The following is a 72089-nucleotide window of genomic DNA, read 5'->3' as shown; positions in this document are numbered from 1 at the left end:
ATTTGTACAGCACTTATCTAAACAAGGTTACAAAGTGCTTCACAAAAACACACGGCTAAGAAGATGAATGAACTAAATGAAAGGTAATCAATTCAGGTCAAGGACTCACCATTTATAGAAAAACACAACAGTCCCCACAATAATTTACTACACCTCTATTTCCTGATGGCCGCTCATCCACATTACCTTTGAATGCCACTGGGGGTGTCCAGTCTTTACTTTTATTAGCCCCTTGATCCAAAAGCCGAGGGTCTGGCTTAATAAATTCAAACGTTGATGAATGGAAGTTCAGCTCACAGTCTCATTCTGTTGTATTTAGTGGAACTCAAGAGTGGCGGGTCGTCTCTCTCAAACTATCTTTGACAAGTACCGACAGCGGCGCGCGGAGAGCACACAAACCGACAGCAGCTAATTTGAATTAGTCGAGGTTGATGTGACGAACCCCCGGCGACGTTGGCAATTTCAGTGTCGGATAAGAAATGAGTGGCCGCAGCTGAATGATTCTCTACAGTGATTTGCCGAGGCGCGACCCTGCGCGTCTTTGCGAGCTCCGCGTCTGAACTTGGTCACTCACCGCTGTGCCCAAATAATAAACTCACTTTTTACATTTGCTAGTTTTCACAGGCGCAGTGATGCCCCACTGGAGTATGAACAACTTTTTCTTTCCATTCTAAACACCAAGGGAAAATCTACTTAGTCAATTTAGACACCGTGAGCGTCGCTGACTCAGCAGCTTTTGTAAACAGACTCGCACTGAGCTCAGCAGGTGGTGGATATGATTTTTAGGACACAATTGGAAGAATATTTGCAAACCTTTTTGTAGAAATATACACCGTGCATGAGCTGGATTTTGCCATGCATGCTAAATACAATTTATTTCTTTGTTTATTTACTTGCAATGCATATTTATTCGAATTTAAGTCCAACATGTAAATGTGCCAGATTTAACTATGCAGGGAAGTTTTCGTCTTCAGCCCCTGGTAGGTTAAGGGAAGAAAACACATACATATCTGCACAGGCACATAATTAACAAATCAATACTCATTCTACAGCTTGCATGTATATTGTAGTTATAAATGTGAGTGAAACGTTGATGCAAAGTAAACATACCTATTTCAATTGCTAAGATCACGGGACTTACTGTTACAATCTAATCTGTGGTTGTTGCTCAACACAGAAAACCCCACAGACTAGATTAGGTCGTAACATTAATGGCTCCAGTGTTGCTGTGTAAAACAAATGCTATGTCCGGCAGCTATTTCTATACATTTAAACAAATAGATCCCACCCCCAAAAGTGAGTTAAATGCCATTAACTTCAATATACAGACCCCTGCAGATTCACTGCCTCATAAACAGTGTTCATGGTTTGATGTTCTCAAGCATAATGAACAGCAACTCCCTTTAAAATGGCTCCTTTTGGGTGGGACCACATTTTTCAAGTCGGCCCGAATGACTTCGAGGTTATCGTTTATCAACAAGCACCAGCAATAATTACATTTGACTATAATTCCAATTAACTCCACGGGGTGATTCCATTTAAATACTCCGAAGCCTTTTCACAAAACAGTCGTTCATGAGATCTCTCTCTTTTATGTTTGTCATCACGCTACCTGCAACATATGGTATACTCATTAACCAGGAGGTGAATTACCTATTAAATCTGCAGGTATCTGTCTGGATATCGCACTTAAAGGTAATTTAGAGGGGACTGAGCTGGATGTTTTAAATCAGTCTGAGAGGGAAAGAAGAGAATAGAAAGATAGATCAGCTAGTTAACATCAGAAACTGTCCATCAGGCACACTGGTGGCCGGCGACATCCCTCCCCACTGCAGCTGGGAATGAAAAACCCAAACTGAGACACTAATACCTGCAGCAGTTTATTCACATTGTTGAGCAACTCCTTCCTTTGGTCCACATGGTTAGACAAAGCCATTCAAATCTGGGTGCACACCAAAAGGCCCCACTGAGACTGGCTTAGCTTTCTCAAGCAAACTGGGATGCAGTTATATTTCTTTTTTTTCTTTTTTAATTCATCCTTTATTTAACCAGGAAGGTCCTGCTGAGGTATAATATCTCTTCTCCCAGAAAGTCCTGGCGAATTCACTGAATGAATGAAATGAAAGGATTCACATATAAATACAAGCAGGGACACATAACTCTGAAAAATATAATAAAGCACAGCAAAGGGATAGGAATCCATGGGGAAAATTAATTACAGCTAAGAAAAAAGAACATGTTAAGCTCATTGAGAGACTGGAATTTGAAAAAATGACGACTAACTATTAGTGAATAAAGACGGTTACGTTTTAGAAGTTTCCTTCTGTTAAAATGGGTTTCCTCGATGAATATGTTCAAAGAGGGTGAGACTAACAAAGAGCTCAGACAATTTTTATTTCAAAATTCAACGTCATTGCCATAATGGCCTTGTCGTACATTGAATTCAGTCCTACGCACCACAGACCAAAGTTATGTGTTGGGACAGAATAAGCCGCCGCTGACACAAGAGTCTGGCAGTTGAGCTTAAACTTAAAATTGTCAAGACACTGAAAGTCTGGCTTCTGGAGTAAAAAATGTGGAGATGTATATCATGTGATGAGGGAAAAAACATCACTCGCTTCATATTTCTTTCACTAACAAGCAGCAAGATGTTCTTTCTGTCGTTTGGACACTGCATTGTGCTCTTATAACAGCGCCCATCATCATGAACATAGCACAGAACAACTGGCTGAACACTCGGAGGCTCTAAAAATACTGCATCCTGAACTCGGCCACCTTTTACCTCAGCCGGGGCCAGTGTTTTGTAATCGCCACAAACAAGACCGAGTGCAGAATCGTTCCCAGCCGGTGGGTTAAATCAGGAGAAAGGAACCAAGCAGGCTACCTGTGTGCATGAACCCTGCCTGTATTGATCCGTTATGCAGAATCAGGTCACACAGTCTGCAAAGTTTTTACTCCAGAGAAAATCGAAGTGATGGAGTATCCAGACAGAAATGCATTTGTTAGCGATGAGCAAAAAGAACAGACGACTTGGGGCTTTAAGCAAAAACCTAAATTACGAGGTGTTTCCAGTTGGTCTGGATTGCATGAAGCTTAGAACACATTTTCTCTCAGATTGCACACGCACGGCTGCAGTGGTACATTTTGTGTCTGACCTTGTGCTCTTGTTTGACACCGAAGAGAACAGCAGGAGGGTAAAAACAGACACGCATTACCATATTGCGAGCGTTAGAGGAAGAACATGCAATCAGTACATCTGCCGAAGCAGAAAACACACAAACCCCATTAGTGCAGCTCCCCATGTCTCATGATGAAGATAATGGAAACATTCTTCTATTCAGTCCATGACACAACCTTGTGTGCAATGTTGTGGTTGTCCATCTATATATGTCCGTGTATAATATAGTATTTACCATTATAATAAATACCATTCTGCCTGTAAGACAGTCTTCTTATTAAATTTTGCCGCTCATCTTGGCAGGTTTGTTGCAAATTTGAATAGTTATTATTTGAGCTGTTTAATGTGAGTAGAGCTGCTTAAACTGGAGGCCATAAATGTTGTATTATATGTCATTTTTATTTGCTGTATCATCTTCAAAATCTTGAAAGTGTTTGCACCAAGTTTGCTGTCACAGTGAAGGAGATACAAAGAAATCCGATCTCTTTAAGGCTACACTGATATTATAGGTTTGAGGTTATGTTTATTATCCAACAGCTTTAAGCTTAAAGCCTCACAGTTGGGACCCCAGCATTCAAAAGTATTTCTCTCAGTCCAACGTGTGGGAATCTCACACCAAACCAACATGTTACTGCCCCTCTAATGATGACTCACATTTTCTAAAACAGACTTGATCACTTTAACTTTGTTTATTTTAGACTCCCAGCCTGCGGTTCCATTTCTTTTGAGGAAATCAATGTAGCTTGTGCCGAAACCCAATGTCTCACTGCCCCTTTTCACTTTTTCTAAAATATTCAAGTGGCAGTGAAGATCAAGGACAGCTCTGGATTTCAAAGCTATCTTCTTTTTTTTTTTTCAGATGAAGCCCTTGTAGGAAAAACGAAAAAAGGAATAGAACTTCAATATTTTCCTGCCGAAATTGTGCCTTTTGCATATTGTTTGCTCTCGTTTCGTTTTATATTCAACAATCAAACACGTGGTTGTAATTTCATTAAGCACACTCACTGCACAAACCCGAGACTGAGCCGTTTGCAATGCAACACAGTGTAAAGAGTGAAATTATTTCTGTGTCATTGTTGGAGTTCTAACGAGTGCTATTTACATATAGAAGTGTGGGAACTTCAAAGCTCCCCCGAAGCTGCAGTAAAACACACGACTGTAACACTGCATCGCTTTGTTCTCGGGAAGCTGCTGTAAGTCACGCTTCGAATTGTTATGCAACACCTGCTTTGCGCGGAGACTTAAGTGCAATGACAAAGCTGTGGAAATCACACATATGGTGCACGACGCGGAACGTGTCACATTATATGATCCTGTAAGCTTAATGGCACAACTGATGCGTCTAAAATATAACGGGGGGGGGGCTAATGTTTGCTCTGCTGTCAAAGTGACAAGTAATGTGGCGTGGACCCCAGTCACCTAGAGAGAGCAGGGACATGTGGAGAAGACCCATCTGGCGGCGGCCGTCACAGCAGATGGAGCGCACGGGCAGCCAAGTAGCCTCTGTTGTCGGCGCCGTGCGCAAACAGCGCGCCGCACTGCAACTTCACGGGCTGATTAGGAAACAAGACACAGGCGAGGATTATTCGGCCCCTCCACCCGCTGCGCTGAAAGGACACGTCTGCTTTTCCACCCGTTCAATTGACCGAGGGCTGGTGCCGACCCCCCCCCCCTCTGGTGCATTTTCTCACTCGCGGCCACACACGTGAAATGGCCACGGCGATCAAAGCGCAGGGTGTCGGTAAACCCACAGGGATGGTTCGCATGCATGGGATTGAGACCCCGGGCCTGCTTACACACTGCCGACTGTTGCTACAGAGGGGGGTCGTCTCATCCGAGCGGAGGGAAGCAGCGACTGTTATCCCAGACATTGATCCCAGTGGGGGATCTATATAGAGCGATCAATACTTTTTTTGAAGTCATAAATAGCTTCTAAAGCCCGATTTTGCACCTGATCTAGCTCCATGACCTTGAACTACAAAACACCACTGATGCACATGTTGTGCATTGCAACAGAAATGTGACCCTTAACAAGTTGTTTACCATGAAAAGCTTTGAGCATCCTCTCTCCCCTCTGGCCACAAGCACGCGGGCGGCCGTGAACCGATATATTCATGATAGCAGCTTCATATCAAAGCCTGAAATTGTTTTCCCGAGTTTGGCATGATGGAACTCGATCGGCCCCTTCAGACAGAGCCCCGGCTTCAGCCTCCATCCAATACCTTTGGGGTGATCTGGAACACAAGCTGTGAGCCAGGTCTTCTAACCCAACATCCTGCCCGACCTCATGCTCTGAATTGGATCATATCCCCGCCGCCAGTTTCCAAATGCTTGTGAAGAGCCTTCCCAGAAGTGTGGAGGCTGTTGTGCAGCCAGCAGCATATTAATTCCTATGGTTTTCTCATGAGATGTTCAACAATCACACCCAGCAAAAAGAGGACAGAGCATTTAAGGTGGTTTTGATCCATTTCAAAGTTTGAAACCATCCCTGGATTGACAGCTGGGCACTGGGAAGTCGAGCACAGCAGCAGCCGCGGTAGAAAATGAAATATGTGTGCAGCATCCACCAAGTCTTTTAACCATATGACCTTTATCAAAAGTAATTTTCAACACGGGGGTTTATCACACTCCACACAGTCCGTATGCATAATACACACACACACCGGTTAACAAGGCTCGGCCACTGATTTCCCTGCACTTGTTTTCCTTTCTCTTTTTTCGGAGAATAACTTTATCTCTGTGCCGGAATCTGATTAAGCTGCATTATAAAAAGCACCGAGCGCTCTCTGTGGGCTGATGGTTTTGTTGATGAGCGCCGGGCAGCATCGAACCCATCAGCACAGCCATGCGCGCATATCACTCCCCCACCCCCCCACACACACATTTTACATCTCTGGTGATCAACGATCTGTGCCGATCCAGTGAGGTAATTGGCCGTACATCTTGACCAGTGAAAAGGTTAATTAGTATGCTATTATGTGGGTGATTGAAAGCTATGATTAATAATGTAATGGCATTTACTGAAGATCCGCCTGCTGCAGTATGCCGCAACCAGTGACGTTTGGTTATTGAGTTCATGCGTTTTGATGTGCATCCTTTACATAACAGTGTTCACTGCTGCTTCAGAGGATGTGCAACATTATCTACAGGATCAGTTCTACTTTTATACATCCTACATACTGTATATTATACATTGCACCTGATGTAACGGTTGAATTGAAACGGTGTAGCTCTTCACCACGCCAGAGTCTAAAAATAGACATGGAGCACTAAGGGCCACACAGCTCTCTTTAATAATTCCTTCACTCTAGACACATGCACAATGTAGTTACACTGATTTAGTATCCAGGCAGAAACGCGTTTTCCAGTGATAAACAGAAGAACAGACGTCTTCAGCTTTTCAGTAAATAGCTAAATAATGAGGTGTTTCATGTTTAGGCGAAAACATGAAGCGGCGATTTTACAAAGGCATTTTTCAATTCTCAAGTTTGACACAAAACATACAGATCTAGTGTAAAAGCAGACATGTGTTATTATATTGTGGATGTTAGAGGATGAGCCTACATCACTGTGCCACTGTCACTTCATCTGCCGGAGCACAGAACACACATAGTCCCTTTAGTGTGCAGCCTGTGTGCAGCTCCTCATGACGAAGATAAGGGAAACATGTCTCCATTCAGCCCATGACACATTTACATGTTCAGCACTGGGGTGATAAAGGCTGTGCATACAAGGTTGTTAGTAGTGCACAGTATAAAGAATAGTATCCTCTCTGTTGTGTAAACTGTCCAACCTTAGGTAAACACTCAAACATCCAGCAAAACTGTCTATTTTACAAGTTGTGTCGTACGTTTTCCATTTGGACAAACAAATTAAAGACCCTGTCTGCAAACGCTTCTATGGGTGTTTAATTAAAAAGACTAATTGCTGGAATAATGAAGACAAGGGTACAAATACATCACAGAGATAATTCCCTCTACCATACACAGAGCGAAACCATAAAACAAATCTCAACAGTGTAACTATCTTTCCGTTTAACTTTACTCCAATTTAAAGCTGAAACACTCATGAGAATAAACATATTTCCGCCTGTAGACACAGTTAAATATAATGTTGCTCCTATTAATAGTTAGTAATTGAGTCGTTTTAAATAAGTAGCGCTGTTTTAACTCCTGCGTATAAAAGTAAAGGGCAATAATTCAGCATTATATGTAACATTCAAGTGAAATCATTTTGAGATGATTTTAAATCCCAATCCAAATTAATATTCTTCAACTTATTGCAGTCGTGTGTGATTAAATGCATACAAGTGGAACAGAGTCAATGCATCACACACTGCATCTATTAGTGTTAACTAAAATAAGTGAGAAATTCATTTTAAGAATAGTTGAATCGGAAATTGTACATATTTGAATCAGTGTTGAGAAGATGTACGTTCATCATATCATATCTGTCCTGGGTTAACATTTATTTAAGATAGACAAAAATACTGCATCATATCTATTAGAGACAAAAAATATCACCCAATAGACAATCGTGAAGTTCGTATTTTCATAAAACCCACATTGGAACTATTACAGAAACAAAGCTATTCAGAGATTTCCTGATAACCTTCTGATTTCCTGTTAATATTTCAATGCTGGCTATGATTGGAAATGCATATCTAAAAGGAGGCCTTGTCTCTTAACTATCTTATTACCCTGTTCAAATCACTTACACTGTACCATGAATAGAGATGAGAAAGTAAATTGACTCCGCGGTCTGCTCGGCGTTGGGTGTTCCACGGGCATTTTTTTTCCCATCAGTCCAGTGAAACATGGTCTCACTGTGTTGGATCTTTTTGGCTCTTTGGTGTCCCATGGTCTGGGGAGGGGGATCAAAAGGCCCGCTGGGTTTGTAAACACGATCATGCTGCGAGCGATCTGATGTCACGTTACATCATCTCCGACAGTGATGCCATTTGGAAGCAGCAGCAAGCAAAGTTTCTGGGTCCAGATTGAAAGAATTGAATTTCACTGGATGCTATACCAGCTAACGCACACAATCAATTGTTTGGTTTAGAGCCGGTTTGATTAATCGTCGTGACAGACCCTAGGCGATGGACCCATTCCTTCAGTATTGATATCCCCAAAAAAACGTGGGCATCCTGCAGAAGTGGCCCTCCGTCACATTGTTGTCTCCCAACCCACGTTAAAAATAAACAACTCAAAACAGGCCGTAAACTGTACATTATTGTTTGAATCTCAATTATGTCGGCATTTGTTAATCTCTGCCAGAAGGGGACTGCTTAATCAAAGCAGTGGGGGGAGATATCACTGTCAACAGACATTTGTCCAACACATTGGTAATCTATAGCCTCCTTCTCACACGATCAAAATTAGAACCCACACATACAACAAGCACAGGCAAGATATTTTTCATGCTACTCGTACTTTTCCCAGATACAAATTTCCATAACATCCCGAGGGGGGGGGAATCATTGCCATGTGTTATTCATATCAAACAACCCTTAAGCATTTATTAGCATCATGAGTGAACATACACAGGTGCAGGTTTAGATAAGTGTGCATGTATATAAAAGGTAATTTTCTTATGAATCAATGTTGTTGAAAAGTCTCACAAGGCCAGACATCTTGCTGCGTCAGCTCTGGAGAAGCAGTTATTATTCTGCCATTGGGGGAAGCACATTCTCTAACCAATTTTCTTGGGTGACATTAAACCCTACGCAGCACGCAGCGACAGTGCCCTTGGTGTTTTGGTGGAACATGTCCACAGTGGTAGGTGCCACTGTCGGCAAAATAGTACGCCACAAGGCTTTGCAGACCGTGTTCTATGACTTTTACTGGTTACAAGTTTGAGGATTGGTGCCCTGGAGGTGAAGCCCCCCGATGTGTCAGCTGAATGTGGCTGTCGAAGAACTTTGTCAAACCGATATTTGCTGACGGCAGCTGGCAGGAAGGATTCCTGGCTTCAGGTTTCAGTTGGTTAAGTTTCAGGAAAAGAAATCCAAGATTTCTCCTATGCGAAAGGATGTCGCAGAAGCTTGTGTGAAGTGGAAACGGATTTGTACATTGGTCAAGTCAATGTCACACGCTGTTGTTTCCAGTAGCGGGTGCGTAGCCAATAATAGGCCAGGGCAGCTCCGGGCCAACCCAGACAACTTGAATTAAAAAACATTTTTCACTAAAATAATACGTAAAAATAGTAAATAAATAAAATCTAATGATAAAATTGCAACTATCGACTGGACTGTGATTTGTTGCTATGGACAGCACAGCACATTTGCTGTAACACGGGAGCTGACCGTGGTACTGAAGTCACAATGGCTGTGGTGAATGCACAAGGGATACGGGGTATGCAATTTCTGTCAGGGATTACTTTTAGTTGCCACTTTGCAATTTGAAACGCATTGATTTAAACCCTCCACCTGTCGCACTCTCTCACATGCACAAACCATTAAAATGTCCCAACTGTATAGCTAATGTGCAGCTGGTTCTGCTGGCTTGAACAGGGCGTAATGTCTGTACTGCTGTTTACTGCCTTTATAGGCCGAGTTGTTGTATCGGCCGTGTTTTGCTGTTACTCCCTTTGTAGTGCATATTGCTGCAAGGTAGAAATTATCACAGTTTTTTTTTTAGGTTTGTGGATGTTTGCCCTACTTTTACTTTTAATTCTAATAGAGTTTTGTGGGAAAAGACAGCCCACCCACTTTCTTTGAAAGGGCCCATCTAAAATGTTATTTAATATTTTGCCCACTGTCAAATAGGGGATGATTTTTGGAAACCATAACATGCAGATGATGGGTGGGGGAGGAGAGTGCAGCGTGAATCACCCAGCGGACACAGCCACAGCCTACATCTGGTGAGTTAGACTCCTTACGGCGACCTGGACATAGATTTAGAGCAGCCTATCAAAACAGGTGTACCGATCCTCCACAGCCAAAGGCAGCGCTGTCATGATCACTTAAAGCTGCACTAAGGCGAGGTTCAGAAAAGCATGGAAAACAGTGTCTGTTTTTACTGTGCTATGCAGAGCTGACCCTGCCTGTAAGGGCGCCCTGAGGGGGATGAGTTAATGGGGCCCCTCACTGCTAAAGGCAGCGGCTCTTTGTATGAGGAAGGAGGGAAATAACAAATCTGTAGCCTCATAGTCAGCCAATTATACATCAGTCAACAAAACAGTTGCTATTTTTAGACCATATACTGCATATAAGGAACTGTCCTATACTGTCCTGGTATGAAGTAATAATGGTACACTAAAGTATCCCTATGCTGTCACGTCACACACAAGTAAACTTACTGGAAACTTGCAGCACGTCTTACCACATGATTGATTCAATATTTTTTAATGATACTTGTCACATCTCCAGAGCTTGTTGTTGAACTCTTGATGTTTGACACTGTCCATGGGAGAGAGTGGTGACCTCACAGTTTTGTGTGATCAAATCTCAATTGCGTCAACGTGTAATTCGATGAAAGGGAGATCCTGCTATTCCAGGCCATTCACTTCTAAATGGTATAAATGTGTGTTATTTTGTCCACTTCTTTTTGAAGAAGTGTTTTCTGTTTATTAATATATCCCTGTATGTTTGTCTGGCTGTTTTAGTTGTTCCTGCGTTTCATGTTTTCACACTCCGGGTTCTGTTTCCTGTTTTATTTTGTAGTGTCTGGGTTCTTGTGTCTCGTCTCTAGCTTTACTTCCTGTCCGTGATTGTCTGCACCAGTCCTCATGTGTCTCACCTGTGTCTAATTGCCCCGGCCTTCCCTGTGTGTATTTAAGCCTCTGTGCTTCTCCTTGTCCTTGTTGGATCGTTGTCGTATGTAGTTGTGTTCTCGTGTCTACCCGTCCTAATCTCCTGTCCTGTCCTCCTGTCCGGATCTCCTGCCCTGCTCTCCCTGTATCCCGTGTCTCCTGAGCCTCTGCACCTCTGCATCCCCCGTGTAAGCTTCCTGTGTTTTCTCCCTTTGTGCTCCCAGTTGTTTTGTCCGTTAAAGACTCGTTTGTATTACAATTACACTTTTTAAGTTTAAACTCTGCGTCTGGGTCCAACTGCCTCTCACACACCGTGACAATAAATGGTGTTTGGATTGGATATAATGATAATTATTGGCATCGACTGATATAGAAATTCTTATCGTGATGAATGATTTGCTCTAATTACTGCAAAACGGCTCTTAGCGGCATTGTTTTAATAGGGGATGCCAGACGAGGGCACGTTGGCAGCTCTGAGCTTCTTAGGAATCTACTGTTGAGTGTACAGGGCCTCCATACTGTCCCCATGGCAACAGGCCATTTTCAAGGGATACACGGCTCATGTTCAAGTGGAGTCAGAAAAAGAAAAAAAACTGTAAAGGAGAAAACCATCAAGCAGGATAGACATTTGTGAGAGTACAAAATCTGAAAAATTCATGTTGTCAAAATGTTTCATGTTGAGGCCACATATAATTACCGCAAACTTATCTCGTCATCGCTTCACCACGCATGCCTTCAAAGAGCAGTCAGAATGCATATATGCTTTTGATCTAATATCTCTGCCACTTTATCATGTTTCAGCGGGATTATTGGGATCACTGTCTGTCGGAAGCAATCTAAGGCCCCCGATAGAAGCATGACCAGCCAAACTCTGTTTTTCTGCTTGGTTAATCCGACAGCACCTTCTGAGGAGATCCAATTAAATCTCTCCTTCAAAGAATATGTGACTGCTGGAGCATAGATGAGATGAGAAGGAAGGGGCGGGGCGGAGGAGGAGGGGAGGGGGAGGGGGGAAGGGGTCTCCGATCTTCTGTTTTAATCATTCCGGATCAGTGTCACACTATTTAACCAGCGCCTGCACACCAGAAGTGTGTGTTTGGGAGAACAGTGGAGATTAAAAAGCCTGCATGTGTGTGTGTGTACTGTGTGGAATGGATGCACGCAGGTTACAGGGCTGAACTGATGAACACATCAAATATCTGTTGATTAAAGGCGATAAGACGCATCAGTGCTGTTGAATTACTGCAGAAATTACATCATGCATTCCTTCTCGTAATCTCACAATGTGAAATCTGTCTTTTTATGAACAAAAGCGATAGTAGTACTTTCTCTTAATCAGAAAATAGTCATAATTAGAGTACGTTTGATTTTATCACTTGGCTGAAAAAAGATTCTCCGATATGAGCCTTTCACAGACACGTCGATTACGTGCAGATATACGTGTACCTCTTACAAAAAATGTTTGTTTTCTGAATTTCTCTATATTTGGTTGTATTGCTCTTTTCTTTTCTTAATAGTCTTTTTTTATTAAAGTTTATTGTTGAACTGTAAAAACAACTTCCAAGAAATCATTGTACATTTTTTAAAATATATCTATTGGTCAGTATATGAATCAGAAACTTTTTTACTCATTAATATCTGTTTTGGCATCTGGCCGGAAAATTCGGGCTCTACCATACAGAGAAGGCAAAGTGTATTGATCGCCACCTGGTGGCTGGTTGCAGTACAGTTCATAAATCCCATCCAAGTTAATAGGATATCGACCAAATTAAAAAGTCACAGTACATGAAATATTATGAAATAAATCAGTTTAGTTAGTTTAGGTTATTCTTATCAAACCGATTTATGTTCAAGTGTTAATTTTCCGCTAAGTTTGGTTACATTTTTCATGTGATGCTGTGAAATAGGATGAAACGTCACGATTGACTCAGGATTAGTCAAACCTGTGGTTCAGACTCGGGATCCAAATCCACAGGATGGGGACGTTTGCATTTGGAGTCATTTCTTGATCGTGGCATGACTCTCTCTTGAGATGCAACAGATCACTGCGCTTCCATTTGGACTAATAGAACAAATACATCAAAAACGATTTCCCCAACAGACACCCATACATCATTTAAAGTATATCAGCATTTGAGTTAAGTGTTGCAACTTCTTTGGATTATTTCCAGAGGCTCGTGTTTACTGCATGCTGTCGAAATACAATTTAATCAAGACTGTGACTAATTGTTTGGTGGTGGGAGCCCATGGGAGGAAATCCTGATGGGATGTGGGGTAAAGAGGATGGCAACCTCCTTGTTTGCACAAATAATCGTGTGCATTTTCCTTCCGTGATTAAAAAAAAAGAGGCAAGGAAGAAAACTGTGCGTCAGGAAAGCCACTTCCCCTCTTCACAGTCAACAGTGCATATACCAGAGGTGTCCTCTGTCAGAGTGAGTGGCCAATAATTATAGTATACACCACGGGTATTTTTCTGCTAATTAATTTTAAGATAAGCAGGCAACCATGCATGTTTTCCACCTTATTAAGCCGTAGTGGTACAGTGACAGTTTAAAGGGTGCCTTGACGATGGTGGAGTCCAGGGAAGATGAGTGGGGGGGGAGCGTGAAGAAGGGTGGCTGCCTGACTCCAACTTGCAGATGTGAGAGGTACAGATGGATAGATGGGTGATTGCACATATTAAGTGTGTAGCGAGGACCCAGTGTCAAGTTAAATGTGTCAGAGCTGAGATTCCGCTACAAAGCACCAAGCCTCTAAAGCACTGGAGGTGCTGACTCTCCCATTATGGTGTTTAGACCCTCTCTGTCCTCCCTCATCCACACGTTTGGATGGGAAAAAGCCTCTTAGGGCTCAAAACTGCTTTAATAGAAACTCCTCAGATTTTCTTCTTTTTTTTTCTTTTCTGCTGGAGTGTACACTGCACACTTCGCCACAGCTAAAGAGATCCAGAACATAAATGCAATGGCCCCCCCCCATCACAGCGTGACAGCTGCTGCGAGCGACGCACTGTGACATCCTGCCGAGTGGATGGTCCACAGTGGAAGCGATCCCTCACATAATCTCCAAATAAGCTCTAATTGTCAGAGTGAAGTGGGCGCAGTTGTCCCAGCTGTCTGTGGCCCGCTGAGCTCTCCCATGTCCGCCTTTTGTATTAATGAGACGCACGCTTCCATCACCATTTCAGGTGGCACACTTAAGTCTACATTTAGCAAAGAGCATCATTCCATAGGCGATATAACAATATTGTCGTCACCAAATAAATGCTAAGACGCAGGGAGTTTGTTCCAAAAAGTAAAATCATATGAAAACAGAAATGAGGTGTTGAAAAGGTTTAAAATAGCCTAGTTCAGTAATCGTAACTTGTTCCTGTGATGTCATTACTTGAGTATCTCCAACTGCCACGTGTCACTAACCTCTAGTGGCAGCTGAAGCTAAAAGGTCACTTAACATTTAATAACGATAAACGGACAAAAATCTGTTTAATTTTGCCAAGTTTTGCTCGAAAACATAAAACACTTTAATCCAAAAGATATAAATATATAATCATAAACTAAATATTTAACACTGAGTTATTTGAACTATGCCGTTTTTTTTGTATTTTTTGCGATATGTCCTTTTTCCTCTGCTCCTCTCCCACCACACGCACATTTCTCAGTGCACGTAACGAAACATAACGGCGTCATCACTCGTGGGCAACTTGATACGTCGGAGGCCGTGGCTTTACACTGCTTGCTCTTGCTATTATGGTTTTAAAATTTGGGGATCGATTTGAACAAGATCATGCAAACAACAATCTCCCGTGGACAGATCCGGGACATTCCCCTGGCACCTCCACCTGTTGTTGGAGCGAATGTTCCAGTGATTCAAACAGTTTTCAGAGGGTTAATATATGAGTAAAGAAATAAAATTAAGTTAAAAAATTAAGTTTATAAATGACCTCTATTCAGTCGGATAAAATGTGCCTGTGTTATCATGCGATATGTTATAAAACAGCTTGAATCAAAATGCTACTATGGTAATGACTGTTTTAGCCGAATACACTTTGTGGGCACTATTAAAATTACAATATATAGTGGCGATCCTGCTTTGGATGTCAAGAATGTGACTTTTAAAAGCAGGTAATGCATGTACTTGATTTGTCTCTGTGACAGTCTGCATTTAGCCGATGGAAAGTGATGGGCTGTGTCACCTTATGTCATCACGCTAATGCGCGTCTCAAGTTGTCAGCTCGCATCGCACAGCGCTATGCGAATCAGAGCATCGATGACCACATGCATCACAGGTACACAGCGGTAATGGCTGATTATCTGCCAGGTGAAATGAAGCACAGGACACACATGAAGCACGCTCAGGCTTTTAGCGCCGCCCCCTGCACACTTTGGAGGCTTGACCAAAAACATGAACACGCCGGATGGATTTTCTGACATTTGTGGTTTTAACAGCAGCGAGTAAGACGTACTCTGCAGCGTGCCCCTGTTTGCCTCCCACACGGAAAATCGGTAAACACAAGCAACCCCAGTTTTGTTGCTGCATGAAAGTAAATCTGTTTTTCTAAGACAACAGTGATGCAGTTTTTTTTCCCCCCTCCCTCCCTCCCTCCCCACCCAGCAGCCCCTGCTTCTCTCTCCTCGGCTGCAAAATGACGGCATATTTGCATGACGAAAAAGCAACGCGGGTCTCTTTGATATGCTCTCCTCTTCCTCCTCCTCCTCAGTTCTTCTTGCAGGCCCTGCTCACCAGGGACAGATAATTGTAGGGAATCTTGCTCACTCTCCCTCTCGTTCCTCTGCTTGGCAGTAATGATGGTAAGCCTTTTGAGGTGCAACAGGGCTGGGGAACCAATTACGGATTCTGAGTTTAGCTGGCTTCAGGAAAGAGAGGGGGGGGGGGAAGCAGGAGGACCACACTGCGGCACTTTGTTAGGTAATAACACCGAAATTAGCCATTAACAGTGGGTTTGTTTTGTTTGGGATCTTGCCCTGGATGAATTCTGAGGATTCTTTCTTTGAGCAAATTTGCCCGAGTCGACGGAACCAACTAATGCGAATTGTTCAACTACAAAGGCTGCAAAACGAAGTGATAGGAAATGAGGGGATTTCTTTTTTTTTTTTGTCGTTTGTGGCAATAGAGTTAGAGACCTCTCTCCTCTTTAAGCTAGATAATCCTCTGAATCGAGTCAAACATGCAGCCCGCTCTTCCTTCTCAAAGGGAGAGAATCAATTACTAACGCAAAAGCATCATCGCGCTTTCTCCCCAAAAGTCTTTGGAACAAATGGGTCAGCATGTTGTGTTGCATGAATAATGGCGCACTCCTTGCACTTTTCTGCATTCCTCCTCACTCCCCTGCTCGCTCTCTACTTCTTCTCTCTACCCCCCCCACCCCATTCAATCACTTTCTCACTCCCCACGCACTCGAGGGTGAATGCCTCAGCTGCAAATTTCCATCAGACTTGTGAAACGGGTGCCAAAAACAAAGACCGCAGCTGTGTGTTTTTTAACAGAGGGAAGCCTTTTGTCTCAGGGACGACTTGTGGTGCCGTCGCCCACCCCCTTTGTCTCATCCGAGTCAGCAGCGAGGCCGCGTCGCTGAAAGATTCGTCTCCTTGTGAGACACGGAGTCTGAGTGTTCCATTTCACCGCTTACATTTTCACCAAGGCTTATTATGCCTGTGATAAGGGCTGTGGCTGCACACACAGGAAATATTGAATATCCTACGAGGCGGCAGCAGCAGGGACAGGGGGGGGGGGGTTGACAGAAAAGCAGTTGAAGTTCTCTTGAAATATCTGAACCGATAGTCGTGTCAAACGCTTTCAGCCTTTTTCTCACAATGCAAACAAAACATCCCTTGATGATGATACCCTACCTGTCTGCGCTAATGGGATTTGATCCGTAAACAAAATCCTGTGTGATCCTCTGTCAGCAGGAGTGACGCAAGGTCACTCTCGCTTTCACAAAAAGACGTGTCGCCCATGTTGCGAACATCCGCAAATCCCGGGCAGATTTTCCAAATAGGTGTTTTTTACTTAAGGATCCTGCAAGAAGCTCGGTGAGAACTCAGCTGCTCCCCCACTGGGATGGTGTTAAAATAAATGCCCCTGAAAGCAATAAAATCTGACAAATGCAGGCAGCCCAGGTTGTTCACAAAGGGATTTTTTTACCTTTTCTAAAACGATTCACATGCGTCTCAGAAACTCATCAGTCTCCCAGACAATAACTATAGAAGAGGGGGAAAAGTCAGACTAAGCTTGACTTATTATGGATTATGTTGGGAAGTTGTGCAGCTTAACAATGCTCTGCAGACAGTATATGTATTTAAATAACTCCTCTCCCCATCCTTGAACAACTTCATTATAGAAGGGTTTTTTTTTTTTAATGAAAATTATTCCTCTGTGCATTTTAAACCCCCGGGGACCTCAAGTAGTTTCACGGCAAGTTAGACGGAATCTTTTTGGAGGCATTTTATGTTTTCAGTCCAAGGGGAGCTTTCAATTTCCTGAGCAACTCTTGAATATCCTCTGAGACAACAATAAGAAGTCAGTGTTAAGACAGAAATGGACCGAAACTTGCTTTAATCGTGATCTTGCAGAGTTTTATCAATGACAGTATTAATCACACTTTAGGATCAATGTCAGCGATATGAGTCCCTGCTGTGCCTTTTTCCTGATCGACGTACTTCAGGATTCGCAGCCTCGCTGTGGGGAAGGTGGCGGAGGGGACAGCAAGGCGTGGAGGAGCGGAGGCGGAAGAGGAGCGAAAGATCTTCAAAGCGTCTGCTTTACAAGTCTGATGTATTCTCACTAGCTGCGTTAAAATCCTTTGTGTCTCATTAGGCTGCAATTTTGGGACGGCGCCTTTTGTGCACTGGACAAATTCTGTTTGAAATGCAAGGAGAGAGACGGGGTCTCTGCTGTATGCAAACCCATGGGCTCAGGCTTTGTTAGTGAGGAGAAGAGGGTCAATCGTCTAAACCAATAAATGGATGATTCCATCTTCGCCTATAAAGAGGAGTAAACATTTTTATTGGTCATTAAAAAAAAGGAGACACACAGGAAACACAAACACACACAGGCTATTTCTGCACGAGCCAAAACGTGTGTTGTGTTTACTTGCAGAAATGATGAGCACCATATGGGCTGATTGTGTTGTTGATTGATTTAATTTGGATATAAAAAAAGAATTAGAATTTGCACCAAAATACGGCAGGAACAGGAACGATGACAACAGTGGCCACAGCAATAACTGGCCAAACAAGATCCAACAGTCAATGAAATCAAGCTGCACCAAAAATGCACACACGCATAGATTTCAGTCCCCGGAGTTTTTCCATCAAGATCCATCTGATTCCATTGGAAATTGGTGAAAACGTCCAACAACACAACCTCCTTAGTGGAGGTAGGAAGCAGCACCACCAGCACAAATTACAGCAATGACAGCAGTTATGGCAACATGGCAATAATGACAAAGACAAAAATAACCACCACCCCCGCACTAATGACTACAACAGTGCCAGTAACAAAAGCAATAATAACCATCCCCTAAAACGATAAAACGACAGCAATGAAAAACACAGCTTTAAAATTAAACTTTCTCCAGTTGTCATAACATCAACGCCAACGACACACCAGTGGCGTTAACACCACCTCAACATCAACGGTGGCAATAATATCAGTTATAATAGGCGCCACCAGCAGCGACAATGGCAACAACGACATGGTGATAGCACAAATATCAGCAATGGTAATGGCTGTAGTGGCAAAAACAATCAACATAGTTGTTGAACTGGGATTTGGCACTTTTACCGGATTGTGCCCCGATTGGAGTTGAGTCGAATGTTACTCATTTGTCAACATGTTCATTTAGTTGGAGGAGGGGGAAAAAAAACCCCCGACAATTAAACACAGAGAGGATATTTAATAAAGATTATGTTTGCTTCTAACCAATTATTGGAAGCAAGGCACCCCTTCCATGTTACACATTATGCACTAATGGGGTTTTCTGTGTTTCTTGGAAGACGGCTGCTGCATTCGAGCCAAAGAGGTCTGGCAATTCGTATGTCTTTAATCACAATGCATGTAAGAAGTCATATTAAAACACTGAGGAAGAAGCCATTATGCGTGACGTCTGTGGTCATTTGATTAAACCAAACCCGTGTCAACATTCCTATTAATTCCAAGCTTCGTTAAAAAAAAGAATTGCCCCTGCTTAGCCTCGGAGGCAAATGATTGATTTCATGTTAATCGCCATTTCTGTCCAGTAAACCAAAACATGTAACATGCTCTAGGAGGGATGTATTATGTTTTAAAATAGAAGAGAGCTGAGGCCCCAATTAGATTGTGGAAACTTGTGTAACACTGCAAACCTGCCCTTTACATCTCCTCCCTGCTCATTCGGCTCTTGTCTCCTCTAATTGCACAAAGGCTGGCTGTTCGTTTATTCACATTCAATAATAAGAGATGTAATTGAACTCAAACGCTGGGACTCGGCGAGGTTCACTCCGCAAAAAGATATCCTCTTAGGTTTTGCTAAATCCCAGCGTGCCGCCGCAGCTTGAACGGCAGCTCTGATTTGTGTTCACTGGGAATTTATTCTCGGTATGAAAAGAAAAATCTCCACTTACCTATCGAGACGTTCAAATCTAGCTCATATTTGTCAGCAGTTTGGCTGTTGTTCAGGGGAAAAGAGCAAATTGACGATTCTTAAAATGGCAGCAGGCAGCGTGTTTGTAAATCATTCACAGTAAAAAAAGCTTTGCACCGGATTAGAAATGAAAGATTACGCCTGAGACACGGGTGAATCATCGTCACCACCCGTCCAAATCTCAGGAGGAAATCTGCCACTGGGAGCTGCCATATTTAAATGAACAGAATTCAATTCATTCTGAAATCTGGACAGAGATAGTGACTTTAAATGAACATATGGATGCGCAGTGCAGCTTGAGAGTTAACCTTTGCGATGTGATCTGCGTATGTTCTCCAGAGCCAATTCCCTGAGATTAAAATTTTGACTGTAAAATCTCTCATAATGCTTCCTGGCCTCTGGAGCAGGGCTATAGGCTAACGCTCCAAATATAATCTAATGTCATGGGTTGTTTTTTTCCCCCTCTGCAGATCTTCTACTTTTAGCTTTCCACCATAGCTCCCTCACATCTTGCAAATCATTTCCGCACAGTATCCACGGTACCTACGGTTATTTCCCAGCGTCTGAAATTGATTGCAAATTGGAGATCCGCGTAGCAATAAGTAAAAGTCAGCTGGACGAGTTGTTGCAACAATCCTCCAAACGCCAGGCAAACCATGCAACACAGACACACAAATATTTGAAACCAATGCATACTTTATTCAACCAGAAAGAGCAGGTATCTGAAATATTGATTAACGCAGAAAGGGAAATGAAATTTACATGAGGTTATGAATCAAAGATCCGGTGAGGTTTAGTGCAGAAAGTGAGGATGACCCACCCCCCCCCTACACGCACACACACTTTTTTACCAATGCAAACCACAGTCTACTGTAAGCAGACCTGTGGCTGCAAGGGGATGCGACTGGGGGGGGTGCTCAAACAACAAAGGGAGATGCTGACGATGAAGAATACTAATGATGAGCCGGGATGAAATAAATCACAGGGAGAGATGTCGTGCGGCCCACTCGACTTATGCAAAATGCTTACACATCCTCGCTGAGGGCGTTTGCGGCGAGAGTTTATTAAACTTACACTCGGTGCTCACAGCCATCCCACTGTTCAGGAACATTTTTCTCGGCTGTCAGTTCACTGACGGATGTAAATTAGGCAGGAAATGCTGGAGCGGTGTCTTTCGGAGCCGCGCCACAGATAGTCATGCTCCCTTGAAAACGCCGATTTCATCCTCTGTGACAAAGCTTGGGAATAAAAAGCCGTGTAATGTTAGTATTAGGCTCATGTTGTTAAACCTAGTGTGCAAATTGTGACACACAAAGCGTCGCTTTTGACATCGTCTCCTGCTTGTTTACTTGATGGATGAGTGGATTTTCAAAGGGCAATGTCCTGTGTATGTATGTGTGTGTGTGTGTGTGTGTGTGCGCGACACATCTCAGACCAACTAAAGAATAGATACCCCGGATTGTTTGGCTATTTTCTGAGTTGTGCACATCCCAAGTCTTTTCCTTAGCTTTGATTTATCTGTGATGTGCTAAGTTCATTAGCAGCAATCACTGAGGCTTGTCAGAACCGTGCTAAAGTGATTTTGTTAATGACTCTGGAGATGGATCATCCTGATGTATGTAGACGTCTCGCAAGGAAAACAGAATAATGTGGCTGCACTTGAAACTCCGGCTTCCATAGACTCATCAAATACTCGCTCAGAATAGTCAATACCTTCTCATTAGCAAGGGAAACATCAGAACGGAGCGGGGGGGGGGAGAAAGTTGTCAAAAGTACAGGCAGTAAAATGCAAAGCGCTAATAACATGACTATACAAAGAAGAGAGAGAGGCCATTCTTGGAGCATGTTCAAAGCCTCTTTTGAATATGCAGAGTTATAAGAGTAGGCCTGGTGAATATATAGTTGCTTCCTGTAGGAGTTCTTATCTTCTTCACTGATTATGTTCCATTTTTTATTCCCATAACATCGACAAGTGTAGTTAAAAACCACAAATCCCCTCGAATTGAAACATTACCGAACCCATTCGAAGTGACACGACTGGATTAGATCTTTCAAAAATAAAGAATACATTTGAAGACATCCCATACGTCGTGTTGCATGACTTCTCTACCACATGTTATGACCCATGTGGAATTAATAGACCGGCAACATGCATCTTGTTGCTTTTATTGATTTCAAATGTCTCAAAGAATAAGCATCTTGCGCTGTGCGCTGAAATGTTATCATGCCAGCTGTAAAGGCCCCTGCAGACACACGACCCCCCCCAGGGTCCTGCTGTGGAGGATGTGGCTTTCCTCAGAGCCCTTCCTCTGTCATACACAAACATGCCGGCTTCCCACTGGCTCCACTACACCAGCATAACCATTAGGCCGCCGCATTGATCCCCGCTCTAATAATGGGACGGCTAAAGCAGACACAATGCAAGCAGCTCTCCTAAGAAGCTTAGTCCTGCTGCAGCCACCGTTGATGCAATTAATGTTTTATTTAGCACAATCACTGATTAGAACATGCACAATTTGACTTTTAGCATGGGACAATATTGGATGCTGCCATTTCCCCCGACTGTTGGCCTGAAGACAGATTACACGACGGAGGGCGTAATGATGAAAACACACTCTGCTGCACACTCTCAGTGTTCCTGTTTAATAAAGTCCGCATGGGACACAAAATCCAGAATACATACATTTTAAGCCAAGTGACCATTTGTGATGGGATGACAACCCTCTGTGTTTGTGTTTACACGCCGTGCACTTTGTGTTGTGTTGAGGTAAAATGGGCAGGGTATTGATTTTAAAACTGCAGGGTTTATTAACTGTTTAGGTTTCACGAACGGCTCCTTGTTAAGACATTGATCCGAACTTGACAACAATCAAAGCACATATGACAATCTGCTAGTTCTCAGCGATGCCTCGTAGAGTTCTTGCGACAAGCTGGACATGGCAGTTTCAAACCCAAGCATCAATTTCATATATGTCGGAATATTTATAGAGCAGCACACAGGGAATTTAGTTAGTCATAGAAATGTGCATGTCCATTGTGTTGTGGCCGTTCTTGCAATTGTTCCAGAGTAAATAGCCATTGGCACATATACAGTATATGGGCAGCTCTGGCTGAGGTGTAGAGCAGTCGTCCTCTCACCTGAAGGTCGGCAGTTCAATCCCCAGTCTTTCCCATCTGCATGCCGAAGTGTCCTTGGGCAAGATGCTGAACCCCGAATGGCCCCTCATTGAACAACAAAGTGCTGCTAATAGATGCACTGTATGAATGTGTGTGTGAATGGGTGAATGTAAAACTGTACTGTGAAGAGCTGTGAGTGGTCATCAAGACTAGAAAAGTGCTTTATAAATACAAAACCATTTACCATATAATGACTCCCCAATGCTTCATGTAAGAGTTTGAATGGAAAAGATAGAATTGTCACGTATGGCATACGTGAGACAAGAGCGCAGGCAGCTGCATATTTATTTCCATCTATATACGTCAGTCTTGAGATCAACCTTTTGAAGGGTACACTTACAGCACATTCCCATCAAATTAGAAGCAGGCATCATTAAAAGCATTGCGCACGTCTCCGGCACATACTGTACCTGTCTCTGAGAAAAAAAAAACACCTATCAGAGATAGACAACCCAGTCTCATCAGAAAACGTATAGTACCTACGTTGGTCCACTTGGAAAAACGTAGGCATCTCACAATTTGGCCTCTCAAATTGTGAGATGCCTACGTTTTTGTCTGCCCATTGTTTTGCATTGGCCTGTGCCCACGTCACGTGACTCAAGTTCCCATCTGCGAAAACGAAAACATAAACTATATTTTATTAGATATCACGAATATTTTTCAGATCTCGCCAGAAAAATCGTAGTAATGTAACGTTTTTATCGTTGCTATGGTGGTTGCTGTGAACGCTGCCATGCCGTAAACCACGTCGTAGCGTGCTGTTTGAATCATCGTCCGTGCGTTGTGTTGTTCAGTGAGCGTGAATGTTATTCACGTTATTTGATATTAATATTTGATGATAGATTACACCTCTAATTCGAAGGATCTAAGAATTGTAAATAGAGATGAACTGTTTTTTCGCATAATAATTTTTTCTCGGTTTGTTTTGCTCACATCCCTCCTGTGCTGTCCAAGGCTTCAACACTGGATTAACCTTCAGTGTTGGGCCTTTGTAAGCTCTATTTTTTGCAGTTTTGCATGTTTTAGCACATTGACTAAACTACAAATTGTACATCATGCTTTCCTGCTCACCATTTTTAAGGTAATCAAATTTGTTGGTCAGCCATGGGGTTCAATTCATACCATGTTTTTTGTATCATTTACTAAATTTAAATTAAGGCAATGTGGTTATTTTCATTCATTTAAATCTCAGACACCGATCAATTACGAGCTCATGAGTGAAATCCAGTATCTACTCCAGAAATGTTGAAACTCGTGGTTAGCAGTAAAGTTTGTGAATAATGGGCTAACTGTGATGATTCTGTGTTTTGGTTGTTTTGGTTTTCTCTCTCTCTCCCCCTTCCCTTTCTGTTCTTCCCCTGCAGGTCGTGTGTGTGGCAGGGGGTGTGGCTGGCTTCCCCGCTGCAGCAGACAAGGCACACCTGTTCTCACTCACTCATCAACCTCTCCATAAAAGCCTGGTCTTGACTCCACTACTCCGCCAGATAATTCCGTCTCGTTCGGTAGCGCAGCCTCATGTTTTTCCCTCGGTTTCTTAGCTTGTGTCTTATGAGTACTAATCCGCGTTTTTTTCCCTTTTGCTATGCAGCCCTCCCGTGTGCCTTGCTGCTCTTCTGCGTTTTTGTTGTCCCGTGTTCGTGTCTTCCTGTGGACATCCCAGCCAGCACCCTGCCTCCACAGCCTGCCATCTCTGCTTATCCATATAATAAACTCTGCCTTTGTTCCAAGTCTGTTTCCAGTCTCTGCTTTGGGGTCCAACCAAAACAAACCCGAACAGAATTATCTGGCCATAATGGACCCCGCGGATGCTGATGAAATCAGAGAGGCTCTGTCCAACCAAGGAACTCGTGTTGGGCAGCACGAGAAAGCTCTACACGAGGTTATGGAAGTTCTCCGCAACCTATCCGCGAACGTGGCACAGATCGGTGGCCGCATGGACCAGCTGTCCACTCACCTAACCACGCTGACGGCTCCTGTCCACGCTCCAGCTCCGGCTCTCCCACTACCAGCTCCCTCAGTCTCTTATCCGACACAACCCCGGGAACCCTTCATCCCCACACCCGCCAGGTATTCAGGAGTATTAGGGTCATGTAGACAGTTCCTTCACCAATGCTCACTCGTATTTGACCAGCAGCCGTTAACGTATTCTACAGACAAGTCGCGGATTGCCTTTGTCATGAGTCTCCTGTCGGAGAAAGCCGCGGTTTGGGCTGTAGCCGTTTCCCACTGTAATTCACCTATTTGCGACTCGTTCCAATCCTTCACAGCCGAATTCCTCAAGGTTTTTGATCACCCCCTGCAAGGAAAGGAAGCCGGTAGCCAGCTCCTCTCCTTACGTCAGGGCTTTAACTCAGTGGCAACATTCTCTATTGACTTCCGCATTCTCGCAGTCGAGAGCGGGTGGGATGAGAAAGCTTTACAGGGGTTTTTTGTCCGGGGTCTTAGGGGGGAGTTACGAGACGAGCTGGCTGCTCGGGACGAGACCACCTCGCTTGACGAGTTAATTTCTTTAGCCATACGATTAGATAATCGCCTCCGTTAGAGACGCAGGGAGAGATCAGACAGGGAGAGACACGCCCCTCCCTTGAGTCAGACAATGAGCCCTCACCATCGGGGACCTGCGGACTCTCTTCTTCCACCATCCTCCTGCGTGATTCCTCCGCGGACAGCCTCTTCACCCCTCTGCTCCGAGGAACCCATGCAGCTGGGAGGGATGAGGCTCACACCGACTGAATGTCAGCGTCGTCACCTCCAGAAGCTCTGCGCTTACTGTGGCCAGGACGGTCACCGGAGAGCCCACTGTCCGGCTCTGCCAAAAGGGCAGGCTCATCAGCCACAGGAGGAGCGCTGGTGAGCCATTCCTCAGTTATTTCGTCTCCTCCTCACCTGCAACTAAAAGGTACTGTTTCGTGGTCTCAGGTCTCTCTACCTCTGTTGGTCCTTGTTGACTCCGGTGCGGATGACAATTTCATTGACGCTGATTACATTTCCCAGTCAAGACTTACCTCTGTGCCCCTACCAGAACCAAAGAATGTGTTTGCCCTCGATGGGAGGCTCCTAGCCCGTGTCACTCACCGTACAGTCCCAGTGTCACTACGACTTTCCGGGAACCATCATGAAACAATATCTCTTTACATCATCCCATCTCCTGTTTCTCCTCTTGTGTTAGGTCTCCCCTGGCTCAAACTCCACAATCCTCACATAGACTGGTCGACCTCCATCACCAACTGGAGCCTGTTTTGTCACTCCCACTCTTTGCATGCCGCCATTCCTTCCACGTTAGCAACCACACCATTGCCACCCAAACCGGTTGATCTCACCTCAGTCCCCTCCGAGTATCATGACCTCCAGGAGGTATTTAGTAAACACCGTGCCTTGTCTCTTCCCCCTCACCGACCCTATGATTGTGGGATCGATTTGCTCCCTGGCGCCCCCTATCCGTCCAGTAAACTGTATAATTTATCCAAGCCTGAAAGGGAGGCCATGGAGGCATATATCTCTGACTCTCTGGCTACCGGTCTCATTCGTCCCTCTTCCTCACCACTGGGGGCAGGTTTCTTTTTTGTTGACAAGAAGGATAAATCGCTTCGCCCCTGCATAGACTATCGAGGGTTGAACGATATCACCGTGAAAAATAAATATCCCCTCCCACTCATAGACTCAGCCTTCGGGCCCCTTCATGAAGCAACCATTTTTTCTAAATTGGACCTCCGCAACGCCTACCATCTGGTTAGAATCAGGGAGGGGGATGAGTGGAAGACGGGTTTTAACACTCCCCTAGGACACTTTGAGTACTTGGTCATGCCTTTCGGCCTCACTAATGCACCTGCAGTTTTTCAGGCCCTCATCAATGATGTTCTGCGGGATATGCTGAATAGGTTTGTTTTCGTTTATCTCAACGATATTTTGATTTTCTCCCGTAACCTTCGTGAACATGTACAACATGTAAAACTAGTTTTGAAAAGACTATTAGAAAACAGACTGTATGTTAAGGCTGAGAAATGCAACTTTCATGTTTCATCTGTTAGTTTTTTGGGGTTTATTGTGGAGAAAGGGCAAATTAAGACCGACCCTGCCAAGGTTAAGGCAGTGGCCGAATGGCCCACTCCTACATCAAGGAAGCAACTTCAGAGGTTTCTGGGATTTGCCAATTTCTACCATAGGTTTATTCGTGACTATAGCAGTGTTGCCACACCACTTACCAAGCTAACATCTGTGAAAATCCCTTTCGGGTGGTCAACTGCAGCCGAGGCTGCGTTTTCCAAATTGAAGTTTTTGTTTTCCTCTGCCCCTGTGTTGATTCACCCTGACTCTTCAGCTCAGTTTGTGGTGGAGGTTGATGCCTCCGACTCCGGTGTTGGGGCAGTCCTCTCACAGCGAACCACCTCCGACCAGAAGCAGCATCCATGTGCTTTCTTCTCCCGCCAGCTCTCCCCAGTGGAGAAGAATTATGATGTGGGGAATCGGGAGCTGCTAGCGGTCGTTTTAGCCCTGCAAGAATGGAGGCACTGGCTGGAGGGTTCCACTCACCCATTTATAGTCTGGTCGGACCATAAAAACTTATCTTACCTCCGCTCTGCTCACAGGCTTAGCTCGCGCCAGGCTTGGTGGGCTTTGTTCCTGGGCCGTTTTAATTTCACACTCACCTACCGACCGGGCTCCAGGAACATCAAGCCAGATGCCTTGTCACGTCAGTTTGCCCCTCCTGTGGAGGATTCGTCGGGAGGTACCATCCTGCCATCCTCCTGTGTGGTGGGAGCAGCTGGGTGGGAGATTGAGGGAGTGGTCCAGGGGGCCCAGCAGGATCAGCCAATCCCTCAAGGGTGTCTGCCCGACCGGCTGTTTGTTCCTTTATCTGCCAGGTCTCCAGTCCTCCAGTGGGGACACGCGTCCAGGATTTCCTGCCATCCTGGGTTTCACCGGACTCTGGCCCTCCTGCAGCAACGCTTCTGGTGGCCCTCCATGTCGGCAGATACCAAGCTGTTCGTATCCGCCTGTTCTGTCTGCGCCCGCAGCAAGGCTTCTCATCAGGCTCCTGCCGGTCTGCTCCATCCCCTGCCTATTCCTCACCGGCCTTGGTCCCACATCGCTGTGGATTTCGTCACTGGCCTGCCTCCTTCGGAAGGCAACACGGTTATCCTGACCATAGTCGACCGCTTTTCGAAGGCGGTGCATTTCATGCCCCTGCCAAGACTGCCTTCCACCCTCGGGACTGCTGATCTGCTCGTCCTGCATGTGTTCCGACTCCATGGTATTCCGGTGGACATTGTGTCGGACAGGGGCCCACAGTTCTCCGCCCGGGTTTGGAAAGCCTTTTGCCAGGCATTGGGGGCATCTGCCAGCCTGTCATCTGGGTACCACCCGCAGACGAACGGCCAGACGGAAAGGGCTAATCAGGACCTGGGGGCGGCTCTTCGCTGTGTCACATCTCGTCACCCGGCTTCCTGGTCCACCCACCTCCCCTGGGTAGAATATGCCCACAACTCCCTGGTCTGCTCCGCCACAGGGATGTCCCCGTTCATGGCCTCTAACGGGTTTCAACCTCCACTCTTCCCAGCTCAGGAAACAGACGTGGCAGTCCCCTCCGTTCAGGGGCATCTCCGGCGTGCTCGTCGAGTCTGGCGCGAAGCCCGGGCAGCTCTCACCCGCACCGCTGCTCGCAACCAGAGTCGCTGACCGCCATCGCACCCCGGCCTCGGATTACCAGCCCGGTCAGAAGGTCTGGTTATCCTCCCGGGACTTACCGCTCCAGACTGAGTCTCGGAAGCTCACGCCCAGGTACATTGGTCCATATGAGATCGGCCGCATCATTAATCCCTGTGTGGTGAAACTTAAGCTCCCCCCCTCGTTAAATGTCCACCCGGCTTTCCATGTGTCACTCCTCAAGCCAGTGTCCACTAGCCCTCTGAGCCCTCCAGCCGAACCCCCTCCACCCACCCGGATCATTGACAATCACCCTGCTTTCACTGTTAGACAAATTTTGGATGTGCGTCGGCGAGGCCAGGGCTTCCAGTACTTGGTGGATTGGGAAGGGTACGAACCAGAGGCGCGACAGTGGGTTTCTCGCTCTTTCATATTGGACCCCGCTATCCTCCATGACTTTTATTCTCGGTACCCGGACAAGCCTGGTAGGCCGCCAGGAGGCGTCCCTTGAGGGGGGGTACTGTGATGATTCTGTGTTTTGGTTGTTTTGGTTTTCTCTCTCTCTCCCCCTTCCCTTTCTGTTCTTCCCCTGCAGGTCGTGTGTGTGGCAGGGGGTATGGCTGGCTTCCCCGCTGCAGCAGACAAGGCACACCTGTTCTCACTCACTCATCAACCTCTCCATAAAAGCCTGGTCTTGACTCCACTACTCCGCCAGATAATTCCGTCTCGTTCGGTAGTGCAGCCTCATGTTTTTCCCTCGGTTTCTTAGCTTGTGTCTTATGAGTACTAATCCGCGTTTTTTCCCTTTTGCTATGCAGCCCTCCCGTGTGCCTTGCTGCTCTTCTGCGTTTTTGTTGTCCCGTGTTCGTGTCTTCCTGTGGACATCCCAGCCAGCACCCTGCCTCCACAGCCTGCCATCTCTGCTTATCCATATAATAAACTCTGCCTTTGTTCCAAGTCTGTTTCCAGTCTCTGCTTTGGGGTCCAACCAAAACAAACCCTAACACTAACATTTGCAAAAAAACCCTCACCAGTTTTTTCCTTTAATTTAAAGCAGACCAATCATGCTACACTGGATTGTATAAATCTAGGATGTGTTTACTAAAAATAGCAAATCAGTCTGCATGTTTTTGTTCCAAAGGTGCAGTAGCTGTCATGTTATGTGAGTGCGCGTGAGTGTGTGTGATGGTTTGAAACTGAAATGTGACGGAAATGGGAGAATTTGAGGGACTGATGTTCTTACAAGTGAGTTGTTGCTTCCTTTTTTTTTTATTAAAATGTTTTGACCTGATGAAAACGTCTTCAGTTGTATTTTTTTCGCCCCACCAAACGAAACACGTGAATCGACATTAGGCCTTTGAGTTGTACATTTGTGTCTTTCAGGTGTTAATAATTAGAACTTTTCTTCTTCTTCTCCGAGCTCTGACCGTTTAACAGCATGTAAGCTCAGATGTATTGCTCAAATATAAATGTATCATCTATATGTTATGGATAATTAAGATATAAAACCTATTCATTATACCTATTCGAAACAATGAATGGTGGAAAGTTTACTTTAAATTGCAACGTGAGGTCACCTGCAGCTTTTTTGACTTTAAATGCAGGATGCTTGCCTTGTATTATTTTATGAAGACAGATTTGTTCATTAAAGGCGAGTGGTGGTAGAGTGATGACTTTTCAATTCAGTTTTATTTGTTAAGCACCAAATATCAACATACATCAAGGCACTTTACAGGTAGAGACCTTTAAACCGAAACAGTTTGGGATCATAGGCAGCTGCCTCTAAACAGTTTTGCATCATAGGCAGCTGCCTCTAAACAGTTTTGCATCATAGGCAGCTGCCTCTAAACAGTTTTGCATCATAGGCAGCTGCCTTTAAACAGTTTTGCATCATAGGCAGCTGCCTCTAAACAGTGTGGCATCAAATGCAGGTGACTTTACGTATCAGTGGCAGTTTCTGTTGACATCAAAAGAGTCTCTACATCGAAAGAGCCTCTACGAGCTACTACTTATTTCACCCGCCTCTGTGCTTAATTGACCTGCGAAAATGTTGTATGTACACTACAAGTTTACTTCCCAACTGCGCTACAAGACAGTCACTTTCGATGAGCTGCATATCACCATCAAGGAGCTAAAAAGGACGATTATGGGCTGGGAGCGCCTCAGGTCCACAAAAGGTGACCTGCAGATCACCAATGAGCAGACTGGTGAAGGTAAGTTGTCAGCTGATGCCTTTACTCATGTGTGACACATCTGTCAGACATTATTTTGAGGGGGTTACCGTAAATGATAGACAGACTTTTACTCCTCAGAGAGACAGAGAGAAGAGGAGAAGTGCTCAGTGGATGATGGGAGTTCCCCCAGCATTCTAGACCTATAACAGCATTAATAAGTGATGGTTCAGGACTCACCTGATCCAGCCCTAACTATAGGCTTTATCAAAAAGGAGCGTTTTAAGTTTAACCTTAAATGTAGAGATGGTCTTTGCCTCCCGAACCAAGAGTGGGAGCTGGTTCCACAGGAGAGGAGCCTTGTAGCTGAAGACTCTACCTCCCATTCTGCTCTTACAGATTCTTGGAACCACAAGGGAGCCTGTGTTTTGGGAGCTTCATGCATCTGTTTAATAACAAAGGCCTATCAATGTATTCTATTGAGTGAATTGCGGTGTAATTTTTTAGGTTGTCGTGTTTTTGTTTTCTAATGATTTGTTGCTTGTGCTTTGTAGAATATACCGATGATGAAGCCCACATCCGGAAACACTGCTCCGTGATAGTCCACCGCATTCCCCCTGGTGGAGTAAAGCCCGCTGACAGGATGTTCATTGTGTATGTATAACGTTATTACTGGTTTTATGATTAATCAGTAAAGTCACTGATGATTTTAAGTCACTGGTTTGTTTATATTAGATTTCCTACAGTTATACTTGTGAAATTGATCCTGTAGTCGGTCACAATGTTGGTAACTGATGGTTTATTTTTGTCCTGTGTGTTTTTGCAGACAACATTTTTCCGCAGCTGTGGCTGGACCGTCTAGACCCGTATGTAAAAACAACACTCTCCTCCTCTTTATTATTATAGAGCTCAATAGATCGTTTTCAGAAGTAAAAATCCAATTCATTTTCTGAATAGCGATTTTGATCATCTGCCATAATATTTTTACCATCCAAGGTAGACTCACTACAAGTTTGTGAAACGATGTTATAAGCTCCTGTAGAAGCCACAAGTCCTTATAATAGCAACTGCATATCAAGAAAAACGTGTTTTATTTACACAATCCATTCTAAAAGTGGGCATTCACTGTTACGCTCTATTATTGGAGTCATTAACTTACTTAGGTGCATCCTTACTACGCACCTGTACATCCATGAGAACTGGAATAGTAACGTCTCTGAAAGGTAACTACATTTTTTTCACTGATTTCTTCGGCAGGGCGACCATTTTTCTGTTGGCCTACTGCCACCGACAAGGCCGCCACATCCATCAGGTAAGAGGTTGGATTTAGATCATTTAAGGAGGCTTGTGAGCTTGAAGGAAAGACATTCAGAAGCTAACTAAACTGTGTCTCTGCTCCATTAGGTCACCAGTCATGGCCCCATCACTCTCACCGAGGGGGAGGCAGACCCTGGGAGAGGTGAGACCCCGTCTATAGAACTATTAAAGGGGACATAGCATGCCCATTTTACCACAAGTTGATATGGTTCCTTGGGGTCTTAATGAAATGTCTGTAACATACTTTGGTCAAAATACCACAAGGATCATATAAAACAGCTCCTTTTTACCCTGTATAAAACAGCCCTCCACAGAGTGACCTGTTTTGAGTGCCTGTTCCTTTAAATGCTAATGAGCCAGCTCCCCCCTCCCCCCTCTCCCCCCATGATTTTAAACGATATAAATTACATATTTTATATGATATAAATTATCAAATATGCATCCCATACTTTGTATTCCCTTGTTGTCCTGGAGTTTTAATTTTCCCATCACATAATTAAATGTCCCCTCTGCCCATCCACTACAAGCACACAAGCAGACAGACAGAGAGAGAAAGAGAGGGGTGGGGGGCTATGAAGACCATCATTTACCCCGAACCCCGACATTCAACGGGTACAACAACAAGCGGAGAAAGCAGAATCGCGGGCTGACCTTATATATACAGTCTATGGGGCTGACCAGCGGAGAAATGCTCGTCCCGTGTGAACAGCCAGGCGGCTGCGTGCTGGAGAACGGCGCTGCGCTGCCTCGCAGCTGCGCTTCCGCGTCCGGTGTACCCCGGCGTAACTACTGTAACCCGGCGTAAGTACTGTAACCCGGCATACAGTAGCGCTGAACACTGCGGAAGTCTTCCACACAGCTGGCAGTGTGGAAGACCGCTGCGAGGCAGCGCAGCGCCGTTCTCAGCGCGCAGCCCCTGGCTGTTCACGGGACGAGCATTTCTCCGCGCTGGTCAGCCCCATAGACTGTATATATAAGGTCAGCCCGCGATTCTGCTTTCTCCGCTTGTTGTTGTACCCGTTGAATGTCGGGGTTCGGGGGTTACAGTAGCGCTGAACACTGCGGAAGTCTTCCACACTGCTGGCTGTGTGGCGCTGACACAAATTCCAGCTCACGCACGGGAGAGCGAGCGGTCGCTCCCGAGCAGCTGCTGCAGCCTCCCAGTCCCAACGATCCAGACAAATGCCACATGTGAGTGAATCGCGGGCTGACCAGCGGAGAAATGCTCGTCCCGTGTGAACAGCCAGGCTGCGTGCTTGGGAACGGCGCTGCGCTGCCTCGCAGCCTCGCTGCGTCCGGTGTAAACCCGGCGTGACGGGGGCAAGACCATGTAGGAGACTTCCAGTTCCTTGTTACGACACAAAACCCAGGAAGCGCAATCGAGTCGCTCAAGCATGACGTTTCTGACTTAGAGGAACTATAACAAAACGCGCAAGTGTTTTTTCCCCAGAGTTTTTGGGTTGGTAGACATGCCAGATACCCACATTAACCTGTAGAAGCACTAACAAAGTGGAATTTGCATGCTATGTCCCCTTTAAATGTTTTATTCTAATATGTCGGCCTCTCGATGACTGTTTCTCTCCCTTTGAACCAGGTACTACAGAGATAGAGGACCACAGCCCTACGCTCCTCCCTACACATCTGGCCACCTAGCTCCTCCTCCACGGTCAAGGTCCCACTCACTCTTGCCGTCTCCTCTTCCCTTCCTGAGCCATCACACCATTCATACTCCTGACAGTGATGAACCGATGGATACATCTCCCTCATATCCATCGGTTCATACTCCTGACAGCGATGAACCGATGGATACATCTCCCTCATATCCATCGGTTCATACTCCTGACAGCGATGAACCGATGGATACATCTCCCTCATATCCATCGGTTCATACTCCTGACAGCGATGAACCGATGGATACATCTCCCTCATATCCATCGGTTCATACTCCTGACAGCGATGAACCGATGGATACATCTCCCTCATATCCATCGGTTCATACTCCTGTCAGCGATGACATTCGGGGAAGAGGAGATCTTCCACCAGGTAGTGGTCTCCTCCCAATCTCCCATCCACATGGACTCCCGCTCCTCCATCGACCTCCCTCTCCGGTGGATGGTTGGAGGAGAATGGGGGAGGAGGGCCGCTCTTTACTGGGACCTCTTCATCGAAAGCGGCGGATGATGGGGGAGGAGGGCCGCTCTATAGTGGGACCTCCTCCTGCAAAGCGGCGGAGGATAGATGGGCTAGAGGTTGGCAGCGATGTCCCCCCCCACTCACACATGTCTCACCAGCCCCCGCTCCACAGACTCCAACTCTCTTCAGACGGAGCCGGTCTTCTTCCCCTGCCTGGGAGCCTTGAGATGATCCAAGGAGACGCAGATCGAGGAACCATTACACGTCCAAAGGACCTGCCGGTGGGTTTAATTCTCAAAAAGTCTGCCGAGAGTGAAATTAATTATATTTTTACCTATGTAAACAGTGTGAAAACACTTTTTATGTGGTTTTGAGAGGTTTAAAAGAAAATTTGTTCAATATGAATGTTTGGCAGGTCAAATTAAACTGGTTGGATTCCGCAGCGGAGGTTGTAATGGTAAACGCATTGATAAAGACTGCTTGGAACCACATTGTAGTGTGTTATAAATATTTATTAAATGTTTCTACAAGGCGCATAAATTCTTAATACCATGACTTCTAATTGAACCTTTTCATTTTTTGTATGTATTTTTGTCCAATTCCACATGCCACTCGCCCAGAGGAGGATCAAGTTGAACAGATATATGGGGAGAAAAGGCAGAAAAGGCATCTTCTCAGCACCATTAGGTCCTGAGAAGATGTCATCCACATCAGACCAATCAGCTTCTTCCAGCGTTTCCGAAGGTGACAGATCCAACAGTACAACAGATGGGGCTGGACAAAAGGAGCTGTCTGCATCTGCAGAGAGGAGAGCCTCTCGCGAAAGACCAGGGAGTGCTGGAGAGAGACTGCAGGGCTCAGACCGAGAGCAGGACAGAGTCTCAGGACCAGACAGAGATCGAGACATAACTCCCTCATATCCATCGGTTCATACTCCTGTCAGCGATGAACCGATGTATATAACTCCCTCAACCAATAATACACCACTTCCCGATGACCCTCGACTCAGCCATGACATTTGGGGAAGAGGAGATCTTCCACCAGGTAGTGGTCTCCTCCCAATGTCCTGTCCACATGGACTCCCGCTCCTCCATCGACCTCCCTCTCCGGTGGATGGTTGGAGGAGAATGGGGGAGGAGGGCCGCTCTTTACTGGGACCTCCTCCTGCAAAGCCGCCGAGGATAGATGGGCTAGAGGTTGGCAGCGATGTCCTCCCCCACTCACACATGTCTCACCAGCCCCCGCTCCACAGACTCCAACTCTCTTCAGACGGAGCCGGTCTTCTTCCCCTGCCTGGGAGCCTTGAGATGATCCAAGGAGACGCAGATCGAGGAACCATTACACCTCTAAAGGACCTGCCGGTGGGTTTAATTCTCAAAAAGTCTGCCGAGAGTGAAATTAATTATATTTTTACCAATGTAAACAGTATGAAAACACTTTTTATGTGGTTTTGAGAGGTTTAAAAGAAAATTTGTTCAATATGAATGTTTGGCAGGTCAAATTAAACTGGTTGGATTCCGCAGCGGAGGTTGTAATGGTAAACGCATTGATAAAGACTCAAACTCTGCTTGGAACCACATTGTAGTGTGTTATAAATATTTATTAAATGTTTCTACAAGGCGCATAAATGCTTAATACCATGACTTCTAATTGAACCTTTTCATTTTTTGTTTGTATTTTTGTCCAATTCCAGATGCCACTCGCCCAGAGGAGGATCAGGTTGAACAGACATCTGAGGAAAAAGGCAGCACTGAGGCGTCTGCCTCAGACAGAGCACCATTAGGTCCTGAGAAGATGTCGTCCACATCAGACCGATCAGCTTCTTCCAGCGTTTCCGAAGGTGACAGATCCAACAGTACAACAGATGGGGCTGGACAAAAGGAGCTGTCTGCATCTGCAGAGAGGAGAGCCTCTCGCGAAAGACCAGGGAGTGCTGGAGAGAGACTGCAGGGCTCAGACCGAGAGCAGGACAGAGTCTCAGGACCAGACAGAGATCGAGACATAACTCCCTCATATCCATCGGTTCATACTCCTGTCAGCGATGAACCGATGTATATAACTCCCTCAACCAATAATACACCACTTCCCGATGACCCTCGACTCAGCCATGACATTTGGGAAGAGGAGATCTTCACCAGGTAGTGGTCTCCTCCCAATGTCCTGTCCACATGGACTCCCGCTCCTCCATCGACCTCCCTCTCCGGTGGATGGTTGGAGGAGAATGGGGGAGGAGGGCCGCTCTTTACTGGGACCTCCTCCTGCAAAGCCGCCGAGGATAGATGGGCTAGAGGTTGGCAGCGATGTCCTCCCCCACTCACACATGTCTCACCAGCCCCCGCTCCACAGACTCCAACTCTCTTCAGACGGAGCCGGTCTTCTTCCCCTGCCTGGGAGCCTTGAGATGATCCAAGGAGACGCAGATCGAGGAACCATTACACCTCTAAAGGACCTGCCGGTGGGTTTAATTCTCAAAAAGTCTGCAGAGAGTGAAATTAATTATATTTTTACCAATGTAAACAGTATGAAAACACTTTTTATGTGGTTTTGAGAGGTTTAAAAGAAAATTTGTTCAATATGAATGTTTGGCAGGTCAAATTAAACTGGTTGGATTCCGCAGCGGAGGTTGTAATGGTAAACGCATTGATAAAGACTCAAACTCTGCTTGGAACCACATTGTAGTGTGTTATAAATATTTATTAAATGTTTCTACAAGGCGCATAAATGCTTAATACCATGACTTCTAATTGAACCTTTTCATTTTTTGTTTGTATTTTTGTCCAATTCCAGATGCCACTCGCCCAGAGGAGGATCAGGTTGAACAGACATCTGAGGAAAAAAGGCAGCACTGAGGCGTCTGCCTCAGACAGAGCACCATTAGGTCCTGAGAAGATGTCGTCCACATCAGACCGATCAGCTTCTTCCAGCGTTTCCGAAGGTGACAGATCCAACAGTACAACAGAAGGGGCTGGACGAAAGGAGCTGTCTGCATCTGCAGAGAGGAGAGCCTCTCGCGAAAGACCAGGGAGTGCTGGAGAGAGACTGCAGGGCTCAGACCGAGAGCAGGACAGAGTCTCAGGACCAGACAGAGATCGAGACATAACTCCCTCATATCCATCGGTTCATACTCCTGTCAGCGATGAACCGATGTATATAACTCCCTCAACCAATAATACACCACTTCCCGATGACCCTCGACTCAGCCATGACATTTGGGGAAGAGGAGATCTTTCACCAGGTAGTGGTCTCCTCCCAATGTCCCGTCCACATGGACTCCCGCTCCTCCATCGACCTCCCTCTCCGGTGGATGGTTGTAGGAGAATGGGGGAGGAGGGCTGCTCTTTACTGGGACCTCCTCCTGCAAAGCCGCGGAGGATAGATGGGCTAGAGGTTGGCAGCGATGTCCTCCCCCACTCACACATGTCTCACCAGCCCCGCCCCACAGACTCCAACTCTCTTCAGACGGAGCCGGTCTTCTTCCCCTGCCTGGGAGCCTTGAGATGATCCAAGGAGACGCAGATCGAGGAACCATTACACCTCTAAAGGACCTGCCGGTGGGTTTAATTCTCAAAAGGTCTGCCGAGAGTGAAATTAATTATATTTTTACCAATGTAAACAGTATGAAAACACTTTTTATGTGGTTTTGAGAGGTTTAAAAGAAAATTTGTTCAATATGAATGTTTGGCAGGTCAAATTAAACTGGTTGGATTCCGCAGCGGAGGTTGTAATGGTAAACGCATTGATAAAGACTCAAACTCTGCTTGGAACCACATTGTAGTGTGTTATAAATATTTATTAAATGTTTCTACAAGGCGCATAAATGCTTAATACCATGACTTCTAATTGAACCTTTTAATTTTTTGTTTGTATTTTTGTCCAATTCCAGATGCCACTCGCCCAGAGGAGGATCAGGTTGAACAGACATCTGAGGAAAAAGGCAGCACTGAGGCGTCTGCCTCAGACAGAGCACCATTAGGTCCTGAGAAGATGTCGTCCACATCAGACCGATCAGCTTCTTCCAGCGTTTCCGAAGGTGACAGATCCAACAGTACAACAGATGGGGCTGGACGAAAGGAGCTGTCTGCATCTGCAGAGAGGAGAGCCTCTCGCGAAAGACCAGGGAGTGCTGGAGAGAGACTGCAGGGCTCAGACCGAGAGCAGGACAGAGTCTCAGGACCAGACAGAGATCGAGACATAACTCCCTCATATCCATCGGTTCATACTCCTGTCAGCGATGAACCGATGTATATAACTCCCTCAACCAATAATACACCACTTCCCGATGACCCTCGACTCAGCCATGACATTTGGGGAAGAAGAGATCTTCCACCAGGTAGTGGTCTCCTCCCAATGTCCCGTCCACATGGACTCCCGCTCCTCCATCGACCTCCCTCTCCGGTGGATGGTTGGAGGAGAATGGGGGAGGAGGGCCGCTCTTTACTGGGACCTCCTCCTGGAAAGCGGCGGAGAATGGGGGAGGAGGGCCGCTCTTTACTGGGACCTCCTCCTGCAAAGCGGCGGAGGATGGGGGAGGATGGCCGCTTTTTACTGGTACCTCCTCCTTCAAAGCGGCGGAGGATGGGGGAGGAGGGCCGCTCTATAGTGGGACCTCCTCCTGCAAAGCGGCGGAGGATAGATGGGCTAGAGATTGGCAGCGATGTCCTCCCCCACTCACACATGTCTCACCAGCCCCCGCTCCACAGACTCCAACTCTCTTCAGACAAACCCGGTCTTCTTCCCCTGCCTGGGAGCCTTGAGATGATCCAAGGAGACGCAGATCGAGGAACCATTACACCTCTAAAGGACCTGCCGGTGGGTTTAATTCTCAAAAGGTCTGCCGAGAGTGAAATTAATTATATTTTTACCTATGTAAACAGTATGAAAACACTTTTTATGTGGTTTTGAGAGGTTTAAAAGAAAATTTGTTCAATATGAATGTTTGGCAGGTCAAATTAAACTGGTTGGATTCCGCAGCGGAGGTTGTAATGGTAAACGCATTGATAAAGACTCAAACTCTGCTTGGAACCACATTGTAGTGTGTTATAAATATTTATTAAATGTTTCTACAAGGCGCATAAATGCTTAATACCATGACTTCTAATTGAAACTTTTAATTTTTTGTATGTATTTTTGTCCAATTCCAGATGCCACTCGCCCAGAGGAGGATCAAGTTGAACAGACATCTGAGGAGAAAAGGCAGAAAAGGCATCTTCTCAGCACCATTAGGTCCTGAGAAGATGTCATCCACATCAGACCGATCAGCTTCTTCCAGCGTTTCCGAAGGTGACAGATCCAACAGTACAACAGAAGGGGCTGGACAAAAGGAGCTGTCTGCATCTGCAGAGAGGAGAGCCTCTCGCGAAAGACCAGGGAGTGCTGGAGAGAGACTGCAGGGCTCAGACCGAGAGCAGGACAGAGTCTCAGGACCAGATCCAGTGTCTGGATCAGACAGAGACAGAGGTGTGGGTTCTGAAAGAGAGAGAGAGAGGGACAAGGTTTCGGGGTCGAGCTCACAGAAAGTAGCAGCGACAGCGGAGAGAGACGGCGACAGAGAGAGCTCAGTTGTTGTTTACTGCTTTAATGTTTTTGTGTATTGCCTTCGTGGAATTCTTAAGATCTTCAGTTGGTTTTGTTCCTCATCCAATGTTTGTGGGTCTGGTGGACCCACTGCGTTATTGGGAACACCACACAAGGGTTAAATACATTAGTTTATTTGCTTTTAGCTGTTAAGCTTCGTCAGATTTAAATTTAAATTTGAAACTGAGAAGTTTGTAGTTGTTTATTAGAAACAGGTATCTAAACTCAATGAAAACTAAATACCTTGCATTCTCACTAGTTTGTAATGTCTCCAGTTTTAGACATATAATGGCACATGACTTGTCTTGAATCACGAAGCTTGTTTCTGATCACTTTAACTTTTCAAAACCAAAAAAGCAACATTCACACCTAGTTTCACAGTGTGCTTGATCAGCTGTGTGGAGGTGAGAAATGAACCATGGTATCAACATCCCTCTCAGCTTGTTTCTTCATTTATTCAGCTATTTTTGGGGCCTTTCATGTCATCAACTGAGAGCAATGTCATTTGGGAGAAAGTATTTGAAAATATGCACCATTGTCCCCTCTAATGACATCACACCCCACCCCTTTTGTGAGGGTTCTTGTATTATAAAATAAAGCTGAATTATTCAATTAATCAGTCGTCAGAACATGAATTTACACGTTTTGATGATGAACTAATCATTCAACTCACTTTGCAATCACAAAAGTCCACCTTAGTTTCACCTTCTTCTTAAGTGTGAGGATTTGCTGGTCTGTCTTTGTCTATTGTAATATTAAGAGTTGAATCATCAAAGTAAAGATGTGGTAATTTTTTATGACATGTTATAGACCTGTACCCAGCCCTATAGGTTATTGTGTGAGGAAGATTGATTGTACTCAACGCATCACATTCCTCAATCAATTTAAAGATTCAGTTTGTAGAATTTAGTGACATCTAGTGGTGAAGTTAAATGTTGCAGCTGAATACCCCTCACCTCACCCTCCCCTTCCAAACATGTTAGAGAACCTGTAGAGAGGACCCACTCCAGATGTAGATATAAAGTTTTTGAATATAAAGGTAAAGAAAACAACTTGTACAATTTAGATGAAACCAACCCAGTCTCATCAGAAAACGTTGAATGTAGTTGCGGGGACTTCTTAGATCCTTCGTATTAGAGGTGTAATCTATCATCAAATATTAATATCAAATAATGTGAATAACATTCACGCTCACTGAACAACACAACGCACGGACGATGATTAAAACAGCACGCTACGACGTGGTTTACGGCATGGCAGCGTTCACACCACCATAGCAACGATAAAAACGTTACATTACTACGATTTTTCTGGCGAGATCTGAAAAATATTCGTGATAACTAATAAAATATAGATCGTAAGCATGAACTGGCTGAAGATTGTGGAAGCAAAGAGCATATTTCTCGCTAGAAATGGTGTCAGAATGTATTTTAATGCCCAAACTATATTATAAAATGACATTTTTATCTGAAAATAAAAGGAATGTCCGCCATGTTTTCGTTTTCGCAAACGGGAACTTGAGAGTCACGTGACGTGGGCACAGGCCAATGCAAAACAATGGGCAGACAAAAACGTAGGCATCTCACAATCTGAGAGGCCAAATTGTGAGATGCCTACGTTTTTTCCAAGTGGACCAACGTAGGTACTATACGTTTTCTGATGAGACTGGGTTGAGATAGAACACACTCTTTGCTGGGCTGAGATGTCTGAACCGTGTGACAGTCTAATTCAATTGGAGTTGAGCCCACGGGCAACACCGTGGCCTGGAATGTGTTTCGTAATCAGCTGTGCAACAGCAACTCAATAGCACATGATTAGAGCCCTTCACTTAAATGTTTTCAACTCAATGTTAAATCTACCAATCAGGGTGACATGTCTAGCCCATATGTTTCTCCCTTTCACATGGTCTTGAACAAAATTTAGGTAGTGTGTATGAATAGGTTATTTAGCGGTGCTTTGGTATTATCCTGTCATGCATTATTAAGGCTTTAACGCCAAAGGCTAATACTTATAACCTGATTTTTGTTTTTTACATATCTGATTTTGCCTCGTTCAGAGTAGCATTTTCATTCACCTGCCAGAGCTACGTTGACACAGGTTGAATGGGAATAACCCAGGGTGTGTTTTGGAAGATGGATGGCATTGAAAACGAATGAAAACCTTTAAAGGTTGCGTTGAAGTGCGACATCATGTAGCACACCAATGAGTACCAAGAAGTGAACTTATTAAAGCTTCAATATTTAAGATGAAGGTAAAAAAAAAGTGTATTTGATTCTCCTGCCCTCGAGCCTCTTTTCTTTATATGCTAATAAATGCATAGCTTCAGGGCCTGAAATCCATTGGAGACGTTTCTGTATAATAAGTAACAACTTAAATTACTGCTATCGGACGTAGCCAAGAATGATAATCATAATTAAAAGTAAAGAATACATGAGGTCGGAATACAGAAACAGAATGTTAGCCATTTAAGGTAAGCTACGATAAAGCAATGCTATTGAATACAATGTTCCTAAATAAAATGAGACATACATTCAGTTACAAACAGTAAGTACACACAGAAAATGTCACATTTTAGATTCAAAATAGTTGTAGAATAAAGAATATTGATTTCTTAAATACGTTTCTAGTTATCTCCCTACTTTTATAAGGTGTTGTCATCATTCACCACATTTCTCCATGAGTAAATGAGTAAATCATATCTTTATTACTTTGTACCTGTCGTTTTCTCTGTCTGTGTCAGGGTTTGGTATTTTCCAGTGCTTAGTTTCCACCGTTTCCAAGGTGTTTTCAGTTTATTTAGTATCTCCTCCTTTTTCATGTTTTCACACTCCGTGTTCTGTTTCCTGTTTTATTTTGTAGTCTCTGTTGCTTGTGTGTTTTCTTTCTTCACTTCCTGTCTGTGATTGTCTGCACCAGTCCACCTGTGTCCAATTGCCTCTGCCGTCCCTGTGTGTGTATATAAGTCTCTGTGCTCCCCTTTGTCCTGGTTGGATCGTTGTCTATCGTCGTCCAAGTGCCGTGATGTCCTGTCCTCCTGTGTCTCCGTATCCCGTGTCTCCTGAGCTCCAGTCCTGTTCACCTGTGTAAGCCCCCTGTGTTTTCTTTGTGCTTTTGTTTATTCTTATTTTTTCTGTTAAAGACTGTTGATTAGAAAGACTTCAGTTCAAACTCTGCATCTGGGTCCATCTGCCTCACTAATCCTGAGTCTGGGAAGTTAAAGATACAGATTGGCGTTGATCTAGTAAATGTCAACATCGGTCTCATTGTTCCTGAATCTGTGAATTTAAGAATATATGAGATGTGACAAGTTACATAACGTTGGGCATAAAACAACAATATAAACCAGTGACACAAAGTTTTTCTTCTGTCCAAATTACTTAAACAAGAAAACTGTGATTTGATTTATGTCCAATAATATCATTTTTCATTAGTGACCAAGTCTAACTGCTTAAAACTGTGTTTGCAAGAACATGTCTCATTTACACAGTTTATACGCACACAGTTCCCTGTTGTGGAATAGAGGAAATGCATCATCAAAAGTAATTACTCATCATTCACCCTTGGTTTTAGATCACAGCACTCCAAGCTTTGCCTATTTAACTTGTCGAATTCAATATGAAAGAAATCCTAGCACTCATCAAAAAACAACTTCAATAGTTGTAAATGAAACTCTAAGAAATCTTCCGTTTACAAATGTGTCAATTAATGTGTGTGATATATACCGTGGACTTCAGTCCATCGAACTGAGCTGTCGATATGAGAACAACCACAAAGTTTAAATCAGTATCCTGAAGAGGAAGGGTTGAATGGATATATAATGGCTGATTTCTTACAAGTTTATTCATATGACAAGTGCAAGGAAGCAGGTTATGTTCTGCTGTTGGATTAATATTATGCTCTTCTATAAATTAAATAAACCATCATTAAATGTTTATTTATTTCTCCTGGCCCGAAAGCGTCTGTATGGAGTAACTGTTGATAATCCTTGTTAGAAAGTCAGAGCTCTTTTCAAAGACCGACACAAACGGTGGCTGGATTGTTTCTACAAAGCACTCACCCATTGTAGTTTCCCATTTAGGAGAAGCCTTGCACTTCTCTGTGCCCACAGGCCAGTTTTCTCATAATCCATCCATGGGTTTACCCCAGAAGGACTGTGGACTTCCCCCACATTCTCCAAAGTGTAACTGGTTTGCTTTAGGATTGTTAATAATGCCCCTTGGAGGGCGAAAGAGGTTTCAATGATATAAATCTGAAAAAGGGATAAGATCCTCCAGGGAATATTGATAAATGACTAAAATAATTACTCAAACAAACTTAACAATGATTTTTTTTTTGCTCATGGACTGATTTTTATTTCTTATAGACGTAAACCTGTATCCAACACTTTGACACGTCACATATAACCTTATTTTTCACTGTTTACCCAAAAGAACCAAACAGTTCTGTGTGTAAAGGCCAGTAATGCAAGACTGGACTCACTGGAATATCTCACACCTGTATTCCTCAGGCTTGAGGTGCATATTTCATAATGCTTTATGCTTTTAGAACTTGTACTTTCTCATCTGGACATTCAAACCTAGACATCCTACTTTTATCAAGCCCCAGAACACCACATAAGGATTTTACTTTTTTATATTCTCGCAATCCCTAGAAAAAAGGGAAAATGGATGTATCATCAACACCAGCTACTGTAGGAAGATAAACTGTAATCCACTGTCTTTTTTATTTTATTGGATATTGTAAGATATGGCACGGCGGTATCTTTTACCCTCCAGCCTTGAATCTTTAGGCTGCAAGGTGCCGTAGCAACAGCACTGCAGTTATTCCTCCTGAGTAGCACCTTAGCAGCCTGGGCCTGGGTGCCAACAGTTTGGACTGAAATCATTGTAAAGGGACTGCGTGCTCTGCCGTCTCGGTAACTCCGTGAAGTGAGCGAGTGACAGCCGGCCGGGAACTGCAATGAGGCATTTTCTGGTGGGGTTGAGGAAGAATGCTGTTTCACATAAATTCAGTGACAAAATAGAACTTTTCCTGCGATCCAGTTAACGTCAAGCTTTATTGGTCCCGTTGATATGATTTCCAGTGCAATAATACTTGTTGACGCAAGATATCAGTGTTGGCAAACTAGCAAGGATTTTCCAGGTAGACCGGTTTCGCTTGACCTCAGATTTCCTTTGGGTGTTGGCCCTAGAGTTCCTTGTACTGGTGATATAAGTGTTTTAGATTGAAACTTCAAGACAAACCCGCTCCTCACCGATGAGACCAGTGCTGACGTTTGCTTTTGAAAAAGTCAAAGCATTACTGGATTTTTACGAGACATGACATTGGCTCACTGGCCCTTTTTTAAAAACGCATCGAATTGCATTGCTCATCAAAGCAGGCCTCACAGTTTAGACATTTGAACATTTTAAAATGCAAGTGTAGCAAGGCATGGACTCCAGCCTTAAGTAATCACACGGTTAACATGCTTAGAGAGCATGGAGGTATGTTCAGCATGTGGTCTGTATGTTAACAGATGATTTGCAACGATTCCTTATCTGGAAAGCAAATTGCGAGGGGTATCGAGTCCTTTGTGGTGATTATGCTGCAATTCTCCTTTTCAGAGTGTCAGGCCAATTGAGCATTGTCCCCTTATCTTTCACAAGTCCTAGCTCGAATGTTTGAAAGACGTTCCCTTGCCTTCATCTAGTTCTTGTTCAGTCATGAAGATAACCCTCCCCCTGTGCCCGGCACCTGCTGATACATAATCACAGCCTTGACTGAAGTGTGTATCTCCAAGAGCAGATTCTCATGCTTATAATAGGAGGGCATATAGGACGCGTGAGGGCGGATGCGTGTTCCTTTGAAAGTGTCCCGGGCAGCTGGCACCGTGATGTATTTTCAAAGCCGGCGAAGATTCACGGAGCGCCCGAACTCTAAGATTGAGGTGAAAGGGAAGACGGGCTTTGCGATGATGCCTTTCATGAAAACTTCCAAAGCAGCATCAAAAGCTGGGCCAACACTTAAAGTATTATTACCAAACAATTACCTGAGATAATGGTCAGAATCTTCTTCTTTGACTCTCGTGGTATGTTGGTACGCAATGCATGCTTTCCAATGTATATATTAACTTTTAGTGCTGGGATGTGACCCGTGTTCACCGAATCTCTTATTCGGTTTTGTGAAGTGACAGTGTGGCTCACAGTGACTCTTATCCACTTGGAGGAAACATCAATACGGCGTCATTCTTACAGATTCCGTGTTCTTCCTCTGCCTATAAGTCCATCAAGCTGAAAAAGGTCACACAAAGAGCAGTGAGAGTTACCATCGGCGTCCGTCATTGAGCCAGATGACCTAATAGGTCAACGGACAGCGGTCGAAAGTAGAGGGACAAAAAATATTTATCTTAAAGTGTGGAGGCAGCCAACGTGGGGATTAACTCCATCAGTTTGAGATCTCGCCTTTAACAGCTGAGATCTAAATCCAAAAACTAAACTTATTTGAGTTTGCTTCACAAACAGTGGGCCCATATTCAGTGGCTGGAAGCTGCGTTGTGAGATAATGTCCATCTTGGAGGAGAAGGCATATGGATCTTTCTGTGTGGCGCTCTGTCTTGTCCTCCCGTGCAGCCACAAGCGTGTCGCGTGGTGTCTCTGGTCTGCTCACCTCAGCCTGCCAGATACCTCAGGCTCATGTCCAGCTGCTCCAGCTTCTGGTTTGCACATTGGCGCTTGTGTCATTCTCACTGACAGCATATCGTAGACACTAGTTTTGTAATGTTTATTTTTTTATTTGCCTTTAAGCCTTGTTAGCAGTATGGTGCTATAGATGGCAGTTTGCGATGACAGTCGGTCGACTACTTTTTTCTAGACTAAGCAAATCAATAACTAGTATTTGATAGAGTACAGTTATATTTTAGCTTGCTATTCATGGTCCCCAGATGATATACAGTATCTCAATGGCTTCTGTGATCACCTGACTCCTCCCAGAGTGCCAATTAGAGCCTTTTAAAGGTTATATGCACACTATATAAGAATGTGACCATAACTATTATTGCAAACATTTTTCTTAGTGCGTGAACCTGCCTTTCACGTCTGTAAAGCGAGATGTTCCCGAATTGGGACATAGCCACTTTCATTGGGCTTTGCAACATCTTCCAGAGAACACGAAGAGATGGGTGAGTTGTGGCCGTTGGGAAGGTGGATGTTTGGCAGACAATGACATGTATAAAGCCTTCCCCTGTAGGTGCAGTGTTTAAATCCAGGTTTTATTACTTAGAACACATTATTCAAAGTAAAAGGAAAAAGTTTGGGTGCCTGGCAAAACTGCTTTCAAACGGATCATCCAATGCAGAAAGCAGTTACATGTGTCTGCCTTTGTCCGGGCGGCAAAAAGAAATGACACCAGCAATAGAACGGAGAATTATGCAAACAAAATTAGTCATGGGTGAGATAGTGGGGCGCTTTGAAATGATTCCTGAAAAGAATCCTTTAATCACTGCACAGACAATTAAAGAGAATGAAATATGTCCACGGGTGACGCACCGCCACCTCACGGCATTCATTTTGTGCCGGGGAAAATCCGTCAATTAAAATCCACGCTGATCTTTTAAAAAGTGACCCCCTGGCATTTGAAATTTTGCCGTCGCCTGAACTCTGTCTGGAGAGGAAGGCCGAGTGAGTTTGCCACGTGGACGGTCGCAGCTTGTGAAGCGACGCTGCCTCGCTGCCACTTACAGAAAAGATTTCCCCCTGCGTCACATCGCTGGTATACAAGCAGGGCGAAAACCGCGTTCACATTTATTTGTTACACAACAAGAACAGGAAGGAATTAGGTTTGTTAGATCCTACTTTATCCTCTCTATGCACATCCTCTGTATCATTGCAGTGCTATTGTTCAGGGTTGGAGAGGGCACTGCATCTCGAGGCACGGGTTTACGCCGCGGTGAGAAAAGAAGCACCGATATTGATTAAAACTAAGCCACCCACCATAGGTATCTGGAAGCTCCTGCTTTTGTTTGGATTACTTTATTTTGTCAGCTTCTGTATATACAAACAGATATCGTGTTGAGATTTTGATGAAATTATTAGCCGCTTAAGCCACCTACCTCTGAGTGTTCGAACAAGCCATTGTTTTATACATATAATTAGCTGAACATAATCAATTCTGCTCCTATCTAAGTGGATGCACACAATTTCATGCAATTAAAAATCATTTTCCGACCGAGTTAAGCCACGCTATAATAGTTTTTCCTCCCTTATGTCGTCTCTTAGATGACAATTCGTCTATCCTATTATTAGTGAGTACATTTGAAGGCAGCATGTGTCCTTACAGGCTTAAATGTTAATAACCGTCCTTGTAAAAATCCAACACCAGAGAGGTGTTGTAATAAAAGCAACAAAGCAGCCTCTCCGTCTGCGCCTCTGAAGCCATACATCACATGGGAGACGGGATCCAGATTTCTTTGTTACTAAGAGTGCTGTGATCACAAAATGTCAACTGTCACTTAGGCTGCAGTGGTCCCGGCTGATATTTATCAACCATCTCACAGTGAGAGGACTAGTCGAGAACCTGCGGGCTACAGGAGATTTAGATTGATGGACGCGCAAGAGCCGCGAACACGTGCCTTAATTAAATTTGGATTGTTCAAATCTCGTCCCAGCACTTTGAATCGCAGATGCATAGATGTGGAAGTCACTATCACACCTCTGCTGAGGATTTGGGTCGTCTGAAGACTTAATATGAGCAAGTCGAGACCTGTGGTCATTGAAGTCCAGGGTCAATTTACTTCTTTTAAACAAATCAAAACTAGAAACAATACATATTACCCACAACTAACTGCTAATATTAGAGCCAGTGACCTGTTGTAAGACTGGAAACATGTGAAAACTCTTTAAAACTACATGTTATGTTAGGAAAAAATGAACTGAATTGAAAGTCCTCAATGATATAATCCAAAAATGTACCATTTACCATTTCCATACCCTTCCTTTCCATCTTATTTGGCTCGAAACACTATTGGAAAATTGTCCATTCAAAAATTGTCCAGACCAAGCAGGGGAAAGCATAGGAAAGTATTTATATCTACACGCTGGAGCAACCATCACACAAGAAGCTGAACTTTGATCCCAGTAGAGAGCTGACAAATTACAAGGTCAAAAGATTAAGCTGCTATGTCCTCGGTTATTTCTGTCCCCCGCCGAGGAAAGGTCTCATCATGACGCCTGAGGACACTAGATATCAATAAGAGCTGCTGCAACTGGGTCAAAGTTAATTATTTTTGGAATTACATTTTTAAAGGGAAAATGTTTCACTTAGTGTTTGTATCATTGAAATCTGGCAGGGTTTCTTTTTGAAAAGGAAACAAATTATACTTGCTGGGTGATTAAATTGTTTTATCCTGAGATGAACTATCGCGCAAACGGAAGAGGAACGATACAAATAATGAAATATGAAGAAAATGGGGAATGCAAGGATCAAACTATTCTGTCTGTGATGGATAATTCTTTTATTTTTAAGCTTTTAATACAAGGGGGTACTGATTTATGTAGGTTTTATCTGAAAGGGTATTCCATCAAACAAGTCAGAGGAAGCTGGAAGTATATATTGTGAAATATATTAGTGAATGTGTCTTTTAACACATCAACCTAAAATGCTATCAGTGCATTTGACTTGCACTCCGAGGCTGAGTGCCAGTTCACTGTGTACCATTTAAGGCTCTGGGACCAGCTCACTCCCCACATGATTTCTCAGAGCTGTACAGGGCCACATTCTAAAGGCTTTAGAAAAGGGGTTTATTCTGCCGGGCAAGGGTAAACATCCCTTGGGCCCATCAGTCACTGCTAGCTGTTTGAGCGCAGTCCAAGATGGCCTCCGCACGCCACCGCCACTACCCCCTGCAGTGAGAGTTGGGGAAAACTTGCGCGCTCCGTGTGATGTTCCAAACGTTCCCATCTGCCAAGAGTGGCCGGTGTGAATCCAACACTGGAGTCTCCCTTCTTTTCATCCCTCGGGGAGCGGCGCTGGAGGGGAGATACCTGCTGTCCCGGTACAGGAAGTGAAGCCAGGCCGCCACCGTCCCGAATTCAAAGCGATCCCCTGGATTGACCGAATCCGAGGCTGAATAGTCGTGAGAACAAGGACGCTGTTGGCTTGGAGTCAATCTGTCAGCTATCAGAGCAAGCTCCAGTTCACGAATTTGTTCATTTAGTCATTAAAAATCCAAACTATTCACTCCCCCCCCCCCACTGTGACAGTATTTTATTCATCTCTCCTCCCAGAAATACATGTATTCTTCCATAGTCATTCAAAACGGTAAATGGTGGAGGAAGCGGCTGAGTCAATGGGGGAGATTTATGTGCTGTAATCCTATCAAATGTAAATCGGTTTGCAGGATTGTTTTCAGGTATGTAAGAAGTGTGAATGTATAAAATCTGTCTCTCAGCTGCGGTTAAAGAAAAACCTCCATCCACTAATGCGTCATTAGAAGCTCTGGCAGCTACACACACACACACACACACACACACACACACTCTTTGACCCAGGTGTTGATTGTCGGAGCAGTTTTCACAGCCTGTCGGGTTTGCCTTGTTCGAACACGTCAAATCGTCTCTTACGCTCGAGCCCCCTTCACCCGGTGAGATGAACATGGGGAAAGTTTTTGCAGCGCGGCCCAGCAGGATGCCCACACATTTCACACTATTTCATCACCGTGTCCATTTGTATTATGTCTCTTGTTTGAAACATGACACCCTCCACTATTCCTGTCCCTCTACAATAGATCACATTAGGAGTTTGTGTTATTACAGGATATTGCATTATGTTTGAACTTCAAAGGTATGTCTATGATTAGACCAGGCTCTGCTCTCAATATCGCTGATTATAAATATATATATGTATTTTCCTCTTAATGCTGCTATTGCTCATGCAGTGGATAATCATGCTTGTTTATGTGACTGGCTATTGTCCCTACATGTTGTAGTCACAAAAGTAATTCCTTAGCTCTCAAAACACTGATGGGATAATAAGTATTTTTAAAGGAGCCATATTCATATTCAAGTTCATCATTTTAATTTGGATTATTACTCGAAAAGATTGACATGCTCTAATATTGAGAAAACACACCACTGTCCTCAGACTGTCCATTGCTGCAGCTCCTCTTTTCAGCCTCTGGTTTTAGCTCCTTTTTATTTAATTTCTGGTTTGAAAGGGTTAATATGTTTTTTTTTTAGACATGTCATCAAAGCAAGTTCTGCAGATGTCATGGGTTGTAAACAGATCGGAAAGTTTATTTTAATTTACATAAATGTGAGAACACCCAAAAATGACAATCCCTCACTACACTGGGATACTGTGTGTGCAGCAGGTCAAAGTTGAACCCAATAGTTAGACAGATAATCATTGTAGCTTTCACAGATATTTCAATAAACCCAAATTAATATTGTCCCACACATATTGTTGATTCAATTAATTGTGTTTTTTTTAACCGACCATTTAGAAATAAACGATCAGTGTAAGAATCAAAGCAAATGAGGGAAACATTAAAAGGAAACAAACCACCAAAAAAATCGCTGCCTGTCAGATTTCATCATTCAAGTTTGACGAGGATCAAACGTAGTTCAAATTTTTCCGCAGTTGAAAGCGTGAAAAGCGGCACACACGTCAATCCCGACACAACAAGACCAAAGTGAATTCAAAGCAGACTCTTAACCTTGATTGCTTGTTTTGTGCGACAGCCAGGTGAAAAAAAGAAAAGAACCCTCAAAACGCCGCAGCATGTTGAATGTTATGATAATCAAAGTGGAAGCAACAGAACACCAAAAGTAAAATGTTTCCCTGGCACACACCGCACTTGGCTGTATATCAAGGTAGGAATTCAGAATTTATGACAAAAGCAGACAGAACAACACGGGCGTGCAAAGATTCCTTCAGCTATTCAAGTGCAGATTTAATGGCGCGTACGCATACACACTCGAATGCAGAATGAAGGGCAGAAGCCAAACTCTATTTGCAGAGGTGTGGACGACTTGAGAGACAAGCTCATTACGCAGTTCAGGACATACTGTATCATCGATTAACATTCATCATGCTCAATCTACCTCAAACTCCTCGTCGGCCCAACCTGTGCCGCAAATGCAAAGCAGCTCCCTACCTTCCACTGCCAAAGCCATGTTTGCAGACAGAGGTTAATGGGAGTGGAGCGCCGTGTCACTGTATTGCCGTGTATTAAGGAGACCTGCAGCTGGAAGGTTCAGGACAAGAGATGTTTACACAGCGATGCCTTAACAACATGTCACAATGATTCGCCGCCGCCGGGGTCAGGCGGTAGGGAGCTGTGCGGAAGTGTGCCGCTCCCCGGTGGGCCGGCATGCAAATAAGCATACAGCAGGAGTCAAACGCTGTGGTGACGAATGAGCAATTGATACATACATCATCCCGGGATAATGATGCTGGCTGTAGTGTTTACACGTGCTGTTTCTGTGTTTTATCTTTAGCCGCACCCGTGGAAGTGGCGAGTAAAGGTTTCCTGTGGTGTGCAGAGTGTCGACAAGCCCATTTATTATTGCACCACCTGCAGATACACGTAAGAAAAACCTGTTAATAACATTTTAATAATTTACTGGCCAAAGCAAAAAAAAAAAGAGCAACTTGGTCCTTGCCAGAAAATTAAAAAAATATATATTTCTATAATAGCCTTTTAATTATAACTGCAGTAGATATGGTCTGCGCTCTTAATTACACCAGGAAACTATTAAATATGTTGATGTCAATGGTGCTGGTGTATAATATTTATAGAGATGGTAAATGTGATATAACAAGGACGTGTAATTGCTAATATTCCAGCACCTTTAGCTTTAAACCTGTCCAATTAGTGCTGTCAAAACATGACCACATTGCAATTTGACCCTTGAACTCCCCCGTACTTTCATGGACATGCTTTTGATCCTCCCACTAATTATGGCATGCTGCATATGATGGAATATGATTATATAACTGGCATATATAAGTAATTTCCAAGGATGTTTCTGTTAAGAAGCTTTCTTACTCCGAGTTTCTTTGCTCCGTTTGTCTGGTAATGAACGAGCTGTGAAATATGATGCGGCTATAAAAAATAAAAAAAGGAGTGTCAGACTGTTTCTGTAGTCAGAGCAGAGGATGGAGGAGGAGAAAAGTAGCTCATGTCTGATGAGGTGAGTCTGACTGAAGTGTTCATTTATTCTCATGGACAATTTTCGACTGCGCGTGATTAATATTCCCGAAAAATGAGACATCAGAGGGTTCAAGTTTTATTTCGAACCGTCATCAGAGTCCCATTGTGCTATTGTTCCAAAATAAAAGCATCAATACTGTCTGGATTTCTGTCTGGAATCAAAGATGGAGGTTGTGATGTATTTATTTAGCCTGATAACTTCTCCTCGGTTTGTGGAAACAGAATGGACGCAAGGAAAGTGTGGAGCAGCAAAGCGATTCCACTGATGTTTAAAAATACCTACTTCTCTTTATAGTGTTTGTTGTAAACACTTTTGTCCCCGTCAGGATGCTGTATCTGGTTTTCCAGCGATCTTATTGGTCAGTTATCCTGCTTTTGACAGGTTTTTGATCCAATCCTCTGCAGTTAATCTGATTGGGACTACAAACCCTGCTTCCTAGAACAAGCCTTAGATCTAGACTGTCCTCATGCTGGGCGGCTCTCTGCCTCCACGGGTCGGGTTGAGGACATTCGGCAAGGGTGAGATTGAGGGAGGGGCAAAGCTGTATTTTCCACACATTAAGATGTACACTAATGATAATAAGAATAATCCTAATTGTAGCAGCGGGTGTTAAGAGCCGGATCCTGGCCACTACAGTAGTTGGCCGGTAGTCACCGATCCAGACTGGAGAAGAGAGATGAGAAAGTTCATAAATACAGGAGAGGGAAGATGCTGAGTTAGGAACTTGTATTAATGGAATATGAATGCATTCACATGGAGAAGGAAGTCCCCCCGGCAGTCTAGGCCTATAGTAGCACAACTATAGGAGGGTTCAAAGCAAACCTGAGTCAACCCCTAACTATCAACTTTAAGTTTCAGCCCAACTCTTGAAGGTGTTGGAGGGTGTCTGCCTCCTGGACCCAAAACTGGAGGAACGTTACATCATTACTGTTCCACTTCTTTAGACCCTCGGGCTGCGTTCAGTCACAGGGTCAAGGAAAGATGTGTAGGAGAAGCTATAAGGAGTTAAGGAAACAACTTTATTCATAGCAGGAGACACACACAGACTGCACGGTACTCTGTGCGCTGACAGTTGCAATAAAGTTTCCTGTTCAGAACAAAATGACACGTCTTGAGAAAAGATAAAAATCATTACCTACTCACAGGAAATGGCAACAAAACAGATTGACTTCAAAATGAAAATAAAAAGAAACGTTGTTGAAACAACATAATAATGTGAGGAATTTACTTGTCCAAGTCCAAAACACATTTATATTTAGTTGTGTTTGTGATGTTGTGATGTTTATTGTGACTCCTGGTATAGATAGATAAAGAAATCAGACAATCATGGAGGATTTACATCACTTCTGGATCACGTCCTTAGAATAAAACAGCTGTTCTGTTTTTTAATATTTACCCGGGTGTGTCCAGGTTCAACTACGAGGTCGTGTCGCTTTATACAATATTCGAACGCACCCTCGGATTCGCAAGCAAGCCTGCATTCTGGGAGTGAACGGTTGGAGTTGTGCATGACAGTGTGAGCTTCATAAGACATGATGGTGCATGACCATTAAGGTTTTTGTAGGCGAGGATTTTAAATTCTGGAGTGCAGGGTGAAGAAACATGAGAAAGCAGATCTCCTTTCCTTGTTCCTGTCAGTGCTCACGCTGCAGTGTTTGAGCATGCACTGTTTCCATGGATGTACAGACAATCACTTGAAATATTTTGATACCGAAGAAAGCATCTGAAAATCCTTTTTTTCATGAAACTGCACCACATTAGTTCTGTCAAGTTCAAGATGTTCAATGTTTTAGCACCAAAACATGCGGTTTAATTAGTGGCTTCAACAGCAAGGCAACATTTTGTATGCATATGCACATTCCAAGGCATGTCACCAGAGGAGCAATTTAGTTTTTGCAGTGACATATAAAAATAAAATACTGTACACACACGAAAACCTGGGGAACAGACCCCATGTTGTTTCTCGCTGTGAGGAAAAACAACCAAACACTGAGGCACATTGCTGCTCAAGTCTGATTCTTCAATGTCTTATGTGGGCCAGCTTTATGAAAATGAACGAGCAATATCCTGCGGTGGCCAAATTATTCAATACCAGGTCAAGACGATGGCACCGACAAACACAAATATAAGAAACAAGATGAATAAACCCTGCAGCCATTATCTTAAATCTTGTCTCTTTATGGTTTTCGAGGTATCCTAATTTAGGTAGGGTATTTGCAAATGCATCTAATACGCAGGGCAAAGTTTTAAAGCGAACGGAAAAGTTTAAAAGACTCTGGCAGTTACATATTTCCTGTGAGTTTACCTGACCTTTTGGGTTTTGCTGTACGGCAGCTGTAGTCCAATTATTTTGAAATGTTTCTCCCAAAATAGAAGCAAAAAAAACGACGCTCGTCTCTAAAAGTGTCCGCTGTTTGAAAGATAATGTGCTTTTTTTTCCCTCTTAAAATAAACCTAAATACTGTGATGTCTGCTCATTTTCTTTGATTAAGCAGTTCGACATTAACAGTCGGCAGAAACGCAGGAAGCTGAGTTCCCTGTGTGGAAATTTGCCAAAGGTCACGCAGAGCTGATGAACTGTTCTGTGGGAAATGCTAAGCAGAGTCGGAGCTGCCGAGGATGAGATGTTGTTTACTTTGATTCTGTCCAACTCTTTGGTGTTTAACGGCTCACATGTACAGTTTAGCTCGAAGCAAGTTGCGCACAAAGTTAGAACGAGGCCGAACAACACTTTGCCTCGTTTCACTTTCCCCTGACAAATCCACAAAATGTATATTATTGTTTATCTGATCAGCACAACACTCAAATTAATTCCTCCTTTGAGATACACCAAAATTAAGTCAGTTGAAGCCTTTAGTGTTATTTATTTATTTTTGTTTTGTATGTATTTGTATGTGTACTGGTACAGCTTCCCACATTTATACGAAGCAACAAATAATGATCCAAATTAAAAATAGACAAGATACAATTGTGACACTGCGGTGACAGACATAATCTGTGGGTCTGTTCAGGGCCAATGTTTTATTGCAACAATAGTTTCTTCAAAATTCCTTCAATATCCCATAAGGAATTTGAAGTTTGGGTAGAAATGTTACGTGCCCCATGATATGTTCGAAGATACTGAAAGGTTGAAAAGTCAATGTTGATCTTGTCTGTGGTGAGCCTGCGTGTTTGCTGTTGTTGCATGGCACAATGTTTTGGCGATTGCACAAAGCAACAATGTTGTTGCATAGCACACAGCTGTTGCATGTCACACAGTTGTTGTACAAAGCGACGACAAACAAGTCCTATCTTTGTGCGTTACTTTGCCATCCACAGTGATGAAACCCAAATACTAACACACGCCGCTTCTCAGATGCGTTACCAGCGTCCCCTTATTTTGTAAGAATAACACAACAGTACTTTACGTCAATGTAGGTCAAGCTGTCAGCCAGCGCCCACTCCTGGATCATAGGACAAACTACTTCAGATGCTCTGATTGGCTTCTAGACTGAATATTTAGTCTTCTAACTTTTTATTACAGCGCAGAATATGTACACAAGGACGCACGCATACTGAGCGTCCCACACACTTTCCCTTTTTTGCCGTAGTTCCAACAAAAAGTCAGGTAAGGTAGGTTAAATGGCCCCTGTGGACCTCATGACTGATTTAAAACTCAAAGGCCACCTGCCTGACACCCTCGGGCCTGTAATTGCCATCACTGCAGTGACAGCTAGAAAAGTCACACGCGAGAGGGATTATCATGTGTCAAGGGTTCACGCGTCCAGCAAAAGCACACGTTTGATTGCATTAAAGTGCCCATGGAGCGGCCCGCCCCTGTGGAGGAACTGCATAGAAAAGCTATGGTGGCTCCGCATTGTGTTTTTCAAGGGGGTTCCAGTTAGAGAATCGCAGTTAGTCAATGGTTTGAGATCAACAAGGACTGGAGTGAAGCATGGGAATGAAACGGGAAGCAAATCCAATTCCCTTTCAATGGATCTGCTTTGGTCCTGTTTGGTTCATGGGTAATGTCGATGCATTTGCCATAAATGGTTTTGTGATTTTCTTGAAATTTGTAGTCTCCAGAAAATCTTTAAAAGCAAAACATGACAAAATTAAATTGTGTAACTGCAGCACCCTCTAAAGTCATTTCTTCCACACGTGATACATTAATAGAAAGTTTTCAGTTGCTTACAACGATGAGCAGATTCAATTTCCAAATAAATATTATAGACATTCTATGCTGTGGGGAACTTGGTAAACATATTTATCCTGGTTCGCAATGTAACTCAGATGTTTATTGCGAATTTGTTTCGGTGCAGCAAAAGTATCTTTTCCTTGGAACTGGATTAGTCATTTGGTTTTTGAAAGATGTAATGACGCAAGCTGTGAAAATGATCTCAGTGGAGGAGCTCCGCTGTACAGCCACGACTGGCATTCCAGCGCCTGGAGCAACTTCTCCCATTAGACACTTCTGCTGCTAGGAGGCACCTCTGGATTTTCAGTTTAGTGCTGGCATCTCGGAGCACAAACATAAAACCCCCCAGAGGGGATTGTGCTGAGCAGAGGCTCCACAGGTGAACATCCTCAGTACTTTCCTCTCTTGAAATAGACAACCGCAAACTTTTTAGCAATTTCTGCCACTCTCGCGAACAAATTATAAATTCTGCTCCTCGTGGAATCATCGAGTCGTGAGCATGTGCCGTGAGCGCCGAATATGATAACCATTTTGAGAAAGCGTTGGTTAGCATTCTTTGAAGGAATGTGTAACTTCGGGAGGCCAAAAAACTGAAGAGTAAAACTCAGACGAGTAAAACGTTACGCGAACTTGTCCTACCAGTTGTTCACCAAGTTCTGCAAAACATATAAAATCGAAAATGTTGAATATACTAGTAAATAAACGCAGCAGGAAAAGACATTTGTGACTTGCATAATCAGCATCCTGCTACAGTATGTGCCCGTGTGTTATTCCACAAGACGCTGTCAAGGCCAAACAGAAAACGCACTGATCTTCAGAAAAATATAGACAATGGAAGAAAGCTACATTCAAATACACGTGACTGCATGTTGTGTGTTTCTAATATTCACCTGACGCGTGACATTCTGGAGCTGACCCAAGCAGCCATTAGCTGCAGATTGGAATGCATTAGCAAGCTCGAGGTGGTATTTACCAGCAGTTACTCTTGACCTTTCTCTCTTTTCGGACACTTTCCTTCCACACACTTTCCGCAGACCCAATCGTGGGTCCAGGGTTAAGTCCTGATATTTGAAATGGTTTCTCTAATCAATACCTTCCCACTCAACACGAAAATGAGACGAGAATTTGGATTTCAAGTGGCCTCCAGAAGTTAATGAGAAATATTTGAATGGTCTTAGTTTTCAGAGGCTTGGAATAGAGCAAAACAATACTGGTGATTAGAATTTATATGTATTGGGATAGGATTTTTTTTCTGCAGGCTGAAAATTGGAAATTCATCAGTAATGACGCATTGAGGGTATTGACTGGCTTTTGCTGCAAGTTTGACAAGATCAGGACGACCGCTCTACCCCCTCAGCCACAGCCGCTGTACAGCAGCAATGATTCCTGGGATGTCATTATCTCTTATAAAATATATTTTTTAGATTTCTTCGACAACATGACATATTTTTAAATTCCTCAACAAACCTAAATCAAGAAAATGAACATATTCAAACACAATTTTATGGAAATCGCACATCTTTTTTACATTGTTTTTTCTGTGATATAAAAGTTTTTATGTCGGCGCATATCGGCAAAAATAACGGTGTCTGTCCATGCACTGCAGACACTGGTGTAAATTCCCTGAAGTGTTTTTTTTCTGCAAAATGTGCAATACTAAAGTTTTCATATCCGTGCCTATTGGATAACACATACAGGGATACTGCTATATTTGTGATAGGTGAAGATTTCCACGGCAAATCGCCTGATGCTTCTCAAACAGGAGATAACAGGACATTTGTGGCGGACTATCTTCCGCTCTGAAGCAATACCCATTCTCATTGTGCTCTCCCAAAGTGTATTTGAAGTGTCCGCTTTCATGAAACAAAAGAAGCACAGCAGTGTGGCACACGCTAGGTGGAACAAACGGCCCCCTCCTTAGAGACAATCAAGTTCAAGACCCACCTCTTGGCATTTGACTGTAGATAACGGGTCTTACGGTGGTTATTTTAAATTGTTTTCATATTCCTCATTATTTTTGCCTTCATCTCTGCGTGTGTGTGCACGTGTGTGTGTGTGTGTTGTAAACCACGTTGGTCTGCTTTTGTTTAAAATGTTCTATATAAATAATTTGACTTGACTAGATCCAGCTGTGGCTAACAGGCAGCACTAGATAGAGCAAACGTGTCGTGTTCTTTCATGTTTATTTGGCAGTGTAAAAATAGAAAATCACCTGCTTCATCATTTAATGCTGTTGGCATGTTCTCCTTTTCATTTAGATTCAGCCTCAAACAAAACCATGTTTTATTTTAAGCTTTTTTCTTCAAGTGTTTACCGCTACTTAAATATATATATATATAGTGTCCTTATTGAACCAAAGATGAATCAAGAGCATGACCCTCTGATTTCAACAGGTTGTTTGCCAATGTTAAGTTTTACACACAAGGACACTCATGAATGCTGCATCTCTCAAAATCCTGTATTTATGCGTGGAGACTATAGAGCCAGAGAGGTATAATTAAGTCTATTTAGTGCGCAGGGAAATAAAATGACAGCAGCTAGGTAATTTTCCTCAGTGCATAGAAATCATGTAATTACCAGGTCAGGTATAATCACCGTTATGATGTTAAGCGAGGCCTTTCTGCGGCGGTGGACACCTGTTGACCACCTAACCACACTCCAGATCCCGCAATCCTATTCCCATTCATACTGTAGTAGCTTGTGATTACACACTATGGGATTTTGTGTCTCTTATTTATTATCTTTGTAATCATTGCTTGTTTGCAGGTGTCAGACGAACTGCACTTTCTGTTCTGTAGTTTTGATGCATCAAATGAATAGTTTGGCTTTAGTTCCTTCTAATAAAGCCTCCTGCTACTTCTTTGAACTGGGTTAACTCCACTGACAGGCAACGTGTTTCTGATTAAACACGACTGAGAGAGTTTATCACATGAACAGCATGGACTTGTTTGCGTTTTATAATTTTCACTCCAACCGAGGACGTTGTTCGACTGCGAAGACGACAGTATATTGAATTATTTCCAGCCCCCTCCTAGGATGTTTGCAAAAAAATTAATTTTTAATGTTTACAAGGCTACAATATTCATTCGCCCAATTTAAGCACATGCAGGGGTTGAAATCAAATAGCCGCGCCCATGTTGAGCAGTGTTTTGCCGCCTCACCATGATCCTGTTCTTGCATGTGGTTTACCCATGTAGTCGCTCCTACACCCAGAAAGTACAGCAATCTGCTTTTTACTCTTCAAAGCCCAAACTCGATTTCAAAACAGAGAACGCATTAATCTTTCAAGTTATCCTATCACATGGTCTCGGAAATTGGAAAATTTCTACTCAGATCTTCCCAAAAGCTTTATAAAATCTGAAAGAAAGTTGTGCAAGAATGCCTTTTTAAGAATTACCCACGGGTGTTTTATTTTCTGTATTATGTGCAGGAACAAACATTTCCGTTCATTCATCCTCCACGTTCCCTTTGTGGATCTCACCGGTTTGTCGGCTGCTTTTCCTCTGGGGACAACGTGACGTTCGCTGATAATTCAATTTAGACTCAAGGGCACTGAAATATAAAAGGCGCTTGAGGCCACTTATGCCATTGTTGCAGTGCCAACTCATGTAGATCTGAACAAATGTACTCCTCGGAAAGACACAGATTTCAATTACCTAAGGAAATATTCCACAATGGCCCCGTTGTATACGGACAGAACGTAGGGAAGGTTGATCAAGTATTTTCGGTGACTTTAAAGGTCACGAGGACTCGACATGAGTCACGGAAACTCTAACCCTATTTGTCAGGATGACTATTGCACTTCTGACCTCTGTTGACACGATAAAGCGATTTTATTTACTTTGATTCCCACTGCGGCCCTGTTGTAAATGTGACTCACGCATGACAGCTTCCATTGAAGCATCACTGACTGCATATCATCACCATGCATCCGATAGCTGAAAGGACAACAGCTCCGGGGAGAAAAGAAGGCACAAGAAATACATAGATGCAGATCTGTAGTATGAAATATGCACAGTGAACAAAGATAAATCACATCAAAGTCCTACTGTGTGTTCGCTCCAGTGGGGGGTGGTAGCATGTACGGGGTGGTCATCACCACAGCGAGATGTAAAAGGAAAACCACTCCAGGGGGTTCGGGATGAGGGTTGTTTGAAAAGAAAACCCGCCCTTTAGCTAAATTAAAGTATCCCTCCCAAGTGGGGCGGTTGCAGCCCGGAACTTAATTACAATTCTCGCAGCTGTGGTCGAAATTATTTCACTCGCGCACTTTTGAAATCAAAGTAAATAAATGTAAGAAAAGGACTGAAAGGACCCCTCGCTGAGATTCTCCGCAGGAAACTTGTCTTCCAGTCCTTCTGCTCGCCGACTTAATGAATTATTTCTGCACCTTAAATCCCCCCAACCCTTTGAAGAAGAGAAGTTTAATTGACACCCAGCCTCACCTTCCCTCAAAGAGGACACACTATGTCGTTCCCAGGGGAGTCCCACCTCAGATGAGACATAACAAAAGGGGAGAGAGATTCACATTCTGTGCCGCGTCTCGGACGTATCTACGCATCGCCCGAAAATTCCCCTTCGAGAGGCATAATCGGGCAAAAGAAAGTTTTTCTCATCAAATGGAAAATTACCTCTCGAGTCTTAACCTCAAGGCACCCTGCAAGACGAGTCAACGTGTGGCTGGATGCCCTCAAACTAAATGAAGCTGCGGAGAGTCGTTAGTGATTTCAGGACTTCGCCGATGGGTGCTGATCCTTTTATTACGGGTGTGGAGGCTGGCCGAAACTCTATGGGCTATAACTTTCTAGCCTTAGCTGCTACCGAGGTCTAATGCATGCAAATAATTAATCAGCCCCCTCTCTCTCTCTCGAAGTCGTTCTATAACAATTTGCTTTTGACACAGTGGCAGTCCTCAAACGAGTCCATTAATGTACTTACCTCAACTTAATTTTCAGCCATGTTGACATTTTTCCATGAGGAGGCTCACCCTTAACGGCTCTCTGGCAAGGGGACTTTCTTTTTGCTGGGCCAGCAGCAAGCACACACACACACACACACACACACACACACACACACACACTTGTTCTGGCTTACACACTCACACCGAGGCAGAAAATGATCCCATGTCCCACTGCATTAGCGTCTCCACCAATGTCAATCACAGCAAGTGAGCATGAGCGCCCATGAAATGCTCGCTGACAGCTTCCCCCGCAACATGGAAATGTCCGGCCTCATTTTAGCAATATCAATAACAATCCGGAGCTGCTGTCATTAGGACTAATATGAATCAACAAGACAAGCTCATCTTTAATGGTATCCAGGGCTGCAGATGCATAATGAGAAGCAGTTGATTTTGACTGTATTTTCAAATGTATTTGATCTGTTTGGAATTGAACTGCTGAGTGTGATTTTGATGCACTTGCATGATGATGATAAGTCATTTTTGGGGGGATTTTGCAGTTCCTCTATTTCAGCAGTTGTTGTTTTTTTTTATGTGCAGTGTGGGGACATCTCCGTTTCCACGCTTCCTCGCTGCTCTGTGGGCTGAAATCGTTGCCCCACCTCAAGTCGTCCTGTCCGCTTGATGGAGACATCTGCGACGGGCGCAGTCAGCTGCAGACCCTGCCCCCGGGGGGAGTCTGAGTGAGACGGAGTCAGCTGCCTGCTGAAAAAGACAACGTTACCTGAGGTAGTGAATTCACAGCTCACGTTAGGTTTATACGGCATCATTTTTGTTTGATATCCACTGTCACGATGTCGTTAGCGCACACATTAGCTCAAAGGGGATAACCTGACTTGGTAACTTTATTATGTGAATGTCGCTGTCACCCTGGACCCCCCCTCTCAAAGATCTCACAGGCAATTAAAGCGTTGCTGGAATTCAAACACTGTATTGAATGGCCAAATCGTATTGGGCTGAATATTCTTGGCAAGAAACTCAACAGAATGTAGCAGTTCCAACATGAACTTTAAAAGAGGTAAATGGATCAAATTCCTCCCCTTTCGATATCTTGACCTTCTTAGATTCGACCCGCCACTGTATCTCTACTTAACTCTGCCCCCTCAACCTGTCTGAGCTTATCAGGCAGCAAATATCTGGCTGTTGTAAAGAGTTGGTCGTAAGGTCACTCCAGAGTTAAGATGCTCAAACACAAACCCAAATTTGGAAAAGGATATCCAAGGGAGACTGGGTGTTGTCCAGTTAACTTGGCCGTGCACTTTGAGTTGCCTTGGCATTTTCGTTTGAAAAAAAGTGAATAAAAAAGACGAGGACTGGTCTCTTACACACACTCCGATGTTCTAAAAAGCAGAAAGTTTTGACATAGTTTGGACTCATCGCAGAAATTTACCAAATGAATTGATCCGTCTGCATATTCTATGCTTTGCTGCTCATAATAATAATAAATATGGTAATATACTGCACCTTATCAACAACGGCAGTAAATGTTAGCTGCTTCAACAGCTGGGAGGGTAGTAATTCTTAAAGACTGGGTCCATTAAATTAAAGGGTTTAAGAACTGAGACACTTGACGACGGGTTAAAAAATGTAAGCTGTTCAACGCTAACTCTGAGTAAAATATTTTAACTTGTAAATAAACAAATAATTGCAGGAAAAATGGTTTGCACACAGATGAGTCACATCCCTAATATTCACAAATGGCTCTGCCTCCAATCACTGCACGGGCACAAAATAGAGCTGGTCATCTGGGCAGAAATATGATGATTGATCCCAATGATTATGAATCAGATGGCTTGGAAACTCCGTCAAAGTGTGACAGTGGACCAGCTGTGTGGCTGTTTCCCGATGTGAAAAGAGCAGTTTGTTTCCACCAGAGAGAAACAAACAGAGAGAGGGGAGGCGCGGAGGATGGAGCGGCGGGGATGGCAAATCCGCTGTTTAGCTTTTCCCCCCAGCTGCTTCAGCTGGGCTTTACAAGCCGCAGCTGCTATGGGTGGATCACGGCACATTATTATTATTAGGAGCCATGTTTTAGGGAGCGAATGCAAACAAAGGCATAACCAGGCAACGGGTGTGTGTGATTTCACAGTGCAGTGAGTGGCGTGTTTATGCAAACGAAGAACATCCTGTGAAGAGGAAAATTGGCGCTATAAGTAAAACTATCCAATTGTTTTACATTATGTACCTGCATTACTTCATTGGAGTTCATTTACTTCCAAGAGCATGTAACGCTCCTCACACGAGGCATCAGGCCTGAAGAAAAAACATTCAACCATGCGCTCTTCTCACATTCATCATTCTCCAGACCGGAGGTTTTTCAAACTGCAGCTCGCTCATGGAGGCAATTATGGTACAATTATGGTTCTTCTCCTCTGAGCTATAATTCAGTCAAACCTGAACGTGCAGACATTATACACATTTTTTGATTCAGCGTGATGACACAAGATATCATTATCTCCGATATCCATTACAGATAAATGTCTGCAATCAAAGTGAAACTCCATAACTTGTCCGTGAGGGTTTTCTTCACTATCAAAGGAACTGAGTGATACATGTGGAGGTACATTGCAGACAGGAACTACCAAGACTCAATTTGCCTTTCCTCTTTATGTAGGTGTCATGCGTATATACAAGTTGTACGCTCCTTCCAAACGACGGTGCCTAACACAGTGCTGCAGCTGCACCGCTTCAAAACATTAATGGGAAGTTTAAGGAGTCATCGAGAAGAACAAAACGTCAAACCCAATAATTATTGCTCTGCACGGTGGCGACAGGGAGACATGCTGTGCTGCAATCTGTAAGACAGCTGACGCCGAAAGCTGCACGAGCCAGGGATCAATTCCTGGCAGTTCTGGAATTCGAGCTCACTCCACCTTTAGTCCAGCATAAAAAGAGAATGATGTGTGAAATGTTCTATCATTACCAAAAAAGGGATAGTGTGGAAAAGTTTCAAATGATCAGAAAAATACATTGTTGTGACGTCAAAAAAGATCCAGGATGTTCCCACCTTGTTTTTTTGGGATTATCTCAAAAAGCAGAATTCACACGGATTTGTTAGGATTCTAAACATGAACTAATCAATTTCCCCTCCAACCACTTTCCCCACATCAGCGGGCAATGAAGCTATGATGTGCATCGATCATATAGATGCATCTCGAGCAGATAGCGCTGAGGCGAGTGCGTCATCGCGGCTCACACTGCTTGCACAAATCAAGGCAAATCAGGGGAGAAATCTCAGATAGAACTGATGTTGACATGCAGTGTATCACGGTGTGAGACAAGCCAAACATCTGCCTGGAGAGGGGATTTAAACGGATCTGTCATTCCATATAGGCGAGCATTAAATCAAGAGTCCGGATCGGATCTTTGCTCATGATTGTCCAAGCTTTCTCGGATTTGAAAAAACGTGTCTTTATATACTGTACTCGATAGAGTGCATGTACTTTCTACAGATGGCTTGCTGCAGATACCCGTGTTAGTCATTTCCCCGTTGCCAGTATTTTAATTTCAGTTTTTTTTTTTTGTTTCCTGGTGTGTGAATTTCAAGATCACAAATACACCAGGATTAGGTTTAGGATCCTGCTTTGCATACGCATGTCAAACTCTTCAAACAGAGTCAACTGGCTGAAATAAAATATGTATTATATATTTAAAATATGACTTTGGCTGCTCATTATGAAAATAGTTGTTAGTTGCAGCCCTTGTTCTAAATATTGGAAACATTCTCATGTTGAATGAAAACGAAACGACTTTTACACATGATCCATCATTAATCTGGAGTGCAATTATTAGAGATAATCTTCCTTAATTTATTTCAATTAGCCCAGGTCATTCTGGGAAATAAACGTGCAGTGCATCCATATTTTCAGCTACGAGGTGATAGTTTGAGATGCGGAAACATGGCGAGAAAAACGCTGGTTTTGTTTTGAGGATTAAAAAGACTGAGCTTTATATCTGGACAAGACAGACTGCGAAAAGATAGGCCGGTGTAGATAAAGGGCTGGTACCATCAGACAAATGTATTTACACTACTAATACAACAAACCCCACAAAGCTCTATGTATCTGGATGACATCCAACAGTGAAAACCAACCAGGACGATTCATTCTGACCTGTGAATTATTCCCCAAATTGCTGTGTTTAAAAAGGCCCTCGGGTTTACTCGCAGGCTTGAGGAAAACAAAGGTTGCCTCACAGTTGTGGAGCACCTCGGGGCCGCCTCCATGCTGTGCTGCTGTGTGGCGTCCCCTCTCTTCTTACCTTCGTATGTCCCCCTCATGAATCCCTTATGTGCTCTCAGGAGCACAATCAAGAAAGCCTCCTGGGCATTCCGCAAATGATGTATAGTCCTGGGGAAGTGCAGAGGCGAGGTATCTGCAAGACGTGATGTGGTGTTGTGATACGACTAAACAAGTCCAAGGTCGTCCATCGGTGATTAAGAGACGCCGTCGGCTGAAGCTTCGAGATTCCATTCAAGGTTTTCTTTAAATAGTTTTCGACTAATGGCAAATCAATAACCGAGCGAAGGGACGATTAAACATTCCTTCTTTGGCTAACGACATTAAGGCACAGGCTCCTCACAGAATTAACGCTCCTCAGAAACTCTCCGAAAAATGCTCGGCCGAAAGAATTTAAGTGGAGCATGTGTCTGCAGCCGTGGCCCGAGAGTGGAACGGGGCTAAAGGTGCAGCAGATCAGGCCGCATATAAACGGCTCCATCTATTTTCAATTAAAAGATGCCATCGATTCGGGCCTATTGGTATGCATGGGAAAACAGCAGATGAGTGAGAAGTGTTCCGAGTTGTTTTTGCCCGCCGAGAGGAAAGCGAAGGGCATTGAAGCAAATCGAGCAGCTTTGTACACACGCGTCTTAACACAAATTAACCAAATTATAAATAAATTTGTCATACTCAGGGTGGGGATCCCGGATAAAGGGAGATTAAGTGTGGCAATGCGGTAAACAAAGATAATCCCAATGCTCAATAATGCAACTCACCTCCCTCTCGGAGGATGGAATATATTTGTTGCCACTTATGTACAAATGATCTGTAGAGGCAATCACTCCCAGTGAGTGGGTGGGTCGGCAGGCTCTGAATCAATGACTCTTTATGGTATGCCATGTAATCAAGAGTGTTAAATATTCAAGTTGTACTGTGAGTTGCAAAAGAAATTTTGGAAATAACCTTTAATTCTGCTAGTGGGCAAATTAGACCTGAGGATAATCACCGTTTCCTGAAAGTGATTTGATTTTTTAATTTACTAAAACAAGCACTTTACATCACCATTAGCACTTGTGTCACTCGGAGGTCTCCCTCTGTTCTCTGACTCCACCCATCACGCCCAGTCCACACTGCATGTGCTTTAGTTTTAAGTAACGGTAATAAGCACTTAATGGACGTGCGCTGCGAGGACATGAATAATTCATTCTGCCAAGACAGTGTTGATGTTTCACCCATCACGTTACACAGGACGGAGCAAGTGCGGCTGCCGTCTTGATCTAATTATTAATGTTGTCGATGGATGTATACACACAAGATCACTTTTATAATCCGCAATGTGCAAATTGCTATTCATCTATTAAATATAATAGTAAAACCTAATCATGTAAGTAAAGTAATGAATATTAAAATCTAAATCAAGTATTATGTCGTGCCCTTAATTTGCAGTGCTTTTTAATGTGGCAGTGTTAAAGACGCAACAAGTGGGAGGTTAATCCAAAAGTCTTTATTGAGATTGAGTTTGGAAATTAAAATCACCTCCATAGTTTAAAAAAACAGAAAGGGTTCGTGGTTGCATGAGGTGTATGTTATTATTAATGTACCGACATAGAGTTAGGGCTAAATGTAACTGCCTGATCCATTAAATTTTTACCATTTGGGCCCATTTCCCTCCAGGAACAAGTGTGTGTGTCAGAGTGTAACGTGTAAATACACTGAATGTACTCCACTGCGATTTCAGATGTGCTTTTCTTTCCTTGGGGATCCACGGTAAACCCATAGTGGAGTTTTTAAGTTGTCTTATATTAGAGTTCTGGGACCTGGATGGGAACAGAGTTGTTTGGGGTTGTGGGGAAAAAACGCATAAGGGACTACATGGATTGAACTCTGCGGTACACACAGATTTGTTTGTTTGCCAATTGAATGCAAATAATAACCAGTGAATTGAGCTGCGGCCTCTTTGTCTGTGCAATGCTGGGTTTTGTGACTATTTTTTTTTTTTTTTGTCAGACTGACTGACACCCCGCTTGATTAAAAATGGGGATAGGAATACAAATTATTCCATATTCACTTTCCACACCTGTCCCAAACTGTTGCGTCGGGGGCCGCACATCTGAGTTCCTCATCTTTACCTCATCTATCCTGTGCATATCTATTATCGCCTCATGAATAGTCCGCCACGGAACCAGACTATAGAATCTGCACAATTAAGCTAATGAAATGGCGGGCATCTAATCCATCCCTTTATGCAATGGATAAAACATTTGATTATAATTACAGTCTATATATATCCATAATCATTTCTTTTGAATGCCGAGATGCGGTCCCATTTTAAAAAACGTTTTATGTTGTGGCCCTGGTGCAGTCGCGGCACAGTCACAGTAGAAATGTCGCAGCCTTTTCACGGAGGCATTTAGCTGCTGGGGGGAAAAAAGAAAAAAATGCCGCCAGTGTAGAGACAGTAAATCAACAAAAGTGACCCGGAGTATTCCCACCTAATGTCTGATGCAATGATGGATCTCACAAATTAGCATGAACTATGCATGCTGCTGCCAGAGGCAATTAAGCCTACACTTTGTCATTTCTGGTGCATTTCTTTGTACAAACAGGATCCATCACACGGTGGGCTCACTGACAGCAGTTTCATTTTTTGGTTCATATCCACTCATCAAGAACGTGGGTGTGCAATTTTTTGTTTTTTGTTAGACTGGGATGTGGTTGTATGGTCGTCGACGACTTTAACTAGTCACACTGTTTTGTGTGCTGCATTTTTTTTTGGGCATTTTTGTTAGAAGCAAATAGTAGAGAAAATGGCAGAGGAGCAATTATTAGGGCTCAGGGATATGCAACTATGAAATATGCATTTCCCGTAAACCTGCCGCGGCCAGACACGGCTCGACTTGCAAAGAAACCGGGGGAGAGGTGGGGACTTTGGCATAGGATTAATGGCCGGCGTTGGAGGCCACTGAATCCCTATGACAAAGTAATGAAAGAAAGACGTATGGCTGGAGTTCAGCCTGGCCGAGCTCGGGGGCCTCCATGCCTGACAAACACATTATGTGCCAGATGAACTGACGGGAGCAGAATACAGAAAAAGAGGAGGAGGTCCACACAATATAAACTGCCCTACATAAAAGACAGAGGGATCGGTAACTCAATGAATACTAAGTCCAACATTCAGATTTCCTCCAGCAGGGAGCTTGTTCCCTTGTAGGAGCCGACATTAATCAGCTTTTTTCAGCACGCCACTGTTACTGTTATTTATTCATACATTATTTTTTAACCTAGACTACTGGGGGAATCAACCTAATTACATTTTCAGTTAATTCTCATACGTTATATTGCACAATGTTAATCAATTTTGTTCTCCTGATTATTTTCTGTGTTATTTTTGCGAGGCAGAGCAATCAATGATCAGAGCCAATTAAAAACATATTTATGTAAAAGTCTCGAATGTACTTATCTAAACTTTAGGCCTAAAAGTTATCTTATATGTTAAAATATTGTACTAGGTCTTAATTATGTCTTACTTGACATATGTCTCCGATTTAACTTGTTGAGACCCACAGAAACCCTTTTAAATGTGTAACATCCTCGGCCATGTTGTGTCATATGTCAACACTAAAAATATTAAACCAACCTACCTGTGTGATACACCAGTTTCTAAGAGCACGAATCCAGAATCCCTCTAAAAGCTTTTGCTCTAAAGAATAATGAAACATTAAAACGCATTATAGAATAATGAGCTACTGTTGCCAGCCTCAGCGATCCCTCTCTACCTGGCCTGTGCCTGTTCCCTTTGACACGTACCCAGGTTGCTGTTTTCTCTACCCCCCCCCTTTTTGCTAGCGTTCAGCATTGAGGTTTTCTTTACCACAGCTCTGGTCTGGGCTCCAGTTTTAATATGTTCCAAGCCACTTCATTGCAGTTTGTGAGCCACTTGTGGCCTTTCTAAAGGAAGTAGTTGGCCTAACCGAGGTCATTAAGGAGCTACTGTAAAGAATCATGTTAATTGTGGATTATGTGTATCACTTTCCCAGCAATGTGCCAAACAGTAAGAAAACAGGGGATTCAGCACAGGCCTGTAGCCAGAACCTACATTATACAACAAAACGGAGTATATCCCTGGTGTACAGTGTATGGCTCAGTTTTCACCAGTGCAACATGTGTTCATTGACGGTTTGAGGCCAACAACAGCAGTGGCGTTTGGCCAATGCAGTATCATACTCAGCGAATTCCAAACACTGCGTCTTAGCGATGCACCTTAGATACTGTAGAGCCCACAGTTAGGAAAAATACAGTAAAAATGACTCATCGCCTGTCCACAACACAACAAGGCCCAAGATTCTGAGCAAAGAAGTATGTCTTTGAAGAAAAAACACACGACTATGTTTTCCTCACTGTAAACAAACGGAGTCCCCTGCAAAACTGCAACCCATCGCGCAAAAAAGGAAGCCGACCTTGACTCGTGTTCTCCTGAAGAGTCATGTTTCGAGCGATGACACAACAACCACTGCGGGTGGTTTTCAATTTCAATAGTTTGTGAGGGGCAATTTATTTCCAGCGGCGTTATTTCCTGTGTGTTCCAGTGTTCCTTGTTGACCGTTACCCAACAAAGAGGAACGCATCGTATTTGGAAGAATCCAAACAGCAACAGCATCAAACCCGTCTCCCCTATTAGTCAACTCAGTTTTTGTTCGCGGGGTCAACTCTGCCTCAGCTGTTTTTATTGTCACACTGGATTTACAAAACTTTCTGTGGACTGGTTTCAGGTACACACATAGATACAGAGCAGAAAAGGAGCAAAAAAACCCAACAAATTTCAAGGTCGATATAATCCTGTTTGTTCCAAATGTGAATTTTACATAAAATGTCATTATTTTTACCAATAGAAGCATAACTTTATATTGTGGTTATCATGGCTTTTATTCCTTAAAAACCTAATTGACAAGGTAAAATAGCTTGCAAGAGTTTTAGTGGTGAATTATCTTGTATATCTGCAAGAGTGATCCACAGTGTGTATTAAAATATCAAGGTTAGTGATGTCTTGGGTGAGTCACAGCCCAATTCAAATTATCTAATGAAGGCAAAAGCCCCGAAAAACAGTCTGTCCTATTTTCCTACACTGCTTCTCTAACCCATTTTGTATAATTTGCTATTATTCACAAAACACTAGTCAACTGCTGTTTTTACTAAATGTATCATCCAATATCTCTGGTCAGCAATTATTCACAATGGCTGCCATGCAATAGTTTAATTTTTTCATTCGATTTAGCCATAATGATAGTTTTCTTGTATTCAGTTTAATGAAGCTTAGACTAGTAATTATTTATATACTTGATTAGTTATTAAAAAACCTCCATGGTATTATTATTGGAAGCACCCTTATCAATATCTCCATTTGCATTCATGCAATCAAGCTGCTGCACCACCTTTGTCCCGTGTTTATACATCCTAGGAAAGCTTATGGGCCAAAATGTATAAACGTAGCACTGACCAAAATGTAGCTTCCAAGAAAAACCGGAGAATAAATTCCAACTAAATGATCCGTTTCTGTTGTGATCAAAAACGTTGTTAAAGGAAACAATCCATACAAGTTCTGAGGGATTTGAGAGAATTGAATTCTGGCGTGCTTTGGGTTAGAATAACTTTGGAATGAGACATTATCAGAATGGGCCACAGCTAAAGGTGGGGGTTTTCCCATCGCTTTGTTGGGAGGATTTTGAAACCACGCAAGTTAGCCTGTAGTTTGGCAGTTCCATATCCCTGCAATGAATAAAGTATCCGTCTCAGTATGAAATCCATTTTTTTTTTTTTCTTCTCTTTTGCATCTCAGGCGGAGAGAAATTGTTTTTGCCTTGGTAACTGTCACCGGTCTCACGGTTCTTTTCATTACTTCCCCATGACAATGCTTTGGCTGACAGAGCAATGCCTCAAACTGTAAAGAGTCTAAATCCGTTTT

At 43.6% G+C, this 72089-nt stretch overlaps 2 protein-coding genes across 2 annotated transcripts; both read left to right on the top strand.

Annotated features, from left to right (window-relative positions):
- The first annotated feature begins 30435 nt into the window (after positions 1–30435).
- On the top strand, positions 30436–31421 carry LOC118103697 (E3 ubiquitin-protein ligase RBBP6-like). Its single transcript, XM_047339219.1, has 3 exons — positions 30436–30601; positions 31114–31217; positions 31386–31421. The coding sequence occupies exons 1-3, from the start codon at positions 30436–30438 to the stop codon at positions 31419–31421; spliced, it is 306 nt and encodes a 101-aa protein (XP_047195175.1).
- A 6961-nt stretch (positions 31422–38382) lies between these two features.
- LOC118103513 lies at positions 38383–40110 on the top strand. The gene is made up of 2 exons (XM_035150546.2): positions 38383–38818; positions 39151–40110. Exons 1-2 carry the CDS (start codon positions 38423–38425, stop codon positions 39703–39705), a joined length of 951 nt encoding a protein of 316 aa, XP_035006437.2. The 5' UTR covers positions 38383–38422; the 3' UTR covers positions 39706–40110.
- The last annotated feature ends 31979 nt before the right edge of the window (positions 40111–72089 follow it).

This window comes from Hippoglossus stenolepis, chromosome 24, assembly GCF_022539355.2.
Source record: "Hippoglossus stenolepis isolate QCI-W04-F060 chromosome 24, HSTE1.2, whole genome shotgun sequence".
In the NCBI taxonomy this organism is placed as follows: domain Eukaryota; kingdom Metazoa; phylum Chordata; class Actinopteri; order Pleuronectiformes; family Pleuronectidae; genus Hippoglossus; species Hippoglossus stenolepis.
The sequence above is the reverse complement of the archived record's forward strand: the minus strand, read 5'-3'. Positions and strand labels throughout refer to the sequence as shown.

Excerpts from the sequence above, each read along its gene's own strand:
- LOC118103697 (XM_047339219.1), top strand. The coding sequence starts at position 30,436 with ATGTTGTATGTACACTACAAGTTTACTTCCCAACTGCGCTACAAGACA. Across the intron at positions 30,602-31,113 it reads CAATGAGCAGACTGGTGAAG|AATATACCGATGATGAAGCC; the intron begins GTAAGTTGTCAG and ends TGTGCTTTGTAG. Across the intron at positions 31,218-31,385 it reads ACAGGATGTTCATTGTGTAT|ACAACATTTTTCCGCAGCTG; the intron begins GTATAACGTTAT and ends GTGTTTTTGCAG.
- LOC118103513 (XM_035150546.2), top strand. The coding sequence starts at position 38,423 with ATGGGGGAGGAGGGCCGCTCTTTACTGGGACCTCCTCCTGGAAAGCGG. Across the intron at positions 38,819-39,150 it reads CACCTCTAAAGGACCTGCCG|ATGCCACTCGCCCAGAGGAG; the intron begins GTGGGTTTAATT and ends GTCCAATTCCAG.